The sequence below is a fragment of the Chrysemys picta genome, chromosome 17 (assembly GCF_011386835.1).
Source record: "Chrysemys picta bellii isolate R12L10 chromosome 17, ASM1138683v2, whole genome shotgun sequence".
NCBI classification, from domain to species: Eukaryota; Metazoa; Chordata; order Testudines; family Emydidae; genus Chrysemys; species Chrysemys picta.
The window spans coordinates 14,654,761-14,726,153 of NC_088807.1; the positions used below are offsets into that span (position 1 = coordinate 14,654,761).

A 71,393-nucleotide genomic window follows, 5' to 3' on the forward strand; every position below is an offset into this window, starting at 1 on the left:
AGACATTTCTCCTGACACCTTTTCTCCCCGGCGGGTGAGCAACTGGCCACTGTGAACCTGTTGTTAACTACTCAATACCATTCCAGATTTTAGATAAATATTTGGGATGTTCTAAACCTATTGCTTATGTCTGTTTGTGATTAAATCTAATAAACTGCAGTTTTAGATAGAGCTCGCTTATGCATGAATCTTTTATCAGATGGAATTGCTGTGTTCTGATTGATTTATTGCTGACACCATCTGGAGTGAAATAGTTAAGTTACCACTGCTGTGGATTCTGAGAGCCCTGAGTAACACATGCCCCCAGACAGGGGTGAAAGTAACTTAAAGGACTTACCGGTACTCTGGAGTCCTGGGCAGGGGGTGGCCTCAACTGGAAGAGGTGTGGCCTCAACCGGAAGAGTCGGGGCCTTTCAAGATTTAAGCTCTGGGCATAACTCTGGGCAGTAAAAAAGTATTTGAAGTTGGGGGAAGGGACACAGGGAGCTCTCTTAACTGGGTCCATAATGGTCTCATTGAGAGGCAGAGGAATTTTTCAAGGGCCTGCAGTGGCTCAAATGTCAAGTAGGCTGTGGGAGGACTCCTTAACTACCTCCTTCTGTATGCCCAGATTTAAGGCCACCCTCTCCTTATGACCTTATCATAAACAGACTAGGGAAATACAGCCTAGATGGGGCTAATATAAGATGGGTGCATAACTGGTTGGAAAACATTTCCCAGAGCATAGTTATTGGGGTCACGCTTTACAGCTCCACACCACAGCCACAGGCTAGAAATGTACTTTTATTTGTTTTAAACCAAAGCTGAGATTCTCCCACAATCCTGGAACTCCAGGAGCTGGGGCTTTAAGGAAAACTGCAGATACCATGTGTCATGGATCCAATGGTCTGGTGCTCTGGAACAGTCTGGGAAGTTCCCATCAGTGTGTCAGCCCATGTAGGTTCACACTCTCCATAGGGTAAGCCACTTGGCTTCACTGCCTCCTAGGACTGAGCCTCAGAGCTTTCAGCCCCCCGGCTTCATGCTGTGAGCTCCCCTTAGCGAGTATGTCTCACCAGGACACCCGGGAGAGACTTGCACACCCAAAGGGAGCAGTGCACCCCCGACTCCCTGACTCTTGAGTGACTCTCAGCCAGCATTGTAACAACAGGGGGTTTATTAGGTGTTTAGAACACAGAGAATCTAAAGTTCCAGCATAATCCACCTGGGTCAGTCCAGAGACCTCAGACCCCTCTTGAGTCCCAGTCCAGGAGCTTCTCTCTTCCTCCAGCAGCCCACACTTAACAACCCCACCTGGCCCCACCTCTGTCCTTTATCCTCAGGCTGGTCACACACAGCTGGCTTCCCAAGGTGGATGGGGCCATCCATGGTCATCTGTTGCTAGGTGCCAAATTTCCAAGCAATTGGAGCAGCCATTGTCTTCTGAGAATCTCCAGAGGCTTCAGGCACAGGCAGCTGGGCACCAGTCACACCTGTATCTCTGGGCCTCTGCAAAGAGCAAACACCCTTCCCCCTCCCCCCACCTAGTTAACCATGTACCACATGAGGAAAATGAGGCACACACCATATTTATCCAAAATATTACGAAAAATTTCCATTCCATGACACCATGAGACTTGGCAACGCTGCAGCTGGCAGCCTGTTCCCCTCCTGCCCCCTCATACAATTTCCAACAGTGTTTGAACTTCCCTATGTCCTTGTTCCATGAGAAGCTTCTGCAGCATCGTCCATCATCCCTGCTCCCAGTGAGCCCAGCCAGCCCTGCTACAGCCCAGGGGAGGGCTCCAGTGGTTGGGGGCAGGTTCAGCTCTTGGGGTGCTGCTCCGTGTGAGGCTATCACAACCCAGTCTGATACACCGAGTGACCAATCCTGTCACCCACTCACACGGCCTGAGGCTGGCAGGAGCAGCGTGTGTGTGTCTGCAATGGGAGTGAGTCAGTGCTACTGCGAGACCCTTTCCCTCTGCACCCCCCAACCAGTGTGTATTGAATTTCCTACATTTAACAGTCACGTTAACACCGTTCCCTCCAATCAGCACATTCTGATGTAACTGGGGGCAGGGCAAAGCGTTATCATGAATAGCTGCAGTTTTCCTCTGAGTTCAGGGGGAGGAAACATCTGATGTGTCGCCATTTCCCCTCGTTTCCTGTAGGATGAGGTTCTTTCCCAGGTGTCAGCGTTTGGGTCTGATTCCCCAGTCGTATTTCCTGGCCCTGGTATCCCTGGAACAAGAGTCAGCTCCAGAGACACCTCTGGAGTCAAGTGCAGAGTGTTTCTCTCATGATTCCCTTTACCACACGGGAGGGGTTCAGACCTTGGAGTTTTGAGGTTTCTTTTTCCCCTTCTCTTTGGGGGCTGTTTGCAGTTGTGGATGCTCCTGCTCTGTTTTATGCCCCTTCCTCCACTTGGGAAGCAGGTTGGTGGGCAAATGCTTTCAGATTTATTGTATCCCACATGAGCTGTTTCTCTCACTTGCTTGTCTCCAGGGACAGGGCGCTGTCCAGGGGCTGGGTTGTTTCTCCTGTTGCAGGTGGCCCTGTGATTTTTCCTGCTTCTTCCTCTCACTGGAGATATGGGGCTGTGTAGGGCTGTGGGATCTCCCTGAATAACAGACCCACTAACTCCTAATTTCTGGGGTAAATCCCAGTGATTGTTGGGGACAGATGCTGAGGGGTTTCCTCTGGTCCCTCCCCGCAGTGTGACCAGGAATGTGAACAATCTCTCAGAACTTTCCACAGGAATCTCCAGGATAAGGGCCATTGAACTGACACTATAAAATGAGACGCCCCCTTCTAGATCCAGATACACCCCTATCACGGTGGCATCACAGCCCAGTTCTGGATCGCAGGGTCAGCCTGCCTGGGGTGATATCATCCCTCATACTTCTCCAGAGCCTAGCACCCCAGCTCAAGGAGTCTCACCTGCCTCTCCCATCTCACTGTCCCTCACAGACTCACTCAGCACTCCCAGCTCCCAGTCCCAGCTGTCCCTCACCCCCACCTCCGAATACCCCTTGTAAACCCCACCCCATAAAGCATAATGATCCTTGTCCACAAACCCCTCATTCCCCAGGGCTATCAGGGCCCCAGATAGGCCAGCCGGCCATGGAAACTGGGAGTTGCGTTGGACTCTTCTGCCATCCTCAGACACGGTGATTTCAGGGTGTTTGCAAACCAGCTCCAGGATGATACAAACTGGGGAGAGAAACCAGAATAACCCCGTTAGCCACAGGTCAGTTGGGGACCCTATGATCTCACAGTACAGCTGGAGCAAAGGACAGAGTATTAAGGGTTGGGGTGACTAGTTGGACTGGCATCGCTAGCCTGGATCTGGCTGTGGAGCATGGTTTGGGCTCTTTGCTTCCTCTCACTCCCCCCCTGCAGAGGTTCTGTCACTGGGAGGTGTTAGGTCTCCCGGGGGGGGGGGCATGGAGGGTGCCTGGGGAGGAGGGCTGAGTGGGGCTGTTGGGGGAGCTGACAGGGTAGGGATGGATTATCGCTGAAGGGCCAATGGGAGATGGGGTGGATACCAGGACTAACTGAGAGGTGGATTGTGAGGAAGCTGCCCAGGGGTGAGACTTAGAGCTCAGGCAGCGTGTTCAGGACCATTTGTGGCATCCAGCCCCACGGCTCTGAAGCCAGTGCATGCCCTGCCCCACCTGCCCCATGGGGACCCCACACCTCTGACAACTCAGCTACGTAACGGCAATACCACTAACCCTAGTGCAGTGTCTGCTCAGCCCCTCACAGCCCCACTCACCCATGCAGCTCCGAACCCTCCTGAAATCTGCAAGGGAAGAGGAACAAACATGGTCAGGGGCCCGGCAAACGCAGAGAACTCGCTCCCACAGGAGATGCTGTTCTGCGAGGGGGGGTCAATGGCAAATGGAAAGGAACTGAATGATGTGAAATGTGACTTGAAAACACGTCCTCTTACCTAGCTCTGTGTGCACCTTGTCTCAAACGGAAAGAGACAGAGTTATTCCCTGTCATTTAGGCAGAGGGCTCAGTTCTGGGTGCTGCTCTGTGACCATGTGATCACTTTACATGTGATTCATGGCCCCTTGCTGCCGAAGGAAAAATGTCCCAGTTGTGTGACGTGAGAGACAGGCCCTTTCATCCAGAGATCTCTGCTAATAGTAATGACCGGCTCTCTGGGGTGCCTCTATATTGTCTCAGTATCAGGGACTGGAGCAAATGTTGCTCTCAGGAACGCTGCTGTAACTCCATGTACTTCACTGGAGAGAAACTGGATTTACACCGGTGTCACCCAGAGCAGAATCCAGGCCAGTAAGAAGCTGCTGTTTGGCCATGGTGGCCCCCAGTGGATTGGGAATTTTAAAAGGACACTGGTATGATACAAATCTTGGTTGGGATTTGCAAAGCATCTAGCCTTGATGGAAGACATGGGTCTGGATCCCTATTCAGCTCTAAGAACAGGAGTACTTGTGGCACCTTACAGACTAACAAATTTAGTTGAGCAGAAGCTTTCGTGTCCAGCTTTGAGAGCTCATTCTTAATTTTTCCCTGTTTGCTGTATAGGATGTTGATCAGGTGGTTTCGTAGTTTCTTGGAGAGTGTGTGGCACAGTCTCTCAGCATAGTCTGAGATTGTAGATTGTAGATTGTAATGGATTTTTTTACCTTTAGTCCTTTTGGTACGATGTCCATCTGTTTGCATTTGGAAAGGAAGATGATGTCTGTCTGTAGCTGTAAGAGTTTTTTCATGAAGTTGATGGATTTCCACTCCATACGGCTAAATGCAGTGCCTTGCATAATGTTAGTCTCTAAGGTGCCACAAGTACTCCTGTTCTTTTTTCGGACACAGACTAACATGGCTGCTACTCTGAAACCTATTCAGCTCTGAAACATCTAAGGAGAATTTCTTTTCTGTGTTGCTAATAACCCTTTGGAGCATCAAAACTCCACACTCCAGCAGTCATCTATAGAAAGCGGATGCCCCCCTTTTGCCGCATCAGAACCATGTGATGGCTTTGGATTGTCAAAGGTAAGGTGACGCCAGTCTGTCTCTCCAGACATGAGAGCAGAGAGCTCACAGTGCTGCGGTGGGACTGGTGGAACTCTAATGTGACTCAGATTCAGTGTGGGCCATTATAAGCAAAGTGACGTGGGGCTGTTCCAAACTTTGGTACATATACACTGCAGCCCTAGTGCCCTAAAAGTAGCAGGTGTAATTGGGAGTAACATGTGCAGTGGTTTGGGCTAGCTGCTCAAGTATAAACTCGCTCGGACCCCAGGGTATGTAATTAGGCAGCTACACTCAGTCACTGCCCGTGCTATCCCACTGTGACACTCTGTACCTCAGAGTAGCACCCTGGAACCCCCATATTCACTGCTGTGATATAATTATGCTATGTTTTGTACAAAGTCTGCCTTGTTAGGTATCATTTTAAAAGTCTTGATCTGTTGAACATTAATATACTGTTGGATTGTATGTGCTAACACTGTATGTGAGGTTATGAAGTATTACTGTATGTGTTACTGAAATATGTTGTGAGGTTGGGAACACCCACAAAAGAAAGGACCAGCCAGACAATGTTAATTTCTCATCAACACCCATGGAGGAAAGATTCCACTATCCCAGAGACTGTAGGCAATGGAGACTGCTTGACCAATGGGGGCTGCCTGATCCCCTCCTCACAGCAAAGATCGTTCTGGCCAGCTGGAAGAACGTATAAAAGAGAGGAAGTGACATTGTCACTTGACATCTCTCCACTCCCAGCTCAACACCTGGAAGAACAGCTGGAGGACAAAGTGACTTTCCAGTACCTCCATGATTTCCACAGCTACAGTGGCCGGTGTGGCTTACCCAAGGGCCACCTGAGCAGCTAGAGCGGCCCCCAGGGTAAGCCATGCTAGTTGCTGCTGGGGCGGCCCCTGGGCTCATCCTCACCAGCTGCTGCTAGAGTGGCCCCGGGCAGCTGGCTCCAGGGCTGTCTGGGCAGCGACTGGTGCAGCTGGCCCTGGGCACGGCCCCAGAGCAACCATCCTGGAGCAACAGCAGCACCCCAGGCTCCCCCTCACCCCATAGCAGCAGTGGCATCCCAGGGCCGCAGGAGTAGCTAAGATTTAGTCATGGATATTTATAGTACAAGTCATGGACAGGTCACGGACTGTGAATTTTTGTTTATTGCCTGTCCATGACTTTTACTAAATGTACCCATGACTAAATCTGAGCCTTATTCATGAGTGGCACGGGGATCTTTCATGTAACACAATTGGGTGCGTCCCTGCCTATGGGTGGCTGTGTAAGTGCAGCGCCTGTCAGAGGCTTGGAGCTTGACACAGCATCACAATGTGAGGGACAACCCAGGTTGGTGCATTTGGGGGGCTCAGTGGTCCCACAGTCCAGGTTGCACCCCAGGGACCCCGACACACTCACCCACACTGCTATTGTTAGCGCATTAGCTCAAGCAGAGGGAGCGTGTGTCGGCTACCCGCGCTGGGAAGCTCACTCCCAGTTGCAGTGTAGATGTACCCAATGAGCCAAGGGTCTCAGAACCAACAGGACATGTCAGAAAAAACTATTGTTAATGAACAGACGAGGTCTCAGATCAGCCACTAAACAGAGCCCACAAATTGCCCCCTGCTACCGTCATTGCAGGGAATGAGGGGAGGGAGCATCACATCAGAACATGTGTCTCATAGAGAGAGGCCTGCACTGCTGCAGCCTGTCACCCAGCCTCAGACCTCCTATTTCTGCACTGAGCAATCCCTTTGTGGTTCTGATATGCAAAAGTGTGTAACTCTAGGGTTAGTGGTTGGCAGGAGATTAGCTGGGGAAGGACTGTGGAACTGTGTGGCTTTGGTTTTACTGTCCACCCCTAGAGATGTGGGGTCAGGTCCTGTCTCAACTCCTAGTGGAGCAATGTGGGTGGTGTCAGAGGGTACTTCATAAAGCCCGTGCAGAGCATTGTAGGGTTCAGAGGCTCTGTTCATTTGAGGCCCAGGTCTAGACAAGGAGAGGGCGAAACAGGACAGGACTGAGGAGCTGAGGGCTGGGATAGCAGGGAAGCTGTGGGTGGGGACTGAGGGATGCCAACAGAGCTGGGGCTGGGGGAGGAAGCCCAGGGCTGGGATAGCAGGGGGCTGCAGGCAGTGGAGGTGTTTGTCCAATGTGGACTCCCTGCACAGCTCTGTTCCCGGTCCCTACCAGTGACCTGGCATGTACCCTGTGCAGAGTCCTAGGCAGCACTGAGCAAGACGGAGCAGCTGACTCTTGTTGGGCCAGATCTGGCTTTCAGGGGGCACCTTGCAGCCTTCTATGCAATTCTATGGCTTGCAGGTGCTTAATGCCATGACTAGCTGCAGGTCAGGATTGAAGGTCACTGGCAGAGCTGCATGTGTGGGGGAGCCCAAGGCTGGGATTTTGGGAGGCTGCAGGTGGGCACAAAGGGATCCAGCCAAGCTGGGTGCAGGCGGGGAGCCCAGCATTGGGGAGCAGGGATTTTGCAAGTCTGAACTGAGCTGTCTCCACAGAACTGCATGGAGCAAGTTTGCCCAGCACCTAACTAAGGGCCAGTCTACACTAGAAACATTAAATTGGCGCTGCTGCACTGATGCTGCTGTAATGCGTCTGGTGAAGTTGCTTTTTGCTGACGGGAGAGAGCTCTTCTTTCTGCGTAATTACATCACCTCCTTGCGTGACAGTGGCTACGTCAGCAGGAGAGCATCTCCTGCCAACGTAGTGCTGTGCACGCTGGCACTTACATCACTGTAACTTGTGTCACTCAGCAGGGCGGCTTTTAGACACCCCTGAGTGATGTCAATTATATCATCATAAGCCCTAGTTTAGACCTGCCCCGTGTCCTGCCATTCCCTATGCACTACAGTCACTTTCTATCGTTAAGGATCATACTGAAACCTGAGCTGCCAACTCTGCCTTGTTTGTTTATTTCCCGGAGATGGGGAGATGATCATGAAGGTGACTGAAGGCCATACAGCGCATGTGGTGATTTTCCCATCACATTACAGTGTGAAGCCCAGATACATGTTTACGAGGGATTATCCAAGTACCTGATTGCAAGAAGAAATGGTCACTTACCCTGTGCTGTAACTGTGGTTCTTCGAGACGTGTCCCTACGGGTGCTCCACTCCCGCCCTCCATCCCCTCTGCTTCAGACTTCTCTGCTCAGAGCTTTGCTGCAGAGAAGGAACTGAGGCCGGTTCGCCTGTGCAGTGCTGTATAATAGGGGCGGCCAAACTTACTGAGCCTCCGAGCTGCATACGGCAATCTGCAGAAGTTCAAAAGCTGGGGCGTGCCTGCTGGGGGTTGGAGCTTCTGCCCCGTGGGCGGCACCTGCTGGGGCTCAGGGCTTCAGCCCCACTCTTGCTGAAGCCCCAAGCCCCGGCAAGCATTCCCCATGGGGCTGAAGCTCCAAGAGACCCCTCCCTGCTGGGCATAAAACCCCACCCCACAACCCTGCTGCAAGGCCCCGAGCTCCCCCACCAAGTCTGGTAGGTGGAGAATTGGGGCTGTGTGTGGGGGGTGGAATGGGGGGGCTCCGTGACTTGCATTTTAACTGTAAAAGAGCCACATGCAGATTGTGAGCAGCAGTTTGGCCACCCTCACTATATAACAATGGCACAGGGCATGGGGCTGACATGCCTGGGCTGAACAGACACTGCCACGAGAAATGTCTGATCAAAGGCGCACGGGGCACTAGTGCACCTGGAGTAGAGCACCCACAGGGACAGTAACTGAAGAACCACTATTCCTGCTGAGACCCTGGAATGGGGGAGAGAAAAAACAGTTAGACACAGAAGCTTTGTGCCCCATAACAACTGGGGTTAGTTACAGGCACCCCACAGCCACGCTTCTAGCCCGAGCAGCCAGCAGCTTTGATAGGAGCGGGGCTGGCGGTTAGTGATTCACACCAATACGCAGGAGCCCTGGGATTTGCAAAGCATCTCACCTTAATGGAAGACATGAGTGTGGATCCCGATACAGCTCTGACCTTCCAAACCCTTCCATCTCAGGGGAATTCCTTTTCTGTGTTACTAATAGCCCTTTGGAGCATCAAAGCTACACACTCCTGGTGTAACTGGGGAATGGACATGCAGATAATTGGAGATCAGATTTGGGATCTGGCCTTAGCAACAAAGCATGGAAACGGGAGCCTGAATATGGTCTTTTGCTCATCTCCTCGTTCTGGGACCTGGCCCAGAAGAACCTGCACTTCAGCAGTCATTAATAGAAAGCGGCTGGTCCCCTTATCCTGCATCAGCACAATGTGATTGGCATTGGATTGTCAAGGCCAGGTGACACCTGTCTGTCTATCCAGACATGAGAGCAGGTAACCCTGTGTCTGCTGCAGAGAGCGCACAATGCTGCCATGGGACTGGGGTGACTCTAATGTGACTCTAATTTCGGCCCGAACTGTTCACTCAGCCCTGTCCTGCAGTGTTGGTGCTTCTGGATCTGCTCAGCACCATGTGTGGCTGGGAGCCTCTGCTCAGGGGCTCTAATGGGGAGGTGGATGAACTTACCAAACTTCTCACGCAGCTTCTGGAACTCTGGGGAGAGAAGAGAAGGAGACTATCGTGGGTTCAGCGAGGGTCATTTTGAGCAGGGTGACACGGGTTATTCCAAACTTTGGGTACATCTACACTGCAGCTGTGAGTGAGCTTCCCAGTCTGGGCAGGCAGACATACGCTAGCTCTGCTCGAGCCAGTGCGCTAAAAGTAGCAGGGTCGCGGGGGTAGCACATGCAATGGTTTGGGCTTGCTGCTCAGACACAAACCTTCTCTCACTGCCTGTTTAAGTACACAGATGTCTACCCTGAGCCGCAGCCCGTTACCCCACCCTCACTGCTGTTGTTAGCGCGGTAATTCAAACAGAGCTAGCGTATGTCTGGCTCCCCGAACTGGGAAGCTCACTCACAGCTGCAGTGCAGATGTACCCAATGAGCCAAGGGTCTCAGAACCAACAGCAGAGGTCAGAAAAAAACTGTTAGTAAATGAACAACAGACAGATTCCCAGATCAATCCCTAAACAAAACGTACAAATTGCCCCCAGCTACCGTCATTGAAGGGAACAAGGAGAGGTAGTATCACACCAGAGCATGTATCGAGAGACCTGCACTGCTGCAGCTGTCACCCAGCCTCAGACCTCCTATTTCTGCGCGGTGCAATCCCTTTGTGGTGCTGATCTGCACAAGTGTGTAACTACGGTTAGTGGATGGCTGGGGAAGGGTCCGTGGGGCCGTGTGACATTGGATTTACTGCCCACCCCTACAGATGTGGAGTCAGGTCCTGTCTCGGCTCCTAGTGGAACAAGGTGAGCAGTGGCTCCCATCAGAGTGACCTCACAGAGACCATATAGAGCATAGTAGGGTTTGGAGGGTCATTCAAGGCTCAGGCCTAGACGAGGAAGGGGTAAAACAGGGCTGAGGAGCTGAGGGCTGGGATAGCAGGGAAGTGGTGGGTGGGGACTGAGGGAAGCCATCAGAGCTGGGGCTGGGGGATAGTAAGGGGCTGTAGGCAGTGGTGGTATTTGTTTTATGGGAACCCCCTGTACAGCTCAATTTCAGGGCCCCTACCCGTGACCTGTCATGTATGGCGTGTGGGCAGAAGACACCATTCAGAGGCCTGGGTAGCACTGAGCAAGATGGAGCAGCTGATGGCTGGTGGGTGAGATCTGGCTTTGAGGGGACCCCTTGCTATCTTGGGGTTCCCTGTAATTGCCTGGCTTGGAGGTGCCTAATGCCATCAGAACTGAGGGTCACCTGCAAAGTCAGGACTGAGGGTCACCGGCAGAGCTGTGGGACTGGAGAGTTGAGGGCTGAGACAGCAGGGCACTGCTGGTGGTGATTGAGGGGCCCTGGCAGAGCTGAGTGTGTGGGAGACCAGGGCTGCATAGCAGGGGGCTGAAGGCTGGGATTGAGGAGCAGGGCTGTGTGCACATGGGAAGCCCAGTATTGATATAGCAGGGATTTTGCAGATGGAAATTGAGATATATGCACAGAATTGCATGAAGGAAGTTTTTACAGACCCTCAGTAAGTCTCACTGGTCCATACCACTACATTCACTCCATCATTTAGGATGATACTGAAATGTGAGCTATAAACACTGCAGTGTTTGAATATTTTCAGGGCAGGGGAAGATGATCATGAAGGTGACTGAAGACCATACATTACAATCCCTTGTGGTGTTGATTTGCAAAAGTGTGTAACTCTAGGGTCAGTGGTTGGAAGGAGCTTAGCTGGGAAAAGGCTCTGTGGGGCTGGGTGGCCCTGGAGTTACTGTCCACCCTTAGATACATGGGTCAGGTTCTCTTTCAACTTCTAGTGGAACAATGTGGGTGGTGGCTCTCATCAGAGTGCACCTCACAGAGCCCATACAGAGCGTAGTTTGGTTTGGAGGCTCTGTTCATTTGAGTCCCAGACCTAGACTAGGAGGGAGGAAAACAGAACTGAGGAGTTGAGGGGCTGGGATAGCCGAGAAGTGGTGGGTGGGGTCTCTGTTCATTGGAGGCCCAGAGCTAGAGTATAAGGGTGGAAGTGCAGGGGAGGAAGTGATTGTACAGGACTGAGGAGCTCCAGGCATGGCAGGGAGGTAGATGGTGGGGAATGAGGGGCACTAGCAGAGCTGTGTGCATATGGGGAGCTCAGAATTGGGATGGCAAATATTTTGCAGGTCAGAATTGAGATATCTCCACAGGCCTGCATGGAGGAAGTTTGCCCAGCCCCTCACTAAGGGCTTGTCTACACAGCCCTGTAGTTTGGCCTTTGTTGTGATCTGCAGGTTACACTAAAGTGCTGCTTTGGGACTGCCCCTGGTGGATGCTGCTGGTGCGCACTAAACAATACCTAGTTCATACTAACAAAGTCCTCTTCAAACATGCAAACTAGGGACCCCTCCCCTTAGGGAGTCTGGGTAATAGCAATTCCTGATCACTGAACGCAATATTGTTGCTGTAACCTCATAACCAGGCAAACAACATCCATAACAAAAGCCAGGAAGGGCTGTAACAAGACAACTAATGATGTAAAGAATTTATCCTTTGTGCCTCAGTTTCCCCAATATTTGCATTTATGATGTCCTTTTCCCCTCCCTTTTGCTTTGTTAACGGGTCAAGGCAGTAATAGCGAGAGACCAGGGACACCCCGACCAGGCCTGCAGAATTCATTGGTGTAATACAATGTATGTATGGTGGCACATATCTATGGGAATCCTCGGGTGTCCTCCTTTGTTAATTTTACCACTGTCCAAAATTGGCCTTGGTGGAAGAAACGATCAATTATCCACTGGTAGGAGAATGGGGGGCAATTGTGGCACATCATCCTGGAAATCTAACACCATGTATTACTTGGGTATCTTCCCCGGGGCGGCCCCCTGCTGAGAACCCCGAGTCCCGTGGCCCTTCATAACCCTCCCCAATTGGATCCCAAATCCTGACATGCTTTCAGGTCCTCACCTTCCTCCCCAATTGTACAAGGGGGAGGCATCCTCCAACTTCCCCTCCTTACAGAGATGTTGTCCCCCCAAGAAAAAGCAGACCCTAGTAAGTTCCTTGTGGGATGGGGCTAATTCGGCAGTCAGTATTTGGAATATTCAGTAAGGGGTCATGAGAGATGAGCGGTTAGGACAATTGGAAAAGGCCATGGGACTGGTCACAAGTGCAGATCTCACCCACCCGACAGTGGCCACTGCCGCCCTCAAACATACTGCCAAATTGGCCCTCCAAACGCAGGGTACCTTGCAGGGATTGATTGAGACTGAAATTGAGACCAGGGACCAACTAGCATGGGATTCTGTGTGCTCCCAGCTCCAATAATATTTGACCCAACAAATCCATAGCATCCAGGAGGATGTGCTCCATGGAGCCCGAATCATCCCCCATGAAATCCATTTCCACTCAAGGATTCCCCGGGAGCAATGGCCATTTCTGGAGGCTCACTAATTGGAAGTGCACAGGCATAGCCTGCTTCTTCATGGCCTTCAGTGCCATGAAAGGAGTGTGAGCCCCTACTATAAAAATCCAACCAGGCCTTTGGGAAGGCTGCCTCTGGGACTGGGTGGTACATCATGACGTGTGGAAGGTGGTGGCTCCCCCAAATGACAGAGCTAAGCAGTATGTGCTGACTGCATCCCCGGACTATCAGCACATATGGATTGCAGAAGGCAACACCTGGCAACTCTGGCCTATGGAGCCCCCTCAAATGGTGTGTAAAGAGAGGGCAGTGCCAGGCCGCTTTTATGAGGTAGATCAACACATTTATTGGGAAGGGGAGGCATCGGGATATGCCACCACCACAACACATCTGTTTACAAATACCTCAGTGTGTGTTGGAGAGCCACTGACCCCAGAGTGCCTTTCAATTTGCTGTTAAAGTCACAAACACAAAATTTTTGGTGCATTTGCCTGCCGTTCTGCAATAAACTGTTAATGTTTCTAACTATGTTGTGTTTAATTTTTCATGGATAACACCCAATGTGTTTCTTCCATTGGTACACACCCAAGAGCAGCTTTCAGTATTCCAGACTCCTTCATGGTGGTACAGGAGATGCCTCCTCCTTCATGGTGTTACAACACACGTTTAACCAGGAGAAAGCTCCATTTGCCACCGCCATTTGAGTGGGGCATCTATGCCAATGGGGGGATGTGTTATGCTATGTAACTAATGAAGCCAGAAGTCATTATTGGCTAGTGTATGCAATTGTTGCTGTCCTAATAATTTTATGTATACTATATTGCTGTTTATGTAGAAGGCCAATAGTAACCCTCACCACCATACCAGGGGGAGGATGGAAACCTAAGTGGTGACCCCTCCCAACAAAATGTTGATTTGGGGTCAAGGGGGGGAAATTCACAATCCAATGGACCTCTCCCCTTAGGGAGTCCCCTGGGAAGGCAGATCAGCACTGTATATTGTTAACACCGTTGCAAGCATCACAAAGCATTTTGGGGAGGGACAAAGGTGTGTGAGTGGAGAGTGGAAGTTTCCTTACAGAGTCCGAGAGGCCGAGGGGGGGAGGGAAAGAAGAAGAACAAGTTAACTCAACGCTGTAGCTAGCAAGCTCAGTGCGAAGATAAGAAGCTAACTCTCACCCAAGGTCAGTTGTTACCTGCCAAGACAAAGGGGGGGAAGTCCAACCCCCACGACCAGCTGTGAGAAGAGAATGAAACACAATTGCAGAGATAACAAGAACAGTGAGACCAACAGCAAAGGCCAACAGAAGGGAAAACAGTCTCCGGAGCCGGGATGTTTTGGGAAATAGGGAAGGCCACAGCAAGCCTTTGTTTGGACTGGTACAAAGAGCACCAGGCAAAGAGGGCACTGGAAGACGACACCCCCAAAGGAACCCAGGACTTAAAACCCTCCCGAGAGTTGGAGCAATTTGGAGATTACAGCAGATTCCCTGGAGTACCTGGGCCCAGGGCAAGAAATCCCATCCATGCCCCCCACCCCTTCTTACTTTACACCCAGGCCAGGCCAGTTTTGGGTAGTGTGTGAGTGAATATGAAAGTGGGTTAGGGCTTGGGGGCTCTAATGTTTTCTTTCTTCCCCTGAGTGACATGGGAGCGTTCCCAGCACTCTCTGCTGTATTTTATTATTTTATTAATAAAACTTTAAAACTTAGACCCTTGGTGTGCTTCGTCATCTCCTCCCTGAAAAGATCCTGTGGCCCAGCCTGATCAACTGTGGCCCAGGCAGATTGGTAACGAAAATCTGTCATACAATGTGATGTCATTGCATTGTCAAAGGCAAGGTGACACCTGTCTATCTATCCAGGCATAAGAGCAGGTAACCCTGTATCTGCTGCAGAGAGCTCACAGTGCTGCCGTGGGATTGGGGTAACTAATGTGACTCTAATTTCAGCTCAAAATGTTCACTCAGCCCTGCCCTGCGGTGTCGGTGCTTCTTGATCTGCTCAGCACCGTGTGTGGCTGGGAACTGCAGCCCAGGGGCTCTACTGGGGACATGGATGAACTTACCAATTGTCCTACGCAGATCGCTGCCCTCTGGGGAGAGAAGAAAAGACAATCATCTTGGATTCAGCATGGGGCTGTTCCAAATTTTGGGTACATCTACTCTGCACCTGGGAGGGTGCTTCCCAGTTTGGGCAGGCAGACACAGGCAAGATCTGCTTGAGCCAGTGCGCTAAAAGTAGCAGGGCAGCACGTGCTGGAGTTTGGGCTTGTCGCTAAAGGACAAACTTGTATGGACCTCCTGGTGCATAGTCAGGCGAATAACCTTAGCTGCTGCCCATGCTGCTCCCAGATACACTGCTACTACGGGCATGCTAAAGCCACAGCAGGGCCCTAGAGTTTCACACTCTCATTTCCACAGACTTCCAGAACGCATCACCTCTGATCAGGGGTCTCAGTTCATGAGCTGGTTCCGGTGGAAGACCCTATGCCTGATGGGGGTCCACACATGTCTTTTCTCTGCTTATCCTCCCAATTCCGGCAGCCAAAAGGAAAGGACCAACCAGATCCTCAAACAGTAGCTGTGATGTTACTTCAGCCACCACCAGGATGATTGGTCCTCGCCTCTCCCTTCTGCAGAATTTCCACATAACAACATAGACCATTAATCCATGGATCAAAAAAGCCTGTTTTGTACTTAGTATGGGTACCACCTCTGATTCCATCCACAATTACATATGTCTTCTCCCAGCCCAGCCGCCTCAGTCCTAGTACAGCAGATTAATCAGGTTCATGAGTGAGGAAACATCTTGAGTAGGCAAGACAAGACTACAAACATTATGTGGACCGTCAACAGCAAGGCCCCACCTACTCAGTGGGGCAAAAAATATGGCTCTCGATGGAGCATGTCTGCACAGACAGACCCACTCGCAGGCTAGACTTTCAGTTCCTTGTCTCCTTTAGGATATAGAAACAAGTCTCACTTTTGAAACCCTACATGGAAAACCTCTTTGACAGGCTTTGGTACCTTATCTGAGAGGGATACGGCCCCCAGCACACCTGAGCAGTGGCAGAAAATATACCCACCCCTGCACTAATATGAGTATTCCATTAAAATCACCTCAAAAAGCCTGGTCCAATGTTGCCTGGGGTTCTCACTTGGCAAGGAACTTATGCCAGGAAGATATCTTGAAGCCTGGTCCACAGGGCTCTTCTCAGCCAGTAAGTTGCAACCCACCTCCCACTGACCTGCTGACAGTTACCAGAACTACAATCTCAAATTTGACAGAGGACTCCAGTCCAGGGATCTGATTAGTGCACATTAGCCACATGCGACTCTTCATAATTTAATATGTGGCTCCTTGTATAGACACCGACTCTGGGGCTGGAGCTTCATGCGCCAACTTTCCAGTGTGCCGGGGGGTGCTCACTGCTCAACCCCTGGCTCTGCCACAGGCTCTGCCCCCACTGCATTCCTTCCTGCCCCCTCCCCTGAGCCTGCCATGCCCTCACTCCTCCCCCTCCCCCCGCAGAGCCTTCTGCACACCACAAAACAGCTGATCTGGAGGTGTGGGGAGGGAGGAGGAGGCGCAGATCGGTGGGACTGTCGGTGGGTGGAAAGTGCTGGGAGCAGGGGGATGGGGCTGGAGCTGATGGAGGGCTGCTGACGTATTACTGTGGCTCTTTGGCAATGTACATTGGTAAATTCTGGCTCCTTCTCAGGCTCAAGTTGGCCACCCCTGGATTAGTGGAACAGGTGGGTCCTGACTGGTTCTCTGGTCTATTTAAACCAATCATGGGACCAGTAAGTTGTCCATACAAATGGGATTTTCACTGCTGAGCTCTGCTTCCCTTGTGCTATCTGCTCCTACCCCCTGACTCTGATCTCCTGGGAACCTGACGCTGCTGCCTCCTCACACCTGACTCCTGTTCCAACCACTAGGCCTGACCGCCCACATCCTGTTCATGACACTCAAGCAGAGCTAGAATGTGTCTGGCTACCTGATTTGGGAAGGTTGCTTCCAGCTGCAGTATAGATGTACCCAATGAGCTAAGGGTCTCAGATCTGACAGTACATGTCAGACAAAACTGTTATTAATGAACAAAAGAGACGGTCCCAAATCAATAGTAAAACAGAGCTCACAAATTGTCCCTTAGGGCAGCACCCACAGCTGATGACATTGCAGGGAATGAGGTAAGGGAGCATCACACCAGAACATGTATTGGGTAGAGAGAGGCCTGCACTGCTGCAACCTGTCACCCATCTACAAATCTCCTATTTCTGTGCTGTGTAATCCCTTTGTGGTGTTGATTTGCAAAAGTGTGTAATTCTAGGGTCAGTGGTTGGAAGGAGCTTAGCTGGGGAAGGGCTCTGAGGGCCTGGGTGGCCCTGGAGTTACTGTCCATCCCTAGGTCAGGTCTTGTCTTGAATGCTAGAGGAACAATGTGGGTGGTAGCTGCCATCAGAGTGCACCTCAGAGAGCTCACACAAAGCGCAGTAGGATTTGGAGGCTTTGTTCATTCAAGGCTAGACAGGGAGAGAGGAAAACAGGACTGAGGAGCTGAGGGCTGGGATAGCAGGGAAGCCCTGGGTGGGATCTCTGTTCATTTGAGGCCCAGACCTAGAGTATAAAGGTGAAGGTGCAGGGGGGAAAAGGATTGTACAGGATTGAGGAGCTCAGGGCATGGCAGGGAAGTAGATGGTGGGAATGAGGGGCACTAGCAGAGCTGTGTGCATGTGGGGAGCTCAGAGTTGGGATGGCAGAGATTTTGCAGGTCAGAATTGAGATATCTCTACAGACCTGCATGGAGGAAGTTTGCCCAGCCCATTACTAAGGGCTTGTCTACACAGCCCCATAGTTTGGCCTACGTTGGTGTGATTTGCAGGTTGCACCAAAGTGCTGCTTTGGGACTGCCCCATGTGGATGCTGTTAATGGGCACTAAACAACACCTAGTTCATACTAACAAAGTCCTCTTCAAATAGTACTACTGTATATACATGCAAATGAGGGACCTTTTAGTTCACACCCACAGCATCCACATGGAGTGGTTACAGAACAGCACTTCAGTGCGCATTCCTATTCACACCCCCATACTGGGAACTGTTGGGCAGTGTAGACCTAGCCAGAATCCTGCTGGTCCACAGGCATTAAATTCACTCTCAGTTGTTAGGGATGGTACTGAAATGTGAGCTGCCATCTCTGCAGTTCACATTTCTATCCTGGGCAGGGGGAGATGATCATGATGGTGACTAAAGTCCATACATTGTATGTGGTGATGTTCCTAATGATCAGAGTGGGAAAGCACAGAAACACGTTTACCAGGGGTTGAGCCAAGTACCTGATTCCAGCTGCTGCTTCTTTCTCTCCTCAGACACTGAAATGGGGAGGAGAAAAGAATCAGACAGAGAGACGAGCTGTGTGATGCTGTGTGCCCCATAATGACTGGGGTTAGTTACAGACACCCCACAGCCACAATTCTAGCCCCAGGATTCTGCACTGCAGCAGTCATCTATAGAGAGCGGCTGGCTCCTTCTCCTGCATCAGAACAATGTGATTGGCATTGGATTGTCAAAGACAAGGTGACACCTGTCTGTCTATCCAGACATGAGAGCAGGTAACCCTGTGTCTGCTGCACAGAGCTCACAGTGCTGCGGTGGGACTGGGGTGACTCTAATGTGATTCTGATTTTGGCCCGAACTGTTCACTCAGCTCTGTCCTGCATTGTCGGTGCTTCTGGATCTGCTCAGCACCATGTGTGGCTGGGAGCCTCTCCCCAGTGGCTCTAATGGGGAGGTGGATAAACTTACCAATCATCTCATGCAGCTTGAAGCACTCTGCAGAGAGAAAAGAAGGAGACCATCATGGGTTCATTGAGGGTTGTTTTGAGCAGGATGAAACTCTTGGTACATCTACACTGCAGCTGGCAGTGACCTTCTAGTCTGGGCAGGCAGACACACACTAGCTCTGCTCGAGCCAGTGCACTAAAAGTAGCGGGGTCGCGGGGGTAGCACATGCAATGGTTTGGGCTTGCTGCTCAAATACAAACCTTCTTGCAACCCCTGGGTATGTACACAGGTGGCTCCCCTGAGCCACAGCCCCTGTCACCCCAGCCACACTGCTGTTGTTAGCATGCTAATTCAAACAGAGCTAGTGTGTGTCTGGCTCCCCGAGCTGGGAACCTCGCTCCCAGCTGCAGTGTAGACGTGTCCAATGAGCCAAGGGTCTCAGAACCAACTGCATATGTCAGAAAAAACTGTTGTTAATGAATAACAGACAAAGTCCCAGATCAACCCCTAAACAAAGCCCACAAATTGCCCCCAGCTACTGCAATTGCAGGGAATGAGGGGAGGGAGAATCAGTCACGTAGAGAGAGGCCTGCACTGCTGCAGCCTGTCACCCGGCCTCAGACCTCCTGTTTCTGGGCCGTGCCCAATCCCTTTGTGGTGCTGATCTGCAAAAGTGTGTAACTCTACAGTGAGTGGTTGGCTGAGGAAGGGCTCCATGGGGCCATGTGGCACTGGATTTACTGTCCACCCTAGAGTCGCGGAGTCAAGTCCTGTTGCGGTTCCTAGGGGAACAAGGTGGGTGGTGGGGCCCATCAGAGTGACCTCACAGAGACCATATAGAGCATAGTAGGGTTTGGAGGGTCATTCGAGGCTCAGGCCTAGACGAGGAGGGGATAAAACAGGGCTGAGGAGCTAAGGGCTGGGATAGCAGGGAAACAGTGGGTTGGGACTGAGGGATGCCAACATAGCTGGGGCTGGGGGAGGAAGCCCAGGGCTGGGATAGCAGGGGGCTGCAGGCAGTGATGGTGTTTGTCTCATGGGGACTCCCTACACAGCTCAGTTTCAGGGCCCCTACCAGTGAACTGCCAAGTACACCTCTACCCCGATATAACACCATCCTCGGGAGCCAAAAAATCTTACCGCGTTATAGGTGAAACTGCGTTATATCAAACTTCCTTTGATCCGCCAGAGCGTGCAGCCCTGCCCCCCTGGAGCGCTGCTTCACCGAGTTATATCCAAATTCGTGTTATATTGGGTCACGTTATATCGAGGTAGAGGTGTATAGCGTGTAGGAAGAAGACTGGGTAGCACTGAGCAAGATGGAGCAGCTGACACCTGGTAGGTGAGATCTGGCTTTGAGTGGACCCCTCGCTATCTTGGGGTTCCCTACAATTGCCCGTCTTGGAGGTGCCTAATGCCATCAGGATTGATGGTCACCTGCAAAGTCAGGATTGAGGTCACCGACAGAACTGTGGGACTGGAGAGTTGAGGGCTGAGACAGCAGGGCACTGCTGGTGGTGATTGAGGGTCCCTGGCAGAGTTGTATGTGTGGGAGACCGGGGCTGCATAGCAGGGGGCTGAAGGCTGGGATTGAGGGGCAGGTCTGTGTGCACGTGGGAAGACCAGTATTGATATAGCAGTGATTTTGCAGATGGAAAGTGCTATATATCCACAGAATTGCATGGAGGAAGTTTGCCCAGACCCTCAGTAAGTCTCACTGGTCCATATGCACTACATTCACTCCATCATTTAGGATGATGCTGAAATGTGAGCTATAAACACTGCAGTATTTGAATATTTTCATGGCAGGGGGAGATGATCATGAAGGTGACTGAAGTCCAAACATTGTGTGTAGTGATTTTCCTATCTCGTTATAGTGTGAAAGCACAAACACACGTTTATTAGGGATTATCCAAGTACCTGATTCCAGTCGCCTGTTCTTTTCCTTCTCAGTCTCTGAAATGGGAAAGAGAAAAGAGTTAGACACAGAGACATGCTGCGTGATTCTGTGTGCCCCAAAATGACTCGGGATAGTTATGGACACTCACAGACATACTCCCAGCCCCAGGGCAGGAGGCAGCAGCTATGATAGCAGTGGGGCTGGTGGTTAGTGATACACACCTGGAATTTGCAAAGCATCTAACTTTGATGGAAGACGTGGGTCTGGATCCCAATACAGCTCTGATATTCCCAACCCTTCAATCTAAGGGGAATTCCTGTTCTGTGTTACTAACAGGTCTTTGGAGCATCAAAGCTACGCACTCCAGGTATAACTAGGGCATGGCCATGTAGATGATCAGGGCTCACATCTGGGATCTGGCCTTGGCAACAAAGCATTGAAATAATGAGCCACATTCTGTGAACTGGCCCAGAAGAGCCTGCACTCAGCGCTAGCCCCTCCTACTGCATCAGAACAATTTGATTGGCATTGGATTGTCAAAGGCAAGGTGACACCTGTATGTCTATCCAGGCATGACAGCAGGTAATCCTATATCTGCTGCAGAGAGCTCACAGTGCTGCAGTGGGACTGGGGTGACTAATGTGATTCTAATTTCAGCTCAAAATGTTCACTCAGCCCTGCCCTGCGGTGTCGGTGCTTCTTGATCTGCTCAGCACCGTGTGTGGCTGGGAACCGCAGCCCAGGGGCTCTACTGGGGACATGGATGAACTTACCAATTGTCCTACGCAGATCGCTGCACTCTGGGGAGAGAAGAAAAGACAACCATCTTGGATTCAGCATGGGGCTGTTCCAAATTTTGGGTACATCTACTCTGCAGCTGGGAGGGTGCTTCCCAGTTTGGGCAGGCAGACACAGGAAAGATCTGCTTGAGCCAGTGTGCTAAAAGTAGCAGGGCAGCATGTGCTGGAGTTTGGGCTAGTCGCTAAAGAACAAACTTATTCCGATCTCCTGGTGCATAGTCAAGTGAATACTGCCTATGCTGCTCCGAGATACACTGCTACTACGGGCATGCTAAATCCACAGCAGGGTCCTAGAGCATCAAACTCTCATCTGCACGGCCTTCCAGAACGCATCACCTCTGATCAGGGGTCTCAGTTCACGAGCTGGTTCCGGTGGAAGACCCTATGCCTGATGGGGGTCCACACATGTCTTTTCTCTGCTTATCCTCCCAATTTCAGCGTCCAAAAGGAAAGGACCAACCAGATCCTTGAACAGTATCTGTGATATTATGTCAGCCACCACCAGGATGATTGGTCTTCGCCTCTCCCTTACACAAAGTTTGCATATAACAACAGAGACCATTCATCCATGGATCAAAGACCTTTTTGTATCAACTATGGGTACTACCTCCAATTCCATCTGCAATTACCTATGTCCTCTCCCAATCCAGCCACCTCGGACCTAGTACAGCGGGTTCATCAGGCCCATGAGTGAGGAAAAACATTGAAGAGGCAAAAGCAGACTATAAATGGTATGCGGACCATCATCGACAGCAAGGGCCCACCTACTCAGTGGGACAATAGGTATGGCTCTCCACAGAGCATCTCCGTACAGACAGACTCTCTTGCAAGATGGACTTTAAGTTCCTTGGCTCCTGTAGGATCCAGAAACAAGTTAACTCAGGAATATGGCCTGAGCATATCTGAGAGCCTGCAAAAAATATACCCACCCCTGAACTAGTATGAGCATTCCATAAGAATCATCCCAAAAAAACTGGTTCAGCATTACCCATAGGACACCACTTGGCAAGGGACTGATGCCAGGGAGATGTCTTGAAGCCTGGTCCACAGGGCTCTTCTCAGCCAGTAAATTCCAACCCACCTCCCACTGACCTGCTGACAGCTACTAGGACTACAATCTCAATTTTCTATTTAAACCAAGCACAGGACCAAGAAGTTGTCCATGAAAATGGGATTTTCACTGCTGAGCTCTGCTTCCCTTGTGCTACCTTCTCCTACTTCCTTACTCCGATCCCCTGGGAACCTGACGCTGCTGCCTCCGCATACCTGACTCCTGTTCTGACCACTAGGCCTGACCACCCACATCCTTGTTATGAAACTCAACAGAGATAGCATGAGTCAATTACCCAAGCTAGGAAGCTCACTCCCAGCTGCAGTGAAGGTGTACCCAATGAGCCAAGGGTCTCAGAACTCACAGGACACATAAGTCAAAACTGTTGTTAATGAACAGACAAGTTACCAGATTAGTCCCTAAACAGAGCCCACAAATTGTTCCTGGGGGCAGCACCCTGAGCTACTGGCATTGCAGGGAATGAGGGGAGGGAGCATCACATCAGAACATGTATCAGGTAGAGAGAGGCCTGCACTGCTGCAGCCTGTCACCCGGATACAAACCTCCTATTTCTGTGCTGGGCAATCCCTTTGTGGTGCTGATTTGCAAAAGTGTGTAACTCTAGGGTCAGTGGTTGGAAGGAGCTTAGCTGGGGAAGGGTCCGTGGGGCTGTGTGGCACTGGAATTACCGCCCACTCCTAGAGCTATGGGTCAGGTTCTCTCTCAGCTTCTAGTGGAACAATGTGGATGGTGGGGCCCATCAGAGTGCACCTCACAGAGCCCACACAGAGCACAGCAGGGTTTGGAGGCTCTGTTCATTTGAGGCCCAGGCCTAGACTAGGAGTGGGGAAAACAGGACTGAGGAGCTGAGGGCTGGGATAGCCAGGAAGCAGTGGGTGGGGTCTCTGTTCATTGGATGCCCAGGCCAAGAGTATAAAGGTGAAGGTGCAGGGGCAGAAAGGAGTGTACAGGACTGAGGAGCTCAGGGCATGGCAGGGAGGTAGATGGTGGGGAATGAGGGGCACCAGCAGAGCTGTGTGCATGTGGGGAGCTCAGAGTTGGGATGGCAGAGATTTTGCAGGTCAAAGTTTGTCCAGCATCTCACTAAGGGCTTGTCTACACAGCCTCATAGTGTGGACTATGCAGTTGTGTCATAAATATATAGCTAAGGGTAGCATAAAATCCCTCCTTTATCTGTAAGGGGTTAAGAAGCTCAAATAACCTGGTTGACACCTGACCAAAAGGACCAATAAGAGAAGATACTTTCAAATCTGTCGGGGGAGGGTTTGGTTGTGCTCTCTCAGGACAGAGAGAGGGACCAGGCAGGAAAAAAACCTAAAACCCTTCCTGAAATAAGCATCTAAGATTACAAAAATTTTAAGTAAAGCAAGGAAATGCATTAGATTAACTTTTGTTTTAGCTTGTGAATTTTTCCTATGCTAAGAGGAAGGTTTATTCCTGTTTTTGTAAATTTGAAGTTGAATCTAGAGGGGAAATCCTCTGTGTTTTAAGTCTTTTTATTACCCTGTAAAATTACCTTCCATCCTGATTTTACAGAGGTGCTTCTTTTACTTTTTTTCTTTATAATAAAGTTCTTCTTTTAAGAACCTGATTGGTTTTAGTGTCCTAAAGATAAAGGGTCTGTGCTCATGTTGTTAACCTATTGGTTAGTATATATTCTCAAGCCTCCCCAGGAAAGGAGATGAAGGGGCTTGGGGGAATATTTTGGGGAAACAGGGACTCCAAGTGGCCCTTTTCCATGGATGTTTGTCTAAATCATTTGGTGGTGGCAACAGTACCGTCTTTTAGTTCACACCCACGCCATCCACATGGGGTGGTTACAGAACAGCACTTTGGTGCGCATTCCTATTCACATCCCCGTACTCTGAACTGTTGGGCAGTGTAGACATAGCCTGAGTCCTCCATTTCATATGTATTAAATTCACTCTCAGTTGTTAGGGATGGTACTGAAATGTGAGCTGCCATCTCTGCAGTGCACATTTCTACCCTGGGCAAGGGGAGATGATTGTGATGGTGCCTAAAGTCCACACATTGTATGCGGTGATATTCCTAAAGAGTGTGAAAGCACAGACATGTTTACCAAGGATTTACCCAAGTACCTGATTTCAGCTGCTTATTCTTCTTCTCCTCAGACACTGAAATGGGGAGGAGAAAAGAGTTAGAAATAGAGACAGGAGCTGTGTGATGCTTTGAGCCCCATAACAACTGGGGTTAGTTACAGACCCCCCCATAGCCACAATTCTAGCCCCAGAATCCTGCACTGCAGCAGCCATCTATAGAAAGTGGCAGGCCCCCTGCCTCAGAACAATGTGATTGGCATTGGGTTCTCAAAGGCCAGGTGACACCTGTCTGTATATCCAGACATGAGAGCAGGTAACCCTGTGTCTGCTGTGGAGAGGTCACAGTGCTGTGGTCGGACTTGGATAAGTAATGTGATTCTGATTTTGGCCTGAACCATTCACTCAGCCCTGCCCTGCGGTGTCAGTACTTCCGTATCTGCTCAGCACCATGTGTGGCTGGGAGCTGCTGCCTATGGGCTCTACTGGGGAGGTGGATGAACTTACCAATCCTCTGATGCTGCTCCTGGCATTCTGGGGAGAGAAGAAAAAGAGACCATCCTGGGTTCAGGGTGAATTGTTCCAAGAACAGTGATGTAGGGTTATTCCAAAATCTGAGTGCATCTACAATACAGCTGGGAGTGAGCTTCCCAATTTGGGCAGGCAGATGAGTGCTAGCTCTGCATGAGTTAGTCCATTAAAAGCAGCAGGGTAGTCGCGGGTAACATGTGCAGTATCTTGGGCTAGCCGCTGAAATGCAAACGCACTCAGAATCCCTGGGTACATATTTGGGCAGCTACCCTGAGCTGCTGCCCCTGCTACTGCCAGCCACACTACTATTGTTAGCACACTGGCTCAAGCAGAGTGAGTTTGAGTCTGACTACCCAAGCTGGGAAGCTCACTCTCAGCTGCAGTGTAGACGTACCCAGAGAGCCAAGGGTCTCAGAACCGACAGGACGTGTCAGACAAAACTGTTGTTAATGCACAACAGACAAGGTCACAGATCAGCCCTTAGAGAGAGTCCACAAATTGCCCCAAGTGGCAGCTCCCCCAGCAGCCGGGAGTGAAGGAAGGGAGCATCACAGCTGAACATGTATCATATAGAGAGAGGCCTGCACTGCTGCAGCCTGTCACCCAGACTCAGACCTTCTATTTCTGTACTGGGCAACCCCTTTGTGGTGCTGATTTGCAGAAGTGTGTAACTCTAGGGTTAGTGGTTGGTAGGAATTTAGCTGGGGAAGGGCTCCGTGGGGCTGTGTGGCACTGGTTATACTGCCCACCTCTAGACCAAGGGGTCAGGACCTCTCCTGGGTTTCATGGGAACACTGTGGGTTGTGGGTCCTATCAGAATGTACCTCACTGAGAACGTACAGAGTGTAGAAGGATTTGGAGTCTGTTTATTTGAGGCCCAGGCCTAGAGTACGAGGGTGGCTGGAGGGTGAGGAAGAGAACAGGACTGTTCAGCTCTGGGGAGTTCATGGCTAGGATACCAGAGGGATAGTTGGTAGGGACTGTGGGACACCAGCTGTGCCAGGGGAGCCCAGGGCTTGGATAGTGGAGCTTACAGTTGGGGACTGAGGGGCACCAGCAGAGCTGTGTGCATGTAGTGAGCTCAGAATTGGGATATCAGCTATTTTGCAGGTTGGAACTGAGATGTATCCACGAGGGTCGCCAACTGTGGTTGGATGTATTCCTGAAGGTTTCATTATATGACATAGTCTTTAATTAAAGATTAATCTTGAATTCCTGGAGACTCCAGGCCAATCCTGGAGGGTTGGCAATCCTAGTATCCACAGACCTCTGTGGAGGAAATTTGCTCAGCCCCTGACTCAGGGCTTGTCTACACAGCCCCATAGTTCAGCCTACAGGGTTGTGATTTGCAGCATGCACCAAAGTGCTGCTCTGTAACTGTCCTGTGTGGATGCTGCTGGTGTACAGTGAACAGTACCTAGTTTGCACTAATACAGACCTCTTCAGATAGGATGATATTAATGTGAACTAGGAACCTTTTAATTCACACTCAGAGCATCCACATAGGTTGTCACAGTGCAGCACTTTGGTGTGCATTGCTATTTACATCCCCATAATCTGAACATTTTTGGGCCGTGTGGAGATAGCCTAAGTCCCACCATCCCAGATGCAATAAATTCACTCTCCGTTGTTAATTATGATATCGAAATGTGAGCTGCAAACACTGCAGTGTTTGTTTATTTCCATGGTCGGGGCGGGGAGGGGGGGATGATCAGGAAGGTGACTCAAGTCCATACAACGTATATGGGGATTTCTCTCTTTAGTTACCATGTGAAAGCACAGACACACATTTATTAGAGGATTAGCCAAGTACCTGATTCAAAGGCCTCCTTCTGAGCTTCTGAAATAGGGAGGAGAGAAGAGTTAGACACAGAGACTGGAGCTCTGTGATGCTCTGTGCCCCAAAATGACTGGGGTTAGTTGCAGACACCCCACAGTCACACTCCCATCCCCAGTGCAGGAACGAGTAGCTTAGATAGGATCGGGGCTGGTAGTTCGTGATACGCACCAACCCACAGGAGCCCTGGGATTTACAAAGCATCTAACCTTGACAGAAGAGTTGGGTCTGGATCCCGATACAGCTCTGACATTCTCAACCCTTCTGTCTACGGGGAATTCCTTTTCTGTGTTACTAACAGCCCTATAGAGCATCAAAGCTACACACTCCAGGTGTAACTAGGGGATGGACATGCCTATGGTTGCTTGGAGCTCAAATCTGGGATCTGTCCTTGGCAACAAAGCATGGAAACATGAGTCTGAATCTGGCTTCTTGCTCATCTCCACCTTTTGGGAAATGGCCCAGAAGAGCCTGTCCTGCTGCAGTCAGCAATAGAAAGCGGCTGGCCACCTTCTGCTGCACCAGAGCAATGTGATTGCCATTGGATTGTCCAAGCCAAGGTGACACCTGTCTGTCTATCCACACTTGAGAGCAGGTAACCCTGTGTCTGCTGCAGAGAGCTCACAGTGCTGCCATGGGACTGGGGTAACTAATGTGACTCAGATTTTGGCCTGAACTATTCACTCAGCCCTGCTCTGCAGTGTCGGTGCTTCTGTGTCTGCTCAGCACCATGTGTGGCTGGGAGCCTCTGCCCAGGGGCTATAAGGAAAGGTGGATGAATTTACCAAGCTTCTCACGCAGCTCCTGACATTCTGGGGAGAGAAGAAAAGGAGAGCATGATGGATTCAGCGAGCGTTGTTCCAAGCACAGTGACATGGGGCTATTGCAGACTCTGGTTACATCTACACTGCAGCTGGGAGTGAGCTTCCCAGTCAGGGCAGGCAGACGAGTGCTAGCTCTGCTCGAGCTAGTGTGCCAAAAGCAGCAGGATAGCCAGGGATAGGACATCCAGCGGCTTGGGCCAGCTGCTCAAGTACAAACCCACTCAGAACCTCGGATTACGTACTTGGACGGCTACCCTGAGCCACTGCCCATGGTACTCCAGCCATACTGCTGTTGTTAGCACACTTGCTAAAGCAGAGCTAGCATGAGCCTGGGTATCTGCACTGGGATGGTTGCTCCCAGTTGTAGTGGAGATGTACTCAATGAGTAGGGCCCTACCAAATTCACGGTCCATTTTGGTCAATTTCACGGTCATAGGATTTTTAAAAACGTAAATTTCATGATTTCAGCCATTTTAATCTGAAATTTCACAGTGTTGTAATTGAAGGGGTCATGACTCAAAAGGGAAGTATGGGGTCACAAGGTTATTGTAGGGGGGTTGTGGTACTGCTACCCTTACTTCTGTGCTCCTGCTGGCAGTGGTGCTGCCTTCAGAGCTGGGCAGTTGGAGAGTGGAAGCTTCTGGCAAGGAGCCTATCTCTGAAGGCAGAGCCACTGCCAGCAGTAGCGCAGAAGTAATGATGGCATGGTATGGTGTTGCCACCCTGACTTCTGCACTGCTGCCTGCAAAGCTGGACCCTCAGTCAGCAGCCACCACACTCCAGCCGCACAGCTCCATAGGCAGCAGCGCAGAAGTAAGAGTGGCAATACTGTGCCCCCCCTAAAATAACCTTGCCACCTCGCCTGCAACTCACTTTTGGGACAGAACCCCTAATTTGAGAAATACTGGTCTCCCCCATGAAATCTATATAGTACAAGGTAAAAGCGCACATAAGACAAGATTTCATGGGGGAGACCAGTTCTCATGGTCCATGACACGTTTTTCATGGCCAAGAATTTGGTAGGGCCCTACTAATGAGCCAAGGGTCTTAGAATTGACAGGAAACATCAGACAAAACTTTTGTTAATGAACAATAGACAAGGACTCAGACCATCCCCTAAACAGAGCCCCAAATTTCTCCTGGGGGCAAAATCCCCCACTGATGGCACTGACAGAAGTGAGGGGAGGGAGCGTCACAGCTGAACATGTATGACGTAGGGAGAGGCCTGCACTGCTGCAGCCTGTCACCTGGCCTCAGACCTCCCATTTCTGTGCCGCGCAATCCCTTTGTGGTGCTGATCTGCATAAGTGTGTAACTCTAGGGTCAGTGGCTGGCAGGAGCTTAGCTGGGGAAAGGTCCATGGGGCTGTGTGGCACTGGATTTATTGTCCACACCTAGAACCATGGGGTCAGGTCCCGCCCTAGCCCTTGTGAGAATAATGTGGGTGGTGGGGCCGATCAGAGTGCACCTCACACAGCCCATACAGAACATAGTAGGATTTGGATTCTCTCTTCATTGGGGGCCCAGGCGTATACTAAGAGGAGGGAAACCTGGACAGGACTAAGGAGACGAGAGCTGGAATAGCAGGGAAACTGTGGGTGGGGACTGAGGGATGCAAACAGAGCTGGAGCTGGGGGAGGAAGCCCAGGACTAGGATTGCAGGAGGCTACAGTCAGTGGTGGTCTTTGTTGCCTGTGGACCCCCTGCACAGCTCAATTCCTAGGTCCCTACCAGTGACTTCACATGTATCGTGTGTGAGAGGGCGGGGGTGTGGGACTGGACAGCATATTGTGAATGGATCAGTCAAGTTTGTGGCCCATTAACTAACACAATGGACCATAGAAGAAGCTTATTCCCACCTGGTGGGCCTTCTTGAGGACATTTCAGCCAGAATATGGGTAATGGCTCCTGCTATGACTCATCAAACCATGAAACGCATGTGACTTGCTCATGTGATCTGGACTCCATTTTGTGCCTGTACCTTTTCACCAACTAAGACTGAGAATTGTCCCTCCACATGGGAGAAGGTATTAAAAAAACCCATAAGCATCTCCAATTGGCCTTTTTCCTGCCCTGATATCTGGACGATGGACTTACACTACAAAGAGCATTCCAACCAATGGACTGAGGACCTTCCAATCTTTTGAAAGTCACCAGAGATTTTTAAGAGCCATCAGTTTATTCCACCAAGAATTTTGCAATGAGTGTATGTATTTGTTTTTCTTAAGCATTATAACTCTCTCCTTTCTTTTCTCTTCTAAATAGATCTTTGATATTAGATAGTAAAGGACTGGCAACAGCGAGATCATTGAGTAAGATCTGAGTTGTATATTGACATGGCTATGTGGCTGATCTCTTGTAGAAGAACACTTTGTGTAATGACATTGGTTTTAAATGACCACTCATTATTAAGTCTAGTGTGTGGGTTGTGAAAGAAGGGCTTGGATACCTAGGGAGACTGCATTTCTGACTTCTTGTTAACTGGTGTGATGAGACAGAAGTTTACTTTTGTTACTGGTTTGGTATATCTTATGGAAGAATAAGCATCAGTTTGGGATGGGTCTGCACCATTTCTCAGCAGCTTGTCCTGAATCTGGTATCTCAGCTGTGACCCACTGAGGCACGGTGAAACACCCCCATAATCTGAACCATTGGGCAGCGTAGACCTAGCCTGAGTCCCATCATTCCATATGCTGTAAATTAATTCTTCGTTGTTAAGGCTGAAATGTGAGCTGCTAACTCTGCAATGTTTGGCTATTTCCAGGGCAGGGGGAGATGATCATGAAAGTGACTACGGTCCATACAGTGCATGTGGTGATTTTTCTATCTTATTATACCATGGAAGCATAGACACACATTTACTATGGGTTTAGCCAAGTACCTGCTTCCAAGGTCTTCTTCTCAGTCTCTGAAATGGGAATAGAAAAGAGTCAGACCCAGAGACACACACTGTGCAGTGCTGTACACTCCCTAATGACTGGGGTGAGTCACAGACATCCCACACCCACACTCCCAGCCCCAGTGCAGGAGCCAGCAGTTTTGACAGGAGTGGAGCTGGTGGTTAGTGATATGCACCAACATGCTGGAGACCTGGGGAGTTTTTCACTCCTTAGCCCTTGTCTACACACACTCTTGAACCAGTTTAACTAATTTAGGGTTACCATACGTCCGTTTTTTCCCAGACATGTCCGGCTTTTCAGCAATCAAACCCCCGTCCGGGGGGAATTGCCAAAAAGCCGAACATGTCCGGGAAAATGCTGGCCGGGCACTTCCACTCCCACGGCTGCTCTGCTCCTCCCCTGACTCTTCGGCTCTGTTTAAGAGCCGAGCTGCCCGAGCGCTATGGGCTTCAGGCAGCCGCCTTGCCTCCGGACCCCAGCCGCCGGCCGGGCACTTCCCCTCCTGGGCTCCGCTCCTCCCCTGACTCTTCGGCTCTGTTTAAGAGCCGAGCACTACGGGCTTTGGGCAGCCCCCATGCCTCCGGACCCTGCGCCGCCGGAGCCCGGGAGGGGAAGTGCCCGGCCGGGGCGCAGGGTCCGGAGGCATAGGGGCTGCCCGAAGCCCAAGCGCTACTGGCTTCACGGTTTGCCGGGCAGCCTCCAGACCCTGCGCCCCCGGCTGGGTGCTTCCCCTCCCGGGCTCCAGCTGCGCTGGGGAAGCGCCGGCTGGGGGCGCAGGGTCTGGGGGCTGCCCGGCAAACCGTGAAGCCGGTAGTGCTCGGGCAGCCCTTTTCGCGTGGCTGGGAGTGGGAGGGAGGAGGGGGCGGAGTTAGGGCAGGGTTGGGGCGGGGAAGGGGCATGGCTGGGCGGGGCTAGGGGTGGAAAATGGGCGGGGCCAGGGTCCTCTTTTTTTATTTGTTAAATATGGTAACCCTAAACTAATTAGGTATCTAAACACACCTTGAGTTAAACTGGTGCAGGGCTGTGTGTAGAGCAGGCCTTGGGCTGGTGAAGCAGGGCCAGTAGAACCATGGGGTGGGGTTAATTACTCCACAGCGACCCCTCTGGCTAGTTACAGAACAGCACTGATTGCTAGGGGAGTCCCATCCAGCCCTCCCCAGCTGGAGGAATGGTGGGCCTCAAGGGGGTATGGCAGAAGGCAAAGGAGATGAAAGAGGGGGATCCTCAGGGCTTTTCCAGGTTGTCCTTGTTGTGAGAATCCCAGTCACTGTGCTGGCATGTTTTATCCTTTCTCTCCACCTGTCATCTGTATTTCCCTGCATGTGAGTGCAGTGCCCAGCAGAATGGGTCAGCACCACTCAGCACCATCATGGTGCAAACCAATATTGTTCTTAAATATAGAAAAGTTCACAGTGAAATAAATTAGACGTGTGGACTTCTAAAAAACAGTGCTGCTGTGTCTATTGCCACATCTTGAGACAGGGAATGTCACAGATTCATAGAGTTGAAGACCAGACAAGGCCATTAGATCATCTACAGCTGTATATCACAGGTCAGAGAATCTCACCCAGTTCCCCTTGCACTGAGGCCAATAACTTGGGTTTGGCTACAGCAGCTTCCAGAAAGGTGCCCAGTCCAGATGTGATGCCAACAAGAGATGGAGAATTCACCACTGCCCTGGGAGGTTGCTCCAGTGGTTAATGACCCTCCCTGTGTCCTGTGCATTCAACAGTCACAGGGAAGAAATCATCTCACAAAGCATCACTGATTTTGCAGTGTCATTTGCTTTATACAGAATACAGCCACTGAGCAATTGCCCAGAGTAAGGGTGGCACAATCTCCCTGCCACACCCACATGCAGGGACTCTCACAAGCACTGACCATTGGGTTTCCATTGCAAAGGACACATTTGCCAACCTGTTATCATCAGTGTGCATGAGAATGTGGGGAGGCAGAGACCTCCTGGCTCTATCCCCTTCATTGCCCTGATAACACAAAGCAGTCACAGAGCTCACACATCTCAACAGAACTAAAGCAGGAGACCTACCAAAGTTTAACAGTGCCTTCTGTTCAGATTGTTTCTTCTGAGAGGCCTTTTGCTTTGCTGTGAGACAGAGAATCAGACATCGCAGTGAGACAGGGAAGGAAGTGAACACACTGAGCAATACGCTAATACAGCTGAGGCCAGGCATCCCAGTGTGTTTGTTAATTTGGTTTATTTCCTAAAACCAACACAAGGTCAATATCTGAACAATAAGACACTCACATGCCCCAGCCCAGTGCCCTCTAGGGCCAGGCTCTAAACATGCAAGTAACACATTCCCATTACCTGTGTATCCAAGATATGCGCAAGCTCCAGCAGCAATGAGAACCAGAGTGAACAATACCCAGAATGCAGCCAGCCAGGGAGAAACACGGGGGAAGACGTCACCTGGCAAACAGAGAGAGCAGTGTGTGAGGAGCAAGGTCCCATCCTGGAGCTAGAGAATGGGGTTTGCTATTTGGTTTGACAGCTGAGTTGAGGCTCAGACAGCCCCAGAAATAAACGGGAATGTCCCTCTCCATACTCAAATGACAGCTGCAAATGGAGCCAGTGAAACTGGAGAAGCCAGCGCAGCATCAGTTCCAAGAACCAGGACTCTGCTCTGACCAAATCCCTCCTGCTGTTACAAGTCAACAGCCAGCAGCTCTGCATCCAGCCTGCCCATCCCTGTCCGCACCAGCTGGCTGTTCGGATGGTTACTGTCACACAGCTCCCAGTTCTCAGTCACCACGTCCAGTCCAGATAAGTTCAGCAGAGACAATTGTTTTCCAAGCTGGCCTCAGTGTGTTATGAGTTCATGGATTCACAGAATGTTAAGGCCCGAAGGGGCCATTATGATCATACAGGCTCCTCCTGTATAACTCAGGCCAGAGACGCTCTCCCACGGATCTCTGCATCCAGCCCAGAACTTCTGTTTCTGCAAGAGCAGATCTTAGAGAAAGAGACGCCCAGTGTGGATTGAAAGATTCCAAGGGATGGAAAATCCACCACGTCCTGAGGTCAGATGTTCGATTGGTTAATTCCCCACACTGTTAAAATCTGTACCTTATCTAGTCTCTAGTCTTAATTTGTCTAGCTTCATTTCCCAAGTCAAGTGCAATTCCCAATTGACCCAGATCCCTCACTCCTGTGGTGACACCTTCTGCATGGGGGGACTCACCTGAGAGGTGAATGGCAGATTGTCTCTCGGGCTCCAGCAGGCCATTCCGCACTACACAACTGATGTCTCCATTCTCTTCCCCTTCTGTGACAGTGACGTGACTCACAACACTATACAGGTTGTCCCTGTCCTGAGTCACATTGGTCACAATCTCCATCGCCAGGTTCTGCCAGTTCTTGTCAACCCACTGGAGTTCAGGTTTGGGGAACCAGCCTGCAGATCTACAGGCCAGCCCGATCCCCTGACCCCGGGGGCCCAGAACATCGATGAACACTGGAGCCACAGCTGCAGGGAGAGACAGAGAGAGTGTGTGTATCAGGCAATCGTGTCTTTGGTTGCACCACGTGATTCCTCAGCTACCACTGGATATAGGGGGCTGTGACTGGAAAGCTCCATTCCCATATGTGCAAAGTCGCCCTGAGATCCCTCAACATGATGATTGGAGAAATTAAATAACACTGTCTCTGTGACACAGGACTAGAAAGGGTTACACAACTAGCAGGCTAATTGACCCAGATTCAACCTTTAGAAACATATTAGTAGATAAGAATTGTGTTTTTGTGTGTTTACATATATATTGTTAGAGGTTGACAATGTAACCTGTCTGTCTATCACTGTATTCTGTTAATTCAGAGATCAAAAGGAAATGTTAAAATTTAGATGAACTATAAATGTACTAATATTATTGTGTTCATTTCTCTCTGAAATACGTAGTAAACTACCTGTAAATGGCAGAAGACAGGCAGTTACCTTATGTTAATCCATGAAGCTAATTACTGGTGGTGCTTAGAAAATAGGAGGTTACTTCAAAGCAACTATTGTTCACCCAAGGACTGCATGCTGTCAAGAGGCTGTAAAAGAACTATAAAAGGAACACTTGGGCCCTGATCCTGTTCTCACATATCTGCTTAAGCTTCATCAGGGGACGTTTGAGTCTCAAGACTGAGGTCTCCAGTCCCGTCTGGATTGCCCTGTTAATGGACATTGGACTGTAACCTATGAACTAATTCTGAAGGAACTCTTTGCAACTCTAAAGCTCACCATCTCCACTATGAAACTGACCTAAAAATGTTATCCAAGTCTCTATGTATAATGATCTTTTAACCTGTACTCTCTTTTCTTTTTTATACATTTTAGTTTAGTTAATAAGAATTGGCTGTAAGCATGTATTTAGGTAAGATCTGAAATATTCATTAATATGGTGGGTGATATGTCTGATCCTTTGGGATTGGTAGAACTTTTTATATGATGAACAAGATTTTCAGTCATCCTCATATTTGACTTGGCTGTCTGGGTGGGAGTTCAAGCCTGGATTATTTTAAGGGAACTCTGTTTTTGGCTTCTTGGTAACCAGTAAGGTGCTGTGGAAGCTGTTTTGTTGCTAGCTTGGTGAATCTAAGTATTAGAATAACCGCCAGTTTTGGGGATTCTCTTGCATTTACATAAAGCACTTGGCCCTGCAGGCTCACAGACAAATGTGCAGGGTGAAATTGCTACAAAGAGATCGCTGCACCTGCTGCTGAAATGCAACCACTTCTGGGGTGGAGCCCAGCAGCTGTCAGGATCACTGCACTTCAGTACAGAGCAGGAAGTGAGGAATGGTGACCCCGCCTACATAACTGCTCCTACTCCTCCTGTGCCATCCTTCTACATACTGTCCCCTCTCGTGTCCTTCTCTCACACTGGGAATGGTGCCCAAGGCCAAGCCACTCCTCATATTTGGATTTCCCTCTCCCTGTGCTGCACACAACCACCCTCCCCTCATTTAAATCTCTCCCTAAAAGCATATGTCGCCTGTGGAGCCTTTGCACTAGGAGCCACCAAAGATAGGAGATTATCAAATGTACTTATGACCTCACCTGGGATTTGGGCTGAACATGGGGGTAAAGGTCCCACACCCTCAAACAGCACCACAATGAGCCTGGTGACTGAGGACTGTAGCTTTACATCTCATTGAAAAGAGGTTGTTTAATGAAGCACTGACCCTGCTAGCACCACAGTGGGCTCGCAGCTGAGTGTGAAGGGAGAGCGCCCTCTACTGAGTCCTCCACACAGCTCCCTACAGCACAGGACCCTAATGCCATGCTGGGCTCAGTCTGGGGACACCCCTCCCCCAGGGTACAGGAGGCTCTGGCTACCCAGACACAGTGCCCCTTAGTGCCGAATCTCACCTGCGACCCTTAGCTCAGTGGTGGCTTCCTGGCTCCATTCTGGGTTCCTCACAAAGCAATGGTATGTCCCGGCATCTGCCCCTTGGAGCCCTTTCAGCTTCAGGGAGACGTTCCCACTGCTAAACTCCTGCGGGAACAGCTCCGTCCGGGTCTGGTAACTCTCCCCTGGCAGGTCCTGGGAACCCGCATCCAAGTACTTGTGAACCGTGATAAATATTGTTCCAATTTTCCTCCACAGCACTTCCATGTTGGGCAGCCGGGCCGGGGGTGAGAGCTGGCAGGGTAACACCACATCCTGGCCAACTACCCCCACCACGGGGTGCTGGGAGCCAGCCAGGGAAAACTTCTCTGCAATAGAAAACCCCAAGAGCAGAGTGAGTGAGCAGAAAGAAGAGAGGGTGTCGCTGAGCCAGGGCCCAGCTGGTACAGACACACACTGAGTGAGAGGAGAGGGTGTCACTGAACTAAACAAAATTCCCTGTTGGGAATTGCTCGTAGTAGAAGGTTCCTGAGACTGAGCCATGTGTAGCTCAATTGCGTTACTCTCAGTGTGGACACAGGGCAGTGCAGCCAGACCACAGCTGGCACAAGCTAGTGCTCCAATGCTGTCCTACAATCCCCTGGAAACCCCTCCAAAGGTGCCTGTCTTGCAACCTACCTACACTCTGTTGGCAAGGGATGGCCCCAACTGGAAGCCACCTGCCAGTTCATAGTGCACTGCACGGACCCATGGCATTAAGTTACAAGCAGGGAGCAACTTCTCTGGTGAACCAGTTTCAGATCCACATAGCCCACAATGGCTGCTGAGTGGTCACCTCAGAGGGCTTCTGCCTGGCCTGAGGGTATCGGGTCTTTGATGGACCTTTGGACTGCTGCACGTCCCTTCCATGGATTCAATAGTAGGGTTACCATATTTGAACACAGAAAAAAGAGGACACTCTACGGGGCCCCGGCCGCACCCCAACTCTGCCCCTTACCCCACCCCTGGCCCTGCCCCAACTCCGCCCCTTCCCTGCCCCCATTCCAACCCCTTCCCCAAAGTCCCCGCCCCAACTCCGCCCCCTCCCCTGAGCGCCCCGCATTCCCCCTCCTTCCTCCCAGCCACGCGAAACAGCTGCACCAATTCTAGAGTCAAGCACTCCACTAGTGTAGACTCCCATTACTTTAATGAAGCTGCTCAGTTAACACCAGTGGAGGATCTGCCCCGGCGCTCAGTTTTCGGGAGCGGTCAGGACACGCAGCTCACACTGTTCTATTTCCCAGCTCCCCAGATGCCTTGGAGCACCCAGTTCTCCTCCCTGCCTGGTAAAATCCTGGACATTTTGAGCTATTTAAAAATTCCTTCCATACGTAATTCTTTATATGTAGTGAGTCCTTTCCTTTCACCAGTTCTTCGGTTTTCTTTCTTTCTGCAGATCACATTTTTCTCAGTAGTGGCTGATTGCTCTTTAAGAAGGCATGAAAGTCTTTACAAGAAGTTTGTCTGAAGTTGTACTGTACAAGTAGAATTCCTTTCAACGACTCAGCATTCAAGTTGGTCCTTTCCTTTGTCCACTGGCTTTGCATCAGTGAAAAAATTCGCTCTACATTTGCATTGTGAGAAGGAATAGCAAAGAAGAACTGTGCAATCTTTAACAGTTCTGAATGACACTCAATGTTTTTGGATTTTTCAAAATATTTGGTCCACTTCTGGTGTGCTAGCAAATTACTGAACTCTTCATCACTGTTGCAACTTTCCGTAAACTTCTTCAGGTTGCTGAACTGATCAAAACACTTCACGTCATCAATTTGCATCCCCTTATTGGTCAGGTACTTGATACAAGGTTCCACATCACTCCAATTCGGTGTCTCACTCAGGGTAATCCACCTGAAACAAGAGAAGTCTTCCAGGGGTCTAAGCCACATCTCCAAATATTCTATATGCTGTACATATTATTTACTTCAGCACAGAATTTGTCACACTCTTCATCAATTCCTTCCATGCACTTTTGTGCCAGTAGTCCCTTAACTTTCAAGGACATAAAGTTGTGAGTCTTGCGTTCAAGAGGGATAGTCTGAACCAAGTTCAAACTGTTCAGCACTTCCACGACAGAATTGCTTTCCCTTTCGATTTCTTGGATGTAAGTTTGGAGTACACTCATGAGTGAATGCATGTGCCAGAGGTAAATCTCACTTAATTCATACTCAAAAAATGTCTTAAGCACTATGGGTGGTTTGTCCTGTGACAGAAAGAATGACTTCAAGGCCGGAAACTTCTGTATCAGCCTTGTAATGCCTGGAAATAATGACCGCCATCATGTATTCAACATCAACAAACTCACAGTACTCCTTCAGCCACTCAGTTCGGACAGTGTAGATATGAAAGTACTGGTAAATTTTAAAAATAATGTTCTCAATGTCAACGTTCATTCTTTCTGCTGCATGGTGAACACAGTTGTTCAAAATGTGTGCTGGGCAACCCACACTAATTAATGTTCTCTTCTGCAACAACTTCTTTAAGTTTGCAAACACATTCTTTCCATCTTCATCACACCAGAGTCCTCCAAACATTGTATTGCAGTTGTCACCTGTAAATGCAATGCACTTCTCAAACAAACCATTTTTTTCAAGCGTTTCTTTTACGTAATGAGCAATCGTGTCAGCAGTCTCATTAGGTGTGTTCTGGACCTCAATCAATTTTGACTGCAAACCGCCATTCTTCCAGTTGAAATACTGAATAATTACTGGAAATATTTTCACTGAACCGTGATTGCTTCCATCTGTAGCAACTCCACAGTAAGCTATGTCATTTTCTTTAAATGCTTTCAGAACAACATCAACAGAATGTGGTGCAAGCACAGAGATAACAATTATTTATCTTGGTTCTAGCACTTGAAAATTTCCGTGCCACTTCAGAATCAGGGAATGTCTTCTTCAACAAGACAGATGTGCAATCCATTGACTTAAAGCTATTATGATGCTTCACAGTATGAAATGCAAACGCACCCTCTGCTGCAGTAACAGCATCCTCTGATTTGCTGCCTGGTTTTACAAAATAATCTGTCAATTTTGTTCATAGAATCATAGAATCATAGAATATCAGGGTTGGAAGGGCCCTCAGGAAGTCATCTAGTCCAACCCCCTGCTCAAAGCAGGACCAATTCCCAACTAAATCATCCCAGCCAGGGCTTTGTCAAGCCGGGCCTTAAAAACCTCCAAAGAAGGAGACTCCACCACCTCCCTAGGTAATGCATTCCAGTGCTTCACCACCCTCCTAGTGAAAAAGTTTTTCCTAATATCCAACCTAGACCTCCCCCACTGCAACTTGAGACCATTGCTCCTTGTTCTGTCATCTGCCACCACTGAGAACAGCCGAGCTCCATCCTCTTTGGAACCCCCCTTCAAGTAGTTGAAAGCAGCTATCAAATCCCCCTTCATTCTTCTCTTCTGCAGACTAAACAATCCCAGTTCCCTCAGCCTCTCCTCATAAGTCATGTGCTCCAGACCCCTAATCATTTTTGTTGCCCTCCGCTGGACTCTTTCCAATTTTTCCACATCCTTCTTGTAGTGTGGGGCCCAAAACTGGACACAGTATTCCAGATGAGGCCTCACCAATGTCGAATAAAGGGGAACGATCACGTTCCTCGATCTGCTGGCAATGCCCCTACTTATATAGCCCAAAATGCCGTTAGCCTTCTGGGCAACAAGAGCACACTGTTGACTCATATCCAGCTTATCGTCCACTGTGACTCCTAGGTCCTTTTCTGCAGAACTGCTGCCTAGCCATTCGGTCCCTAGTCTGTAGCAGTGCATGGGATTCTTCCATCCTAAGTGCAGGACTCTGCACTTGTCCTTGTTGAACCTCATCAGGTTTTTTTGGCCCAATCCTCCAATTTGTCTAGGTCACTCTGGACCCTATCCTTACCCTCCAGCGTATCTACCACTCCTCCCAGTTTAGTGTCATCTGCAAACTTGCTGAGAGTGCAGTCCACGCCATCCTCCAGATCATTAATGAAGATATTAAACAAAACCGGCCCCAGGACTGACCCTTGGGGCACTCCGCTTGAAACAGGCTGCCAACTAGAAATGGAGCCATTGATCACTACCTGTTGAGCCCGACGATCTAGCCAGCTTTCTATCCACCTTACAGTCCATTCATCCAGCCCATACTTCTTTAACTTGCCGGCAAGAATACTGTGGGAGACCGTATAAAAAGCTTTGCTAAAGTCAAGGAATAACACATCCACTGCTTTCCCCTCATCCACAGAGCCAGTTATCTCATCATAAAAGGCAATTAGGTTAGTCAGGCATGAGCTCTCTCCTTGAACTGCTTTTTTGAGCTTGTCTGAGTCCACATGAGTTTGTAAATCATTAGCACCTTTATTTTTCACAGAGATGTAAGTACCAGGTCTACATACCATGCACTCGGCTTCCCATTCATCTCTACCACTTTGAAAACACGGGAATTTTGTCTTTAGTTCTGCAGCGAATTTACACTTTCATTTTGGCATTGTGTTTGCTCCTAGGATCAGGAGCAGCCAGGTTCTCCATGCGCTGTGCCCGTCACAAGCCAAGCTCAGTGGCTCCCATTGGCTGGGAAAAGCTCCAATGGGAGCTGTCAGATCCAGCACCTGCAAGCCCTGGTCCCGCAGCTCTGATTGGGCAGGTATTTTGCAGCGATCCACCACACTGCTGTGTCTCATCACAAATGGGGAGCTGAGCGCCATACAGCACGCCCCAGCCCCGGGAGCTCCGATCCACTTGCTCCGGGAGCTCCGATCCACTTGCCGCCCGGGCACTTCCCCTCCCGGGCTCTGGGGGCGCAGGGTCCGGAGGTATGGGGGCTGCCTGGCAAACCATGAAGCCGGTAGTGCTTGGGCAGCTCGGCTCTTCAGCTGCACAGAGCTGAGGTGTCTCCCAGCAGCAACAGCCACTGCCGCTGGGGGGAATCCGCCTGCAGCTCGCAGCCTGCCGGAGCCCGCTCTAAGGTAAGCCCAGGACTGGGGCAGGGATGCTGGCAAAGCTGGGAGTATTTTTCCTGGACATGTTCGGCTTTTTGGAAATTCCCCCCAGACGGGGGTTTGAGCACCAAAAAGTCGGACATGTCCAAGAAAAACCAGACGTATGGTAACCCTATTCAATACCCAAAACAGAAACTGGCTCAGATGGGGATTCACTGTTCTGGTGATCGGTGTCTGGAGGAAATTAAATATTTGAAGGTGATTTATGACTCTAGAATAGCTGTGCCTCAAGGGTCTCCATGGTCCTTTGTCCCACCATGGGGCATGTAGAGGAATGACGACTGAGCTACAGCACCTGACACTCACTGTGTGGCTATAGGCGGGGAGGGATAAAGGGCAGATTTTCAAAGCCAACAAGGAGATTTTCATACCAGTGTTGCCAGCTCTTGGGCTACTAAGTGTTTTTCATAAAGCCCCAGCTCCTGAAGGCATGTGATTCTGTGAGAATCTGTTTTCATTTTTAAAAAAGCAGTTTCTAGCTCTAATAGTTGCAGAGAAAAGCTTGAAAATATGACCTGAATGTGACCAAAGACTCAAAAAACAAGGGAAATAAGAAGACCCCCAAAAGTGGTTTTGTTTTGGATTGTTTTTTAAATCTTATGATTTTTGTTGCCAATCTCCTGATTGTTGAGGCCTGGTTCATGGTGTTTGAAGGCTTGGGGTTGGTGACACTGCAGCTCCCCTTCATCCCAATGGAAACTGGACACTCCCATCCCTTAGGCAGCTGAGAAGATCTAAGCCTTGCAGGCCATGAGAATCCAGGTCCCCAGTGGGGCAGGTCTAGCAGCATGGTGTCTTTGGGTCCTGTGGCAGGACAGGAAGTGATCAGTGTTGGGGGCTCTGGAAGCCTCTCTCAGGGGCAGCAGGAGCTGGGCAACTTGCTGCAAGATCCGACAATCCTGCCACCCAGAACTAGGACACGCCCTGGTCACCCTAATGTCATCCCCGTCCCACAGCCTCCTGGCCCTGACCCCTTTTACTATGCAGAACTGAGAAGGTCGCAGGGGGTGGGGGTTTAATTGGGCCTCAGATCCCCCTACCCCAGCCCAGCAGGGGGCAGCGTACATGGGGGACAGGAAGGGAAATACTTGGGATTCAAACATTTTTACCAGAGAGAGAACACGGAGTCAGGAGGAGGATCCCCAGGCTGCACACACAGAGCTGCCACCATGTCGCCATGGGAACACCCCGGGCAGGGACCTGTAAGGAGAGAGCAGGGATGGTTAACACTCCCCAGGCTGCGTGAGGGGCTGGCAGTGCAGGGAACATGCCCCATCCATTGTCTGACCTGACCCACTCTGCTCCCAGGCAGGGAATCTCCCCATTGACAGGCGAGGATTTCACCCCTCCCAGGTTGCTCTGCCGCCTGCCCAGGCCTGGCACTAGGAATTTCCACCCCCAAGCAGTGCCGTGTATCCACCCCCATTTCTTCCCCAATCAGTTCTCTAACCATCCATTGGTGCAGGTGCTCCCCAATACCAGTGCAGGGTGAGCCTGCAGCAGAGCAGGGCCACTTCCGAGGTAATCCCAGTGGTACCCACATGGCTGTCAAATACCTGCTCCCCAACCCCTGATATCAACAGGAGACCATCACATCAGTAGATTTTATAGCAAGATACACGGGGGGACAGAAGGGGCCATCTCAGCTTTGCTCAGAGCTCAGACTTCCTGCCCTCAATTCTCTGGCCTATGTACACAGTGTCAGACTGGATGTACAGAATGGGCTCTTCTGGCCTTAACATCTGTGAATCTATTTCTGTTTCACTTCCAGCTCCCTCCAAGCCCATCCATCGTGCATGTGGTGCTTTGAAAACTGAATGTCACTGTAAATGCTGTGAGGGTTTTCCTGGTTCTGCTTGCAGGCAGTGGGCTTTACTGGGAAGTGTGTGATCTGGGTCCAGCAGCAGGCAGATGTACAGAGAGCAGCCTAGAGCAAAGTGGGGTGACCTAGGCCTCTCTGCCTTAGGGAGCAGCCTGCTTTGTCTCTCTCTGTTTTGGGTCCTTGAATGTTATCGTTCTGGATTCTAAGCAATAAAGCCGTGTTACGCGGCAACCTTCCAGCCAGATGATTTATGTTTATATCGCAATTTGTGTGTGCCAGAAGCATAACAACAGACACCTTCCCCCGAAAAAAACCTCCTTTCTGAGCCCATCCAAGGTCACTTGGGAATGATATAAATTGCTAGAGAGCAGGATTAATGTTGAGACGCTGTAGGCCTGTGCCCAAGGCCCAGCAGACTTTCGTCTTGCAATTAAAAAAACAAAACAAAAACATATGTTTCCTGGTTTCATGTGTGAGGAGAAAAGCTCAGAATCATGCCCTGGGTTTAATGATCCCATCAACACCTGTCTGAGTTTGCAGAGAGCCGGGGGCCAGAGCTCCAGGCGGGGAACTGCCCCATGCAGCTCAGCAGGTTTACTGCCAGTTTTGCTGCTCTGTGGGCCCTGCCAACCCCACCCACCAGGGACTGTGTGTGCGAGAGGGGGAAAGAGTCCTGGGGACCCAGCCCCTCGTCCCTGCCAAGTACCACTGTAATCATCTTGGGGCTCATTAAACAACAAACTAGCGAATGAGAAAGGAATAAAATGTTTATTAAAAACAAACTAGAGAGTGTCTGTGGTGAACTGCTGGGCACAACAACACTGTGTTCTTCACCCAGCTACCAGGCATGGTTCAAAATTCCTGTGTTCATAATACAGGTCTGTCGCATCTTACGCTGGGGTTACGTTCCGCAGTCAGCGCGTAAAGCGAAAGTCGCATATAGTCAAAATTACATTGAGTGTAATGGCGGGCGGAATCGCCCGCACTACAGGTTCAGTATTAAAATTGATATTTTTCTCTTTTTTTTTTCTTTTTTTTTCGCCGACCGCGTAAAGCTGAAATTGCGCATGTTAAATGCGCGTAAGATGCGACAGACCTGCACGAACCTATATGAGGGAATGTCTCTAAATTAGTCTTGCACAAACATATCTCTACATCTTCCCTCCTAAAAAAACCCCATTAATTCATATATACCCATATGTAAACAACTAACAACTATGTAATAACACATACATTAAATTCTCCACCTGTCTAGTAACTTTCCATAATCCCAACCTGTTAACCATCTAGAGAGGAGAGGTTACCAGCACATCACTCTGGAGTGAGTCTTTACCACTCACTTTCCTCAAATACCCCTTCTCCAGGCAGGTTAGCACGTCTCTGAGTCTTTCCGGATGTTTAATCTCCCTCTATGATTTTCTCAGAATCAGCCCTTCATTATGATCTGAGTTGTTCTCTTCTTGCTTCCCAGTTTCTCCTTTGTCCATTGAAGATAACTTATCAGTCAATTGGGAAATGCCAGAGTCCACATGTACTGTCAATATTTTGGAGCTTTCTGGGATTACTCTTAGCTCCTTTCTATTATGCCAAAATGTGTCCCCTTGGTTGCTGTGGTTGGGGAGGGATAGCTCAGTGGTTTGAGCACTAGACACCTAAACCCAAGATTGTGAGTTCAATCCTTGAGGGGGCCATTTAGGGATCTGGGGCAAAAATCTGCCTGGGGATTGATCCTTCTTTGAGCAGGGGATTGGATTAGCTGACCTCCAGAGGTCCTTTCCAACCCTGATATTCTATGATGCAGCTCTTCTTTAATGGCAATCCTTTGGCCCAATGCATTAGAGATGTGATTCCTAAGGTTAAGAGATGGGAGATCATGGGCCCTTTTCTCAAAATAATATTTCTGCTTCCACTTCTCATTTTCTTTTATCTTTTGTATGGTTTAATTATTATGAGATTTTAGCAAGTTATCAGTGATTGGTAAATTAGATCCGATCCTTCTTCCCATTAACAGCTGAGCTGGAGAAGAGCCATTCTCCAGAGCTGTACTTTGGTAAACCAATAAAGCTTTATGAAAATCATCCCCACCATTGAAAATCATTTTCATAAGGTTCCTTACCATCCACATAGACCTTTCCACATGTCCATTCAATTGGGGGTAATTTGGATTTGATGTTTTGAGATGAAAATCCCAATCTATGGCAAATTGCTCAAAATCTGCATTGGAAAACTGCAGCCCATTATCAGCTAAAGACTTCATCAGGAATTTCATGTCTGCAAAAGATTCCCTTCATGCCGGCTATCACTGATTTAGTGTGCAAATTTCTGGATACAGAGAATAATAATTTGTGACTATTAAATAATCCTTCGATTGCCAGGGAAATAAGTCAGTGCCGACCTTCTCCTAAGGCTTTTGTGGAACTGGGTGAGGTCTCAGTGGCTCTGCCTCTTGGCATTGCTTCTATTTCAAGCATTTTAATGTTTTGATTGATCCACGGTCAATATAACACTTCTTGTGCTCGCTGTTTGCACTTCACAATTCCTAAATGACCCTCGTGGATCTTCTGTAGCATTTCTTTCTGGAGGCTCATTGGTATTACAGCCTTCTTGCCTTTGAATATCACCCCATCTATCACAGTAAGTCCATGTCTGCAGCTCCAATAGTCTCTCATTCTTGAACAGCAAATGCTTATGTCTCCAGGACACCCTTTAATTATCTCTTCTTTAAGGATCACCAATAATTCATCTCTCTCCATTTCCTCTCTTATTAGTTGCAGTTTCCTGTTGAGTACCAGAATTGACTTTACAGTCAGATATACATAGGCTTGCAACTCTATTTCTAAAGGCTTCTCTGGTTTTGTAGTGGTAGTCAGGGCTCTGGAAAGTGCATCTGCAGGTAACATATATTTAGCAGGTGTGTAGATCACAACCAAGTCATACTTTCACAGCTTTATCATCATTCTTTGAATTCTTAAGATACAGACATTTAATGGTTTGCCAAATAATGCCATAGAGTCTCGTGGTCCATTTCAACATCTGCTGTCTGGCCATAAATACATTGATTGAATCTCTCACAGGCAAACAATATTCCTAAAAGCTCTTTCTCAATCTGTGCATATCTAGTTTCTGCCCCAGTCAGTGATTTGGATGTGTATGCCACTGGTTGCCAACAATCCTCATGCTACTGTAAACTAACTGCACCTAACCCAGACTGTGAAGCATCTGTTGACATTTTAATAGGTCTGCCTGAGGCATAGAACTGCCACACTGGTTCTTGTATGAATTTGTTGACGTCACTAGGCATCACCCAAGGTAATTCGGGAGGGTGGAAAATCACAAGCTGCACTAGGCCTAAGTGAACCAAACTCCTTCCATGTTTAAACTCTAATCGACCTCAAAAGCCAAGTGCAATTGGAATATGTAAGCAACCAGTTATCTGTGTGCAACCCCCTGCTCACACTGGTATCAAGCGGTAATAATGAGGCCTGCATGTTTCTGGCTGAAGGGAAAAAGGACACGATAACGGTTTAAAGAAGTTACTAACAAGCTAAGCTTATAGCTGCCAAGAATGACTTAACTGCTTAAATGTAATTGCTATTTGCTTAGTAACTATTACCAGGGATGGGAGGGGTATAGGAAGGAATGGGGGGAGAAAGGGAGGGCTAGAGGGGGAAGAGGGGGATGAGGCTTAACTGCAAAATGTATAAAAGAAGAAAAGCTGTTTCTGTTGGTGTGCTTGATTTGAGACGTGCCAGTCTCCTTGCACCGCTTTGAGATCTCAAATAAACTTTGTTTGCTTCTCCAACTGGTGTGTTTATTGACGCGAAGCACACCGGGCAACGAACCTGATGTTGCTGTCCTCGGGCACTCTGTGCTGGCAACAAGTTGTTGTTTCAAACTTTCCCTTGATTCTGCCTGTTCTGCATCCCAGTACCATTTTTTTTTCTAGGAGTTGCCGCAAAGCCACTGCTTTTGTAGGTAGATTAGTTGTGAATTTTCCAAGATAATTAACCATTCCCAGGAACCATTGAACATCTTTCTTTGATTGTGGACATTGCATCATTTCAAAGGCTGAAACATTCCTCTCATCAAGTTTTACATCTTCATTGGAAATAGTATCTCCAACAAAAGTCAGTTTTGTAACCCCCTAAAACATATTTCTCCCTATTTAGTTTCCAGTTTGCAGCTCTAGTGGCATCTAAACCTTCCTAAAGTTGGGCTCCAGATGATGATGTCATCTATTGAGCTGTTGACACTGTTAATATGGTCATAGATCATATTATGGCTTTGTGGTACACTTCTGGTGCTAATGCTGAAGGGTAAGCATAAGAATCTGTGTCTTCCAGATGGGGTATTAAATGTGATAGTGTTGAGCTTTCTTCAGTGAATTTTAGCTGCCAAAATCCTAAGGATGCATCCAATTTACTGAAATATTGTGCATTCACAAACTGAGCCATAAGTTCTTCTCTGGTGGGCAGTTAGAAATGTTCTCTTTGTATAGCCTTACTGAGATCTCTCTGACCTAAGCATATGCATAACTGGCCATTATTTTTCTCCACAATCACCCATTCTGTTGGCTCCTCAATTTTTGTATTACTTGCATTACTTCCATCCTTGTGAGTTCAGCCTTGGGTTTGTCACAAAGTGCAAACTGTACCTTTCTATATGGATGGATAACTGAAGGGACCTGCTTGTTTATCTGACTTGTATGTTCACCCTGCAAGCAACCCAACCCTTGGAACAGACCATGATATTCCCAAACAATTGCCTCATAACCGGGTTCAGTTTGATCTCATAGTCAGAGCACCCATTTTATTAGACTGAGTTTTTCACAGGCAGCCAGACCTAAAATTGGTGTCACTTCCTTTGGCACCACAATGAATGGGAGCCTGTATGTGGTGTTTTTATAGTTGATGCTAGCAATGCACCTCTCCTTCACTGGTATAAATTTTTCCAGAAAACCAGTTACTTTTATTCTTGCTGGTCCCAGTTTTGGTCTCATTTTCAGTCTCATAATCTTGTTCAGACAGAATATTGATCTGAGCTCCTGTGTCCAGCTTGAATGGAATAACTGTTTCATTCACTTTCATAGGCAGTATCCAGCCCCTCTCATCAGATTTGCTTGATCCCAGCACATCTCCTCAACCAGCTTGTCTTCAACTGGATATACTTGATTTTTCTGTATTTGGGATTTGCAGCATTTTTCTACATTCTTTTGTATGTAGTACATGGATAACCCCTTCTGGTGAATTCAGCTCTTTGGCTTGTGCTTTCATAGTTTTTGCTGCCCTGCAGATCAGGAGAGCTTTTTCTAAATGTAAGGGGACTGTTGTCTCCTTACTAAAACTCAGTAGGGGGCGGGGGGCAGGGGTTGGTTGCTAGTTCCCAGTACCAAGGGGAAGAGTCGATGGGAAATTAGGACCCCGAGACTGACAGTCCCCCAGGAACAATGGGGAGAGGCCAATGCTCAAGGTCAGCCTGATTGACAGGGCGGGCAGGCTAATCAGGGAGTCAGGAGACCAGGGGGTCCAGTCCTCCATGTGAGCTGGAATTGCCTGGGTCAGACAGAGTGGGGCTGAGCTAAGGAGAAATCAGGGGCCCAAGCTGAGAGGGAACAGAGCCGGGCAGATCCAAAGGGGCCAGAAAAGCAGCCCAGGGAGAGCAGATCCTGTGCTGGGAGCAGAGCTGCAGCCACAGAGCCAGAGGGTCCAGAGAAGGAGCCCAGGTGGCTGGAGGCAGAGCAGCAGCATCAGTGCTGAGGCAGAGTGGAGCCAGAGCTAGAACAGTGGAGCTGGGGCTGGAGCTGGAGCAGTCTGGAGCCAGCTGTGGTGAGCAACTGGGACCAGCCAAGGGGGGACCCTGGGCAAAGGGCCCAGTGCAGAAAGACACCCCCAGCCAATGGTCTTTGCAGGCCAGACTGGGAGAGGGATCTTAACCCGACGGGGGACTGACACTGGGAAGAAGGGTCCCACCACCCAAAGCCCGGACGTGTGTGGCCACCATTAGAGCAAGTGTCGAACCTGCAGCATCCCTGCAGCACAGCCAGGGCCAGAGAAGGAGGCCCGGGACCTACAAGGAACAGACCGTGAACTGCCCTGACATTCCAGAGACACTGTTTGTAATGTTCCCTGCCACAAAGCGGGGTGATGTGTTTTCCTTTAACCTTTCCCAGCCTAGTCGGGTTTATGAGGACTCTGCCAGACAGGAAAGTGGAAGGGGAGTCCCCAAGGGCAGGGGGGTCTCTGGGTAAAAGAAGTAGGAGTGAGGACTCAGATCCTTTCGCTAGCTCACTTCACAGGGGTAGGACAGAAGCCAGGAAAGTTCCCCACAATAGCAGGGCATTCCCCCGCTTACATAAAATTAAATCTCCTTCACAGAGCAGTTTCTCTCTCTTAATGCATTGACTTTCATGCCACAAATGAGTCTATCTCTGACCAGAGAGTCTGTCAACTCACCAGAGTCACAGGTTTTACTGAATCTCTTTAATCTTGTGACATATTTTTCTCTTGTATTGTTAGAACAAAGGCCAAATACTCGCTATTCCCCAAGGCCACAGCTCCATTTCCCGTATATAAATGTATAGCAAGACAACCAATCAAAGAGGCCCAACAGCAAGGAGGCCCAGCAGATGTATCCCATTACCCCTACCCCTGGAAAAGCAATCAATCAAGGGGGGCCCCACCAGATGTATCCTATATACCCCTAGAAGGGAATTTAAAAATTCCTTAGGTCAGCAGAATGTATGCACGTTAAGTCATTTGTTACTGGATATAAAAAGGCTTGCTCTACGCTTGTAGGGTGTGTTCCTCCCTCTGGCATGAGTCGAGGGGGACACCCGCTCAGCTGACTGATCAATAAAGAACTTGAAGCCGTCTTCTAGACTCCCGTGCCTCCTTGGGGTAATTGGGCAGCTCCAGGGGGAAACGAGCCCATTTGGCTAACAAATGGCGACCACGAAGGGACTTCTCTCCCTGTAGAGGGCACTGACCGACGGCCGAGGGCGATTCCGAGGAGTGGCCACCTCGAGCTGTTGCTTTGCTCGGGCCTCGGATCGTCACAATCGGCCGGGGCGGCTGTGTCCTCTCTAAAGAGAACTCTGAAGGACACGGAAGCAAGACGGCTCCAGAAGAAGGGGAAGTCTGACTGCCGGACACGGCCACTTCGGGCGGTAAGTGCGTTTACCTCCTGGGTTTGAGGAATAACGCCCCCGAGGTGTGGGTTGGACGGTGGAAATCCCCTAGGCAGCCTGTATACGGGAAGGTATGTTAACATTATTGTAGCTTTGTAAATGTCTTGTTGTTGTGTTTTTGGTTAAAGGGTAAGCAAATAACGGCCAATGAGTAACGTAACTAACTCCACAAGTCCATGGGCCGTTTTTAACAATTATTGGGACTTGGAGCAACCTCAGGGATTACTCTTGTTTATAGGAAGGGTAATCTTGTTTCTCCTCTTAATGGTGTGTTGGAAACCGAGATTGTAACTGATTAAAGGATCTGTGTGAAAGATGAATGAGTGCTGCTGACAGGTCTGAGGCTTAAGCTGACTTCAGCCGCCCCAAGACTCCTGCGAGGGGAAACCCGGTGACCAGGATATCTTGATTGCAAGGGGGGTCAGCCGAACCTCGTGACCCAGCGGATATCTGAGTTAGAACTAGATCTATACCTCTTTCCCCTCTTGATATCTCTGTCTCGGAAAACTCTGGGTAAAGCATAATGGGGTCCGGACAAAGCACCTTCTCCTGGACACCCCTGGGATGTATGCTGGATAACTGGAAGGCGTTTAGACCCCAGGCTAATTATGGAATTGTATTATGTAAAGACAAGCTTGTAAAATTCTGTACTCTTGAATGGATGACATTCGGGGTGGAATGGCCCGAGGGAGGGACGCTCAAACCAGGGGTTGTACAAGCAGTACATAGCATTGTGACCTGGGATGGGCATTGGGACCAATATCCCTATATAGATATTTGGCAGGACCTTGTGGCCAATCATCCCCCATGGTTGCAAAAATGTAGATCACAAACTATTAAAACCTTAATGGCCCGTGCCCCTGTTAGGAAACCCTGTTTCCCTGTTAAGAAATCTTGTCTGCGGGCTGTGATTCCCTCTGCCCCTGACCCTATGCCCCCTCCCCCTTTGTATCCTGGCCTCCCGGCTCCGGTACCCTCAATTGAAATCCCCACCCCCTCCTCTGAGGATAATGCCTCAACTGAAAGGGGTGAGCCAGGCGACCAGGACTTTTCCAAACGGGAGCCCCCTCCGATCTCTCTGAGCTCCCAGGTGTCTAACCACACCAGGAGAAAGACTGGCCCCGTGACAGCTCAGAGCTCTGAAACGCAGTGGAACTTGTCATCTGACTATAACCCTGGGGATATTCGGTTTACCCTTATTAGCTCATCGAGCAAGGGTGGCCCGGGACTCCAAGGGCCCCTGCAACAGAATTATTTGTGTCCACTGCGGGAAACTGTAGCCCCTGAGGGTAATCTCACTATGGTATATGTTCCCTTTACCACTAGTGAGCTATATAATTGTAAGGGGCTTCGGGCAAGAATATAGAGGAACTTTTAGAAATAGCCATGAAGGTTTATGATCGGAGGGATGATGAGGAGCGAAAGAAAGGGGCCCGCGTTTTGGCCATGGCCCTGAGAGAAGGATATGCAGAAAGGGGGGACAAGGTTAAGGAGAAGCCAGGGCCACCTGGGAGGGGACGGGACTCCCGCCTGGGTCGAAACCAGTGCGCTATCTGTAGGGAAGAGGGGCACTGGAAGAATGAATGCCCCCGGCGACAGGCCATGGGAAAGGAACGTAAAAACAAAACCCGGTCCTTCCCCTCCTTTACAACAACACAGGACGTTCAGGGGAGGGATCTTCCCCATAGAGAAGCCGAGGGACCCAGCGGCCCCTCCTGACAGCACAAGCTGCCAGCCTGGATCCCACGGTAAAAATTAAAGTGGAGGGCCGCCCAATTGAAGCCCTTATTGATACTGGGGCCACTCTTAGTTTGCTCCCCCTTAATAAGGCCCCCCGAGATAGAGCTCGTGGACGTGCCATAGTCCAGGGGATAGAGGGACAAACTACAACTTTGGAAAAAAAAAAAAAAAACTTTGCCTCTCCTAGTAAAAATAGGGGACCGTCAAATTTCCCATCAGTTTGTTTGCAGTCCCTCCTGCCCCATAGCGCTGCTCGGACGAGATATCCTCACTAAATTACAGGCGGAGATCTCATTCGATAACGGGACAATGGAAGTCAGAATCCCTAAGCAACAAGCCTCTAATTACCAGATGGCTCTCATAAATGCTAGAGATCACTCCCTGGAATGTAAGGGAAGTGATGGAAGCCAGCTGGGGGGGGGGGGGCTGAATCCCAAGGTCTGGGCGGAGGAAGGAGGCGTGGCCCGAGCCAGGAATGCTACACCAGTGCATATTTCCCTTAAGGAGGGAAGCAGCCCAGTCCGAATTCGACAATACCCCCTTAAGTTAACCACTCGGATCGGGTTAAAACCCCTGATTCAAAAGTTCTTGCAGTGCGGGTGGTTAAAGGAAGACACGTCCCCATACAATACTCCAATAATGGGGGTGCCTAAGCCTAATGGGCAGTATCGGTTGGTCCAGGATCTAAGACAAATTAACAAGTTAATAGCAGAGACTGTTTGCTTTTGAGTCGGAGGACCCAGATACCCACTACAAAGCTCAATACCTTTGGACCGTTGTCCCACAAGGACTTACCTGTGCACCGGAGATTTTTGGCAGCCAGTTAAAAAGGGACCTCACCCCATTCCTGGCTAAACACCCTTCATGTAACATAGTTCAGTACTGTGATGATCTGTTCTTGAGTACTGAAACAGAGACAGTCTGCAAGGAGCAAACTGTAGAGCTCCTTAATTACCTTGGGGCACAGGGGTATAAGGTTTCAAAGGAAAAAGCACAATTGGTTAGGCGACAGGTCACTTTTCTTGGGTATCATTTGTGCCAGGGAAGTCGTAGTCTAGGTAAAGAAAGAATCCAGGTGATACTCAATAACCCTCGACCTCAAAACCCCCGAGAGTTGAGGGCTTTCCTGGGGTTGACTGGGTTTTGTCGACTCTGGATCCCTGACTACGGGGGAAGAGCCAAACCGCTGTATGAATCCTTAACTAAAGAGGGTCTGTTTCATTGGACGTGGACCAAAGAGATGGAAAAAGCATTTCGAGAGCTAAAAGAAGCCTTGGTTCAGCCTCCCGCTCTAGCCCTCCCCGACCCTCGGAGGCCGTTCACTCTATACGTTCATGAGAGGGGAGGGGTGGCTGCTGGAGTTCTATGCCAAAGGTCGGGACCAACCTGGCGACCCATTGGATACTGCTCAAAGGTGTTGGACCCTGTCGCCAAGGGGTGGCCTGCCTGTTTACGGGCCATTGCAGCAACCGCTCTCCTTGTACAGGAGGCTGAAAAATTGACCCTGGGAGGGGACACTGAGGTTGTGGTTCCCCACGGGGTGCCTCAAATACTGGGGACAGGTGCTGGGGAAAAGCATTTAAATCCCAGTCGACATACCAGATATGAAGTAGGGCTCTTGCTAGCCCCTAACTTAACCTTTAGGACAGTTAGCTCCATAAACCCAGCTACCCTGCTGCCCGATCCTGAGGTTTCCCATGAGACTAGCCCCACTCATGACTGTATTGAAGTTTTGCAACAGGAAACCAAACCCCGCCCTGATCTCTCAGACTTGCCGTGGTCCAACCCTGAAATTGAGGGGTACGTTGACGGGTCCAGCTATGTGATAGATGGCAAGTGGTTTACCGGAGCCGCAGTAGTAATTAAGGACAAAGGAATATACAAGTTTAAACTCAGCCCTAATTTGTCCGCTCAAGCGGCGGAGTTAGTGGCCCTTATCGAGGCTCTCCGGTTGGGAGCTGGAAAAACTATTAACTTGTATACCGATAGCCGCTATGCCTATATGGTGGTACATGCTCACGGGGCCCTGTGGAGAGAGAGGGGATTTATCACAGCGTCAGGCCAAAGAATTGCACATGGGAGTCTCATCAAAACACTCCTTGAGGCTTTAATGCTTCCCCTCCGGGTTGCCGTGATACATGTGCATGCCCATGGAAGGGCCCCGGAGGCTGAACAACGTAAATATAATCAATTGGCCGATCAGGCCGCAAAGGAGGCCGCACGGGAAGGGGCCTCATGGGTCCTCTTGGTCCAAGATACAGAAGCTAAAAACCCCCCTCCCCAATATACAGCCGAGGAGGCACGCCACGCACAGGCTGCGGGGGCCCGGTAGGTTCCCCCGGGATGGTGGAAATTACCGGGGGGGGGGAGATTTTTGTCCCCCGGCCGATACTTCAGGAAATTCTCCAACACATGCATAAAGAAGGGCATATGGGGTCAGGAGCAATGGTTGATTTGGCCACCCGATCCCTTAAGGGGCTGGGTATGCACATGGAAGCCCAGAGAATAGTTAGTAATTGCCCCATCTGCCAACGAACTAACCAAAAGGGGTGTGGCCCTCCCGCCCCAATGGGAGGCCGGCCCTGGGCCACATACCCTTTTCAGAGATGGCAGGTTGACTTCGCAGAAATGCCCCCTTGCAGGGGCTATAAATACCTGCTCGTATTTGTGGATCAGCTTACGGGATGGGTAGAGTGTTACCCCACCCGGCATTGCCAGGCTCGGGCGGTTACTAAGGCCCTGTTGCATGAAATACTTCCCCGATTCCATCTCCCCGAAACGATTGAATCTGATCAGGGAAGCCACTTTACCTCACAAGTGGTCCAACAGGTGTCCCAGGCACTCGGTATACGATGGAGGTTGCATACCCCCTGGAGGCCGCAGAGCTCGGGCCAGGTGGAAAGAATGAATAGGACTCTCAAGGATACCCTCACTAAACTATGCACAGAGTCTAGTCTAAAATGGCTTGATGCGTTACCACTCGCCCTTACCCGCATTTGAAGGGCCCCCCGTAAGGGTCTTAAGCTCTCACCATTTGAACTGGTCTTTGGGTTCCCTCCCCGAATCCTTATCCCGGGGTTCCGGGAGAATGTAAACTGGGAAATGGGGAAGGACTCCTTATGGAAGCAGGTCTCCGGGTTGCAATCTGTTTTGTTACAGCTGCATCGGTACGCGGTGCCTTTCCAAGCCCTTCCCCTGGACCAGCCCGTGCATCCGTTCCAGATCGGTGATCAGGTCCTTGTCAAGAAATGGAGGCGTGACCCCCTTACACCACGGTGGGACGGCCCGCACACTGTCTCGCTCATCAGCCAAACTGCAGTCAAAGTTCTCGGGAGCAACAAATGGACACACCATACACGGGTAAAGCGGTTTCTGAGCCCTAGCCCGGAGACTGAACTAGCAGAAGAGGACACCGGCCCTCTGCCCGCCCCGGCTCCGGACGCCCGGGGTGGCACAGGTGAAGACTCTACCTGGGAGTACCAGTACTTGGACGGATTAAAGGGACTGTTTAGAAAAAGATAATGAAATTGCTGCTAATATCCTTGTTTATATGCTTCCACCACTATTATGGTTGGGAGAATAGGTTTTTATAGCTAGGGGAGACAATAGCAGGATCCTTTAACCTCAGTAACTGTTGGGTATGCGGAGGCCCAGGGGAATTAAATAAATGGCCTTGGGTAGCCCAGCCCGTGCAAGCTAAATGGTGGATTAGTAATTTAAGTATAGTCCACAAAGGAACGAAGTTTGGACTGAGGATAGTAGCCCTTGGCGACTCTATTCCTCTGAAGTAGGGATCCTTTGTCTCAACCGAACAAAACCAGAAGGGGTGTATGTGGGCAAAAGCCAATGTGACTGGACTCTATCTCTAGGACTTGACTGCTATGATCACTCTAGTTGCCATACGTATGACTGTTCTAAATATCAAGGACGGTGGAACCATACCCACGTAAAACTCACTAATCATAGCTGGGTACCATGTTCCTACCAACAGCATACTGGCGAAGGCTGTAAGGCAGTTGGACAAGATGGGTTCTTTGATGCCCTCTTTCTAAGTTGCCAGCGAGATAATACCAACAGTAAGGATCACGTGGTACGCTGGTATCAGTGGGCATGGCAACATTCTAATGGAACTCGGGTAACCCATTTTAATCATTTTTGGTCTACTACCAATAGCCCTAAATTTGGTTGTAATTGCGCTTGGAGGGAAGGGGCTGGGGCTTGGAAATGTGACTATTGTAATCCTGACGGTACATCTATTGTATTAGGGGGACCCCTGGAGATGGGTAACTCTTTGTATTACGAAGAACCGGGCCCCGAGGACTATCCCGAAACCTGGGATGGCCCTTTTGCAAATGGACAATGGGCCCTAAAAGGCCATTACTGGATATGTGGGCAATATGCTTATCGAAGATTGCCTCCAAATTGGTCAGGAATTTGTTATGTTGGGTACATTAGGCCCTTATTCTTTCTACGACCCCAAATCCAGGAAAATAAATTAGGAATTAAGGTATATGACGACTTGATTAGGGAGAGGCGGTCCGTTGATTCCGCATTGACTGCTGGAAGCTCCCAAAAGTGGGGGGCTCAAGAGTGGCTCCCTGTGTAATTGCATTAGTTCGACAAATGGCTAATCAAATTGTACGCCAACGCATGATGGCACTATATCAACCGGTTAAAGTTAAGGATTGGGGGCCATAGGGCTCTCAAAATGCTTTTAAGGGGGGAGAACCTTGTTAGAACAAAGGCCAAATACTCGCTATTCCCCAAGGCCACAGCTCCATTTCCCGTATATAAATGTATAGCAAGACAACCAATCAAAGAGGCCCAACAGCAAGGAGGCCCAGCAGATGTATCCCATTACCCCTACCCCTGGAAAAGCAATCAATCAAGGGGGGCCCCACCAGATGTATCCTATATACCCCTAGAAGGGAATTTAAAAATTCCTTAGGTCAGCAGAATGTATGCACGTTAAGTCATTTGTTACTGGATATAAAAAGGCTTGCTCTACGCTTGTAGGGTGTGTTCCTCCCTCTGGCATGAGTCGAGGGGGACACCCGCTCAGCTGACTGATCAATAAAGAACTTGAAGCCGTCTTCTAGACTCCCGTGCCTCCTTGGGGTAATTGGGCAGCTCCAGGGGGAAACGAGCCCATTTGGCTAACAGTATCATCAGTGTTTTGCATGCATGTAAACAATTGGTGACTCTAAAAGGTCTCATTTCCCTTTCAGCATGCAGTGTTCCTCAAATCAAGTCAGTATTTGACTTAACTTCATGCTTTCACCTTCTTAAAACTTAAAGGTGTTATGAATATCCAATGCTCCCTCCCCAAAAACATGCAAAAGCACTGATGATTTCATGTTGTCATTTTCTCCTCTGCCTCTGACTGCTAAATACAGTTCAAATCTCTGCTGGAATTTCTTCCAGTTCTCTGCAATATTGTCTGACAATCGCAAAGTAGATGCAGGTTGCAACACATCCATTTTTGGCTTTCTTCCCTTCTTAAGCTAGTCAGGCTACTATTGTACTCATACAACATATATAAAAGCTTTTGTTTCTTCTCTGTTTGCTGCTCCACCTTCTCCCCTTGCCTCTGCTTTCAGTTTCAAACACAGGAGTTAACCTCAAAATGACTTCTGAAGTCTCTTTGTGACTCAGCACTTCTGACACCATGGAGTGATCTTGGGGTTCATTAAACAACAACCCAGTGAATGAGAAAGGAATAAATCTTTTATTAAAAACAAACTAGAGAGCATCTGTGGTGCACAGTTTTGCTATGTTCTGGACCCCTGCTTCCAGGGGCTGGCTCAAAATTCCTCTATTCATATTGCCACCCCTTATGAGGGAGCCTCTCGAAATTATACTCTTGCAAAAATATATCACTACAACCAACACCCCCTGCTGAGGGAAGTAGTGTGCAAAAGGGGAGAAATTCTTGTTAATGCCCCAAGCTTTCTGGGGGCAGAGGGGGCCCATGTGCTGACCTGTATCTCTAGGAGTGGAAGGCGGGACCCAGCCACTGCCACTCCACTGGATAGGGGGCAGGTCTATGGGGGCCCCATGTCTGGGAGAGCCTAGGGCCCGGCATTGCCTGAATCCAGCCCCACCCTCTGCAGAACTCCCAGCCCCTGCTGGCCAGGAAGGAGAGATTGGAGTCTGGAGCCCAGCCAAGCTCTCTCTATTATCATTGCATCTCCAGCCCAGCCCCAGAGCAAAGGGTGAGCGTAGGTTTTCTGCGCCATATTATTACCTATTTGCCCTTGTGCAAGGTGGGTCTCTGAGAGAGTCACAGAACCGGAGCACACCAGGCACTGGGGATTCTAGGAGGCTGGCAACACTGGGGATTTTTTTTTCTGACAAAAAAATTGTTTTCATTCAAAAGTTTTCCTGAAATCAATATTCTGACACAATGATTAAAAAATGGTTTAAAAGAATGGAAATTCAATTAAAATCAAATGCAATCATAATGATTTTTTTTAAGTTCAGTTCTTAGTCTTTTTCTCCATCAATTCCAAACATTTGATTCCAGTCTAAGGGAATCAAAATGAACATTTTTTGCTGTGAATCATTTTATTTAACATTTTTGAATGAAATTGAGTTTTTTGGTGAAAATGTTCATATATTTTTGAAGCCATTTTTCATTAAAAATGTTATTGATGAAAATTCTTCAACAACTGTAATCACCAGCTTCTTCACAGGGCTCTTGTTCAGCCTAATAACAGAGGGTAAAATACTGAAAAAGTACCGAAGTCCCATTGACTTTCAATAGGAGTTAAGGGCCAGATCCACAAAGGGACATAGACAGATTAAGGGGTAGCTACTCTGAGAGCACCTACCAGTTCAGGCCGTGCCCTAAAGACAGCTGGGGGGTGGGTGAGAGAGACAGAGACTGTGGGCATGTGGCCAGAGTATCCTAGAGTCTGACGTTTAAGCCCTCACCTGGGATTTGGAAGAACCAGGTTTCATTCCCCATTTCTGATTTGGGGCAGGGATTTGACCCCAGGTCTTTCCAATCCCAGGTGAGTCTCCTAGTAACAAGTGCTCAATAGGCCCCAGCCCATGGCCAAGGTAAGCTCCAAGGAGGGATTTCGAGGAGGGGAAGGTGGTGGCTCTGTGAATATTGGCTGGGAGCACTTCCCGTGCATGGTGGGCAGCGTGGAAGAAGCACAGAGGTGCTCGAGGGGACATTCAAGGCATTCAAGACATTCAAGGCTGCCATTGTTGGCAGAGTGTGAGTTGATGGCTTGATGCACTACTAGGTCTGACAGTTAATACGTTATCTAACACCACACATCTCTCCAGCACAAACCAGGCCTGTGTGTTCAACATCCTATGCTGGATTAACACATGTTCCAACACAACGTAATGTCCCATGGAGACAAGGCTTGAAAGGGTCTGAGCCCAGCTAGGCTCAGCTAAACCTGATTGCCAGACTGAGGCTCTTTGGGGCAGGGACAGTCTCTCATGGTCTGTATGTGCAGCAGCTAGCACAATGGGGCCCTGATCTCAGTCAGGGTCTATGTATTACCTTGCATAATGGGGGCCAAACCTTGGCCGGGGTCTGTGCAGCATCTGGCACAATGGGGGCAAGGTCTCAGCTGGGGCCTCTAGGTGCTACTGTAATACGTGTAATAACAACCAGGGAGGCACCTTCCATTTAGAACTCTGAGCCAAATAACCCCCCCCCCGCCACACACACACACACACACACACACACACACACACACACATGCTTCTGGCCTGGCACCCCTTCCATTAGGAGCATTGGCAGGGCAGGGCTGTGCGGCCCTTTGGAAGAGGCACCAAATCACCCGTTCGCCCATCACACCCTCCTGGGAAAGGCCACAAGGAACCCCAAATGGTCACACCTTTCAGTGAGGAGATAACGGGCTGAGCAGTGAATCACACCCACCATCGGGGTTTGCCCAGCACTGATGGGAGGTGGGAACAGGCCATGGCAGGGGGGAAGGTACTCCAGGGGGCAGGAGTATGAGCAGCCCTGAGAGCGAAGGATCAGGGTAATAATGGGGAGGGACCTACCTTAAGGATTCAGCGTGTTCCAGGAGATGCCATGCAGTTAGCCTGGGGTCCCAGCCTCACGCAGAGCACCCAAGGAACTGAATGGATGTTCTGAGGTAGACAAGGAAATGGATTGCAAAGCTGTTTGTGAACTCTGACCGGGAGATTGGAAAGTGAAAGCACCAGGGCGCTTGTCACACATTAACCTGAGTATTGCAGCAGAGGTATTATCTGGCCAGGACCCAGAACAAGTGTTCGGTTACCTGAGCAGACATGGTGAGCAGTGAGGAGTTCATACAGCGATGAGCCACCTCTGCATTGCTTGGCAGAGGCGGCCCTAGACTAGCTGCCAGCAACTGGCAGCCTATGTGAACCATGCAATTATCACCCCCAAACCTCAAGGGCAGATCTAGGCTGAGGTTTTTGGTAAACTGGGAAACATTTTGCTGCTTTTTTCCTTTTAATGTTCTTTAAGTGTTTTTTTAAAACAGAGGCTTAATTATTCGATTTGTCCGTCCATTTGTCTGTCCAACCAATGTTTCTGAGATCAGATAAAATAGAGACACAAATTTTTCAGAATAGATTTGTACACGATAGCTAGATGATATTTCAATCTGATTTCAAATAAAAATGCATTAAAATGTTAATTATAATTTTTATTATTACAAATCCAAAATCATCCATTATGCTGCCCTGCTTTAACTGCCATTACCACCACATCCAATATAGAAAGAAATAAGAAAACTCTTCAATGAACTTTAACCTGTATTTACAAAACACTCCAAATAAAACACACTCTGTGCTCTTAAAACATGACTTTACTTGCTTTAAGTTTTGAAAATTCAGTCACTAGTTCTTTTAGATCCAGTTTTCTTTGTTGCTTTTTACAGATCTGGACTAACATGGCTACCCCTCTGATACTTAAAAGAATGCGTAGAGCTATAAAAATGTTTGGAAAACTGTCTGAGAGTTTATTTTCACAAACAAAGTTCATTACTTCTTCAGTAGTGGAATGTTTCTAGAACCACTGGAGATGCCCATGCACTGTTAGAGGGGCGGATTACACCCATCTGTAGCATGTCCTGGATCTCCCGTTCTATAGCAGTTTTGGCTTTAAGAGACACTTGGTACGGTTGGGCTCTAATTGGGCAAGCATTACCTGTGTCAATGGAGTGGTATGCCCATTCGGTCCATCTTGGGGTGGCTGAGAACATTGGCGCAAAGCTAGTGCACAGCTCCTTGATCTGCTGTCGCTGCATAAGTCCAAGGGTCGTGGAGAGGTTCACCTCTTCCACGCCACCCTCACTTTTTCCTTCGTAGTAGACACCTGCAGGCCACTCAGCGTCATCTCATTCCTGGGCTGTAAACTGACAAACCTTTAATTCTCTGGAATAAAAGGGCTTTAGAGAATTAACATGGTATACCTTAGGCTTTAGGTTTGAGGTGGGGGATGCTATGAGATAGTTAACAGCTCCCAGGTGCTCTTGGACCATGAATGGCCCTTCCCATGACGCTTCCATCTGATGGGCCTGGAGTGCCTTCAAGACCATGACCTGGTCCCCTACTTTGAAGCAACGCTTTTTGGCATGTTTATCATACCAAACTTTTTGCTCTTTCTGAGAATCTTTTAGGTTTTCTCTAGCAAGGGCTAAAGAGATTCGTAGGGTTGTTTACAAAGTTCAGAATGTTAGTTCCTGGAGAAGCCATAAACCGCTCCCACTGCTGCTTCACCAATTGTACTGGCCCCTTAACCTCGCGGCCATACACAAATTCAAATGGTGAAAACCTTAAATTGGGATGTGGTACAGCCCTGTAAGCAAAAAGCAACTGCTGCAACACTAGGTCCCAATCATTGGAGTGCTCATTTATGAATTTACATATCATGGTCCCCAAAGTTCCATTAAACTTCTCCACCAGGCCATTTGTTTGATGGTGGTAAGGGGTGGCAACCAAGTGGTTCACCCTGTGAGCTTCCCAATGGCTTTTCATGGTCCCTGCCAGGAAATTAGTTCCCGAATCCATAAAGATGTCGGAGGGCCAACCTACCCTGGCAAAAATGTCTGTTAATGCCTGGCACACACTTTTAGCCCTGGTGTTGCTTAGAGCTACTGCTTCCAGCCATCGGGTGGCAAAATCCATGAAAGTCAGTATGTACTGCTTACCTCTGGGTGTTCTTTTTGGAAAAGGACCCAGAATATCCACAGATACTTGCTGAAAGGAAACATCAATGATGGGGAGTGGCTGGAGAGGGTCTTGGAGTTTTCCCACTCTTTGGCACATCTCACAAGACCGGACATAAGTAGAAATGTTCTTGCCCATTCCTTCCCAGTGGAAGGACTTCCCTAAACGATCTTTGGTCCTGTTCACCCCAGCCTGGCCACTGGCATGATCGTGGGCTAAGCTCAAGAGCTTTACCCGATACTTAGTTGGAATTACCAACTGTCTTTGAGGATGCCAGTCTTCCTGGTGCCCTCCAGAAAGAGTTTTCTTGTATAAAAGTCCTCTTTCTACAACAAACCGGGATCAATTAGAAGAGCTGAGAGGCGGTGGGTTGCTCTGTGCCACCGCCCAAGCTCTCTGGAGGCTTTCATCTGCTTCCTGTTTGGCCTGGAACTGTTCCCTTGATGCTGGAGACATCAGTTCCTCACTGGATTGTGGACTTGGGCTTGATCCCTCTGGAAGCGACGTAGGTGATGGGGCTGTTTTCATTGACTGTGAACCACTCTCTGCTGGTGCCCTAGGTTGTATTTCAGGCTCTGGCTGAGCCTCTTGTGCAGATTTAGCTGCGGCTGCCAGTGCAGGCTTGGTGGTGCCCTCTGGTGTTGGAGTTGCAGACGGGGTTGCAAGTGCTGAATTCAGTGCTGGCAATGGTTCTGGTGCTGGTTGCTCACCAGTTCCAGTTCTGGGACTGGCTCTGGCTGGGTCTCTGTGACTGGATCCGCTACTGCTGCCGCAGATGTTGGCATGGGGTCCGGTTCCACCACCTACTAAGTGTCCCATCTCTCCGCTTGGGGACCGAGACAGTCCCCTGACTAAAGGCCATGGTGAAAGGTCACTGTGTGACTGGGGGGCCTGGGATGTTGGATGAGCCTGAACCTTTTGCCTCCACCCTTGTCTCCAGCCCCTGGTGAGAAGGACCCAGCTCACCCTCTGGGCTTAAGGGGACATAGATGGTGTCCGGACCTTGTGCGGGACCCTCTGCACAGGGGTGAATTTCACCCTCAGAGAACAGCAATCGTGGGACTGCACTGGCTTCCCCACCTGCTTTATCTCCACCTACCCCGTCCTCCACACCCAGCTCCAGCCACTTCTGCAGGCTCTGCCCTGACTGGCCCTATTCCCCATTCTCAGGTCCTGAGGAGTCTTCTGTCCCTGCTGAGAGATGGGCACCAGGTCCCTTCCCCCTATCCTTGTCCCTTCTTCATCCCTGCTCATTCACCTGTCCCTGCTGGGAGGCAGGTACCAGGGAGGCAGGTAACAGGTCACTGCCAGATGGGGAAGAACACAAGGCAGTTGAGAAAGAGCATCAAGAAGTGACCTATGAGCAGATGGGGAGCTGGAACCAATGTGATTAAGTAAGTGGGAGAACCAGGGGAAAAGGCCAGAAAAAATGTGGAAAGAAAAAAAAGTCTTGAGTGCAGAAGCTTCCTACAGCAACAGACGCAACGGAAGCAGTTTCTGCCAATGCAGGTAATCCATCTCTCCACGCGGCAATAGCTAGGTCGATTGAAGAATTATTCTGTTGACCTAGCCGCTCCTACACTGGGGGTGCAGTCGGCATAGGTACAGTGCTCCAGGATGACATTGTGGGTACAAGCAGTGGAAATGAGGTTTCTCCACAGGGTGGCTGGGCTTACTCTCCGAGATAGGGTGATAAGCTTGGCTATTCAGGAGAGCCTTGGAGTAGACCTGCTACTCCTCTGGAGTGAGAGCAGCCAGTTGAGGTGATTCGGGCACCTGATAAGGATGCCCCCTGGGAGGCTTCTGTTTGAACTCTACCAAGCACATTCTACTGGGCAGTGGCCCCCAGGCCAAGCCAGGACATGCTGAAGGGATTGTATCTCCTGGCTGGCCTTGGAACACCAGGCAATGACCCAGGAGGAGTTGGAACCTGTTGCAGAGGAAAAGGAGGTCTGATCCTCCCTATTCTCCATGCTGCCGCCATGACCTTCACCAGGAAAAGTGGCATAAAGGAAAAAGAAGAAGAAAAATACTCTCTGAAAGATAATCAATCTTTATTTGTCTCCTACCCACAGAGATTTCTGCTGGAATTAATACACAGTGTCAATTGGATCATTTTCAGACTACAAGTTACAGTCAGGAATCATCAACATTTTCATGCAAGTCAGCAAGTTAAGAAAGCATGGCAGAGTGCTGTATAGAAAGACACATTACTGGTGCTCATTGTCAAAATGGTGCCTGAAAGCCTCCCTGATTCAAATAATCCCTTGTTGTGCCCCTCTAATCGCCCTGGTATCTGACTGCTCAATATCAGCCACTAGGCGATCCACCTCCTTGCTCCACCCTGAGGGAAACGTTTCATCCTTAGCCTCACAAATATTATGGAGTACACAGCAGGCTACTATGACCATGGGTATATTTTCCTCATTTAGATCTAACTTGCCATAACGGCCATGCCAGCACACTTTTAATCTGCCCAACACACATTCCATGGTCATTTTGCACCTCCTCAGCCTATTGTTGAAGCGCTCCTTGCTGCTGTCCAGGTTTCTAGTATAAGGTTTCATGAGCCATGAGAGTAAGGGTATGCTGGGTCTCCCAGGATCACTATGGGCATTTCAACATCATCCATTGAAATCTTCTGGTCTGGAAAGAAAGTCCTTGCTTGCAGCTTTCTGTACAAGCCAGTGTTCATGTTCCTGAAGCTATGTGCATCATGCACCTTCCCTGACCACCCCGCGTTGATGTCAGTGAAACTCCCATAGTGATCAAAAATTACCTGCAATACCATAGAAAACTACCCCTTTCTATTGATGTACTCTGTCACAAGATGGTCCAGGGCCAAAACTGGGATATCTATTGCCCCGCCGCAGTTAGTGAATCCCATTGCCGCAAAGACATCCACTATTTCATGCATATTTCCAAGAGTCACAGTCCTTTGTAGCAGAATGTGATTAATGGCCCTGGATACTTGCGTTAACAGAGCCCTGACAGTGGACTTCCCAACTCCAGACTTATTCATGACTGACCAATAGCAGTCTGGAGTTGCCATTTACACACGGCGATCACCACGTGCTTCTTCACTGAGAAGACAGCTCTCATTTTGGTGTCCTTGTGCCACAGTGCTGGGGCGAGCTCCGAACATAAGAACGGCCATACTGGGTCAGACCAAAGGTCCATCCAGCCCAGTATCCTGTCTACCAACAGTGGCCAATGCCAGGTGCCCCAGAGAGAGTGAACCTAACAGGTAACAAGAACCGGAGTACTTGTGGCACCTTAGAGACTAACAAATTTATTAGAGCATAAGCTTTTGTGGACTACAGCCCACTTCTTCGGATGCATACAGAGTGGAATAAATATTGAGGAGATATATATACACACATACAAAGAGCATAAACAGGTGGGAGTTGTCTTACCAACTCTGAGAGGCCAATTAAGTAAGAGAAAAAAAACTTTTGAAGTGAAACCTAACAGGTAACGATCAAGTGATCTCTCTCCTGCCATCCATCTCCACCCTCTGACAAACAGAGACTAGGGACACTGTTCCTTACCCATCCTGGCTAATTAATGAACTTAACATCCATGAATTTATCTAGTTCTCTTTTAAACCCTGCTATAGTCCTAGCCTTCACAACTGCCTCAGGCAAGGAGTTCCACAGGTTGACTGTGCGCTATGTGAAGAAGAACTTCCTTTTATTTGTTTTAAACCTGCTGCCCATTAATTTCATTCAGTGGCCCCTACTTCTTATATTATGGGAACAAGTAAATAACTTTTCCTTATTGCACACAGATCCAGGAAGACAGGTTTCAGAGTAGCAGCCGTGTTAGTCTGTATCCGCAAAAAGAAGAACAGGAGTACTTGTGGCACCTTAGAGACTAACAAATTTATTAGAGCATAAGCTTTCGTGGACTACAGCCCACTTCTTCGGATGCATATAGAATGGAACAGATATTGAGGAGATATATATACACACATACAGAGAGCATAAACAGGTGGGAGTTGTCTTACCAACTCTGAGAGGCCAATTAATTAAGAGAAAAAAAACTTTTGAAGTGATAATCAAGATAGCCCAGTACAGACAGTTTGATAAGAAGTGTGAGCATACTTACAAGGGGAGATAGAATCAATGTTTGTAATGGGGCCTGGGGCAAAGCAATTTCGGGGGCCCCTTCCATAAAAGAAAAGTTGCAATACTATATTTTTTACATTTCCAAATACATGATACTAACCAGGGAAATACATTCAAAAATTAATTTTTAATAATTTGAAAATATGCAAAATACATTATTTAAAAACAATAAATGCTTTAATGGTATGTGTACATTTGCAATTACATAATGGGCTGTCGCTGGGTGATGGTGATGGTTGGTGCCAATGGGCTGTTGCTGCCTGGGGGTGGCGCTGCTGCTGCCCAGGGCTGGGTGGGGAGCTGGGGTCTGGGTCAGGGGGTGCCTGGTTCACAGGTGCTGGGCTCAGAGCTGGGGGTCAGGGCTGTGGGAAGGATGGGGTCAGGGGGGTGTCCGGCTCAGAGGGGCTGGGCTCGGAGCAGGGGGTCAGGGGAGTGTCCAGTTCAGAGGGGCTTACCATGCTACTTACTCCCGCCTCTCCCGGAGCCTCAGCACGCCGTGTCCAGAAGTGGCCCTGGACAGGGCAGCTAACAGGGGAGTTTGAGAGGGAGTTCTCATTGGAGGAGAAGGTATCTGTATTTGTGTCTGTCTTTGTTGTCCTTGTGTGTTTGTAGAGGCCTGTAGGGGCAGGGTGCTGGGAGGGACGCCGAGCCCTGATTAGGGGGCGGGGCTTGGCTGAGTAGAGGGCCCATAAAAGCGGCCGCCCAGCCAGGCAGTGGCACAGCTGCGAGCAGCAGCACCGGAGGCAGCAAACAGGACAGGGCGGCTAACAGGGGAGTTTGCAGGGGGAGGCAGGAGGGCGCGGTGTGTTGTGTGCTCTGTGCCCCCAGGTGCTTTGGGCAGAGACTGCAGCAGCCATGAGCCAAGCAGCAGCAGACAGAATGCAGATGGCTGCATGTGGAAGCTGTGGTATGTATATAGTCCTAGCAGGGGACCTGGAACAAAGGTATGTTTGTATGAAGTGTCGCCTTATAGTGTTACTGGAGGAAAAGATTAAGGGGCTAGAGATGCAGGTAGATACCCTGGTGGAGTTTAGGCGGGGGTTTGATCAGCTGATGGAGGACAGGCAAGGAGGGGCTGAAGGGGAATGCTCTAGGGTGCTGGAGGAGGCAGAAGTAGACGATAGTGAGAGGGGAATGGAAGGGGGAGAACAAGGGAAGTGGAAGCATGTGACTGTGAGAAGCAGGCCAAGGAAAAGGAGGGCCAGTGAGTGGGGAATAGAACTCAGGAACAGGTTTGGGTGCTTGGATAACGAGGTGGAGGGGCAGCAGGTGGTGACAGACGGTGGGAGGGTGAGGAAGAAGAGAAGAGCCACTAGTCCGATAGTGAGAGGGGAGGTGTTGATGGAGACAGCGCAAAACCTGGGCCCCCAGAGGATAGAGGAAGACACAAGGGGGAGCATAAGAGAAGATAGGAACAGACACAGGTCAGGACTAGAGGGATCAGAGACTAGATTACTAGATTGCACTGTTGCCAGGCAACGGCAGGTGTATGTAATTGGAGACTCTTTACTGAGGAGATTGGACAGGCCTGTGACCAGGGCGGACCCGGAGAACAGAAGGGTGTGCTGTCTACCGGGTGCAAAGATACGCGATGTGGACCTGCGGTTGAAAAGGATCCTAAAAGGAGCAGGTAAGAACCCCTTGATAATCCTTCATGTAGGAACGAATGACACGGCTAGGTTCTCATTAGAGAGAATCAAGGGAGATTTTGCCAGGCTGGGGAAGACACTTAAGGAGATAGAGGCTCAGATTATCTTTAGTGGGATTCTGCCTGTTCCTAGGGAAGGACAGCAAAGGGCTGATAGGATTGTGAGAATAAATAGTTGGCTAAGGAAGTGGTGCTATAAGGAGGGCTTTGGGATGTATGGCCACTGGGAGGCTTTCGGGGACAGACAGCTGTTCTCGCAAGATGGACTTCACCTGAGTAGGGAAGGAAATAGACTTCTGGGAGGGAGGCTGGCTCATCTTATCAAAAGAGCTTTAAACTAGGAAGTTTGGGGAGACGGTTGGGAGATGTACAGTTAATATCCACGCCAGATTCCAACATTGAAAAGGTGAGTGAGATAAGAAGAGATATAGCCAGGGAGATGAGATTGGACATAAGAAGGAGAGGGGGGAAGGACACAAAGAGGCCTGTAACATATGGTGTTACTAATGGGAGACAGGCTAAACAACATACATTAGGGTGTTTATACACCAATGCAAGAAGCCTAGGTAATAAAACGGAGGAATTAGAGCTCTTGGTCTGAGAATTGTAACCAGATATCATAGGAATAACTGAAACATGGTGGAACGGCAGTCACGACTGGAATACAGGTATGGAGGGGTATGCGCTGTTTAGGAAAGACCGGAACAAAGGTAAAGGTGGCGGGGTGGCATTGTATGTCAATAGTGAGATAAGCTGTAAAGAAATAATAGTTGATGGAATAGATAACACGGAATCAGTCTGGGCAATACTCATACTGGGTAAAAGGACTACTAGAGCCTCCCCAGGGATAGTGCTTGGGGTGTGCTATAGACCACCAGGATCGACCCAGGATATTGATAAAGAACTATTTAATGCATTTAGAGAAGTAAATACTAATAGAAACTGTGTAATTATGGGGGACTTTAACTTCCCGGATATAGATTGGGGAACAAATGCTAGTAGCAATAATAGGGCTCAGATGTTCCTAGATGTGCTTGCTGATCAATTCCTTCATCAAGTGGTAGCTGAACCGACGAGGGGGGAGGCCATTTTAGATTTGATTTTGGTGAGTAGTGAGGACCTCGTTGAGGAAGTGGTAGTAGGGGACAACTTGGGCTCCAGTGATCATGAGCTAATCCGGTTTAAACTAAACGGAAGGAGTAACAGAATTAAATCAAAGACTAGGGTTTATAATTTTAAAAAGGCCAATTTTAACAAATTAAGGGGACTGGTAAGGGAAGTGGATTGGGCAAACATATTAATGAATCTTAAGGCAGATAAAGCCTGGGATTACTTTAAGTTAAAGATGAGCTGTCAGAGGCCTGTATCCCCAAAAAGGGAAAAAGATTACTAAGCAAGAGATTTAGACCAAGCTGGATGAGCGACCGACTCAAGGAGGCGATTAGGAAAAAACAGAAAGCGTACAAAGAGTGGAAGAGGGGAGGGATCAGTAAGGAAACTTACCTTAGTGAAGTCAGAGAATGTAGAGATAGAGTGAGAAAGGCCAAAAGCCGTGTAGAGTTGGACCTAGTGAGGGGGATTGAAAGCAATAGTAAGAGGTTTTACAGCCATATAAATAGGAAGAAAGCAAAGAAAGAAGAAGTGGGACCGCTGAAGACTATAGCCAGAGGGGAGATTAAAGATAATCTAGGCATGGCACAATATCTCAACGAATATTTTGCATCGGTGTTTAATGAGGCCAATGAAGGGATTAGGGATACTAGCACCATGACAGAGGGGCATACAGAATGGGGGATTACCATATCCGAGGTAGAAACAAAACTCGAATGCCTCAATGGGGCTAAGTCGGGAGGACCGGACGATCTTCATCCGAGAATATTGAAGGAATTGGCGCGGGAAATAGCAGGCCCATTAGCGATAATATTTAATGAATCTGTAAACTCGGGGGTGGTTCCGATAGACTGGAGAATAGCTAATATGGTTCCTATTTTCAAGAAAGGGAAAAAAAGTGATCCGGGTAACTACAGGCCTGTTAGTTTAACATCTGTGGTGTGCAAGGTGCTGGAGAAAATTCTGAAAGAGAAAGTAGTTGAGGACCTTGAGGTTAATGGCAAGTGCGATAAATTACATGGTTTTATGAAGGGCAGATCGTGCCAAACGAATCTGATCTCCTTCTTCGAGAAAGTAACGGACTTACTAGATAAGGGAAATGCGATGGACCTAATATACCTGGATTTCAGTAAAGCGTTTGATACTGTACCCCATGAAGAATTATTGGTTAAACTGGAAAAGATGGGGATCGATATGAAAATCCAGAGGTGGATAAGGAATTGGTTAATGGGAAGAATGCAGCGGGTCGTATTGAAGGGTGAACTGTCAGGTTGGAGGGAGGTTACCAGTGGAGTTCCTTAAGGTTCGGTTTTGGGACCCATTTTATTTATTCTATTTATAACTGACCTCGGAACCGATTGCAAGAGTGGACTGATAAAGTTTGCGGATGATACGAAGGTGGGAGGCGTTGCCAATTCGGAGGAGGATAGGGATATTCTGCAGGGAGACTTGAATGAGCTTGAGAATTGGAGTATCAGAAACAGGATGAAATTTAATAGTGAAAAGTGTAAGGTGATGCATTTAGGGATGACTAACAACAATTTTAGTTACAAGCTGGGGACGCATTGGTTAGAAGTAACGGAAGAGGAGAAGGACCTAGGGGTTCTTGTAGACTGGAGGATGACTATGAGTCGACAATGTGATGTGGTGGTGAAAAAAGCCAATGCGGTCTTGGGATGCATTAGGCGAGGTATATCTAGTAGGGATAAGGAGGTGCTGCTTCCGTTGTATAAGGCGCTGGTGAGACCTCATTTGGAGTACTGTGTGCAGTTCTGGTCTCCCATGTTTAAAAAAGATGAACTCAAATTGGAACGGGTGCAGAGAAGGGCCACTAGGATGATCAGAGGAATGGAAAACCTGCCGTATGAAAAGAGACTAGAGGAGCACGGGTTGTTTAGTCTGACAAAACAAAGGCTGAGGGGGGATATGATTGCTCTCTTTAAATATATCAGAGGGATAAATACAAGGGAGGGAGAGGAATTATTCCAGCTTAGTACTAATGTGGACATGAGAACGAATGGATATAAACTGGCCGTGGGGAAGTTTAGGCTTGAAATTAGACGAAGGTTTCTGACCGTCAGAGGGGTGAAATATTGGAACTGCCTTCCGAGGGAAACAGTGGGGGCGAGGGACCTGTCTGGTTTTAAGATTAAGTTAGATAAGTTTATGGAGGGAATGGTTTAATGGTAAAGCATATTAGCTAAGGAATACCAAGCAAAGGCAGGTAAATAGTATAATGGCTAACAAGGGTCAGGCTGGAGACTCTTGCCTACATGCTCGGGGTCTTACTGATCGCCATATTTGGGGTCGGGAAGGAATTTTCCTCCAGGGTAGATTGGCTGAGGCCCTGGAGGTTTTTCGCCTTCCTCCGCAGCATGGGGCAGGGATCGCTAGCAGGAGGGTTCTCTGCCAATTGAAGTCACTGAAACACAGGATTTGGAGACTTCATCAGCAGAGTCAAGGGAAGGGTAGGGACGGTTTTGTGGCCTGCAGTATGCAGGGGGTCAGACCCGATGATCATAGTGGTCCCTTCTGACCTTAAAGTCTATGAGTCTATGAGTCTATGAGAGCTAAAGCGGCG

General features: G+C 49.2%; 1 protein-coding gene across 4 annotated transcripts; it reads right to left on the minus strand.

The window, feature by feature from the left end:
- Positions 1–770: 770 nt before the first annotated feature.
- LOC101938086 (butyrophilin subfamily 3 member A2-like) lies at positions 771–59,900 on the minus strand. 4 transcript variants are annotated; one of them, XM_065571469.1, is made up of 21 exons: positions 59,765–59,900; positions 42,089–42,179; positions 35,980–36,327; positions 33,809–34,093; positions 32,935–33,036; positions 32,653–32,709; positions 30,587–30,613; positions 27,667–27,693; positions 26,858–26,884; positions 25,021–25,047; positions 24,556–24,591; positions 21,358–21,384; positions 20,605–20,640; positions 18,706–18,732; positions 18,237–18,272; positions 14,963–14,989; positions 14,075–14,132; positions 9,510–9,536; positions 8,065–8,748; positions 3,761–3,787; positions 771–3,195 (listed from the first exon to the last, which is right to left on the minus strand). In XM_065571469.1, exons 2-18 carry the CDS (start codon positions 42,156–42,158, stop codon positions 9,518–9,520), a joined length of 1,236 nt encoding a protein of 411 aa, XP_065427541.1. In that variant the 5' UTR covers positions 42,159–42,179; positions 59,765–59,900; the 3' UTR covers positions 771–3,195; positions 3,761–3,787; positions 8,065–8,748; positions 9,510–9,517. The 4 variants fall into 4 exon arrangements, with proteins under 4 accessions (XP_065427541.1, XP_065427543.1, XP_065427544.1 ...); XM_065571471.1 differs by lacking the exon at positions 14,075–14,132; XM_065571472.1 differs by lacking the exons at positions 14,075–14,132; positions 14,963–14,989.
- Between the last annotated feature and the right edge of the window lie 11,493 nt (positions 59,901–71,393).

Bases quoted from the DNA above. Each gene is read 5' to 3' on its own strand.
- LOC101938086 (XM_065571469.1), bottom strand. From the start codon at position 42,158: ATGGCGACATGGTGGCAGCTCTGTGTGTGCAGCCTGGGGATCCTCCTC. The intron at 27,694-30,586 runs GTACTTGGCTAA...TTCTCTCCCCAG, and splicing joins GAAGAAGACCTTGGAAGCAG to AATGTCAGGAGCTGCGTGAG. The intron at 18,733-20,604 runs GTACTTGGATAA...TTCTCTCTGCAG, and splicing joins GAACAGGCGACTGGAATCAG to AGTGCTTCAAGCTGCATGAG.